This window comes from Bufo gargarizans, unplaced genomic scaffold (genome assembly GCF_014858855.1).
Source record: "Bufo gargarizans isolate SCDJY-AF-19 unplaced genomic scaffold, ASM1485885v1 fragScaff_scaffold_683_pilon, whole genome shotgun sequence".
Lineage (NCBI taxonomy): Eukaryota > Metazoa > Chordata > Amphibia > Anura > Bufonidae > Bufo > Bufo gargarizans.
The window spans coordinates 1-58232 of record NW_025334162.1 but is presented as its reverse complement, the minus strand read 5'-3'; the positions used below and the strand labels follow the sequence as shown (position 1 = coordinate 58232).

The 58232-nt window shown below is 43.6% G+C and overlaps 1 protein-coding gene across 2 annotated transcripts; it reads right to left on the bottom strand.

Moving 5' to 3' along the window:
- Positions 1-19852: 19852 nt before the first annotated feature.
- RNF25 (ring finger protein 25) lies at positions 19853-48100 on the bottom strand. 2 transcript variants are annotated; one of them, XM_044273436.1, is made up of 10 exons: positions 48034-48100; positions 41180-41251; positions 40996-41089; positions 33065-33132; positions 24349-24418; positions 21240-21311; positions 20838-20936; positions 20619-20705; positions 20383-20517; positions 19853-20302 (listed from the first exon to the last, which is right to left on the bottom strand). In XM_044273436.1, the coding sequence occupies exons 1-10, from the start codon at positions 48054-48056 to the stop codon at positions 19895-19897; spliced, it is 1128 nt and encodes a 375-aa protein (XP_044129371.1). In that variant the 5' UTR covers positions 48057-48100; the 3' UTR covers positions 19853-19894. The 2 variants fall into 2 exon arrangements, with proteins under 2 accessions (XP_044129371.1, XP_044129372.1); XM_044273437.1 differs by having other exon boundaries at positions 20161-20302; positions 20383-20501.
- Between the last annotated feature and the right edge of the window lie 10132 nt (positions 48101-58232).

Sequence of the window (58232 nt, the reverse complement as noted above, 5' to 3'; positions counted from 1 at the left end):
TTATCCTCTTTGGCTGTTTTAACCGTTTCACTGCAGTTCAGCTGATGTAGTTTATCTCTGATTTTAGCAATCCCCTTTTGTGATGATACAACTGTCACCCTGAAATGTGACTACATTGCCTCGGTTAGTCAGTTTCTTTACTGACAAAAGGTTGCTGTCAAGATCTGGCCCATACAGAACATTCCTCATCTGGATCTTTCTAGTGATATCTGGAGAGATAGGACAGCGCAGAAAACCATCTCCTACTCCCACTGATTCCATGAGTCGTCCATTAGCGGTAGTTATCCTTTCTGTTCTGCTTTCATCAAGCTGAGTGAAGAAATGTCGGTCATTTGTCGTGTGGCTTGTAGCACCTGAGTCCGCGCCTGCACAGAGGTGACACCGTTCTTGGATCCGAATGCACACTCCTTTGTCTGACATTCTTAGCTTTGTTTTTGCATTCTAGCTTTCCAGATTCTGCCATCTGCCGCTAGGTGTCCTGGCTTTCTGCACACAAAGCTTTCCCGCTTTTCCAGCCGCACGTTACTGCTTTTAGTTTTGGATTTCATCTGTGAAGCAGTCTCTGAGCTCCTACTTGCATTCCTCCTGCTTTCTGTGTTGCACTTGCCTTTAACATATTCCAGTGTCAGGTCATCATCTGGACGGGCATCCAGCGCTGTGACAAGTGTCTCAGAACTTCAGGAAGTCCACATAACAATAACGCTGCAACATGGAAGTCTTGTATATCTTCTCCAATCCCTCTCAGTCTCTCCACCATGTCTAAGGTCTGTCTTACATAGTCCTGCAGGTCCTGGTCTTTCTGCAGCTTAGTCTGATACAGCTTTCTGATGAAATACAGTTTATTGCTGAGATTAACTCTTTCATGCACTGTGTGTAATCCTCCCCACATGTCTTTAGCAGTCTGACAGGTACATATATGTATGATTGGATCATCGTCTATGCACAGGGAGAAGGTGCTCGGGGCTTTCGGATCTCTGACCGCTCCTCTGTGGGCTGTGCAGGTCTGGCTTCACTTATACATTTCCACCTACCTTCTCTTATAAGCAGCATCTTCATCTTACATTTCCAGGATTGGTAGTTCTGATTTGTCAGATTTGCGATGCAGAACTTTGCTGAGGGGATGGTGGCAGACATTTCTGCTGTTTGCCTTCCTGTTGATGTCTCCTGCACTCAATTGCTTTAGCTCGCTGTATCTGGTTCTATCCAGAGGTAATCGGTGTTATGTACAGGGCTTCTGCAGCATGTACAGGGCTTCTGCAGCATGTCCTGGGCTTCTGCAGCATGTCCTGGGCTTCTGCAGCATGTCCTGGGCTTCTGCAGCATGTCCTGGGCCCATAACCTGTTAGAGATACTTTCTGAGGCTAAACAAAGGACAGGCGGACAGTCCTTCAGGTCTAACTGACCTCTGCTCGGTAACTGCACGAGCACTGACCAACAGGAAGTTACACAAACTGCTGCCATCTAGTGACCATACAATATACTAGGCTGCTTCAGGCGGTCAGGGCATGCCACTGCTGCTTCAGGTGGTCAGAGCATGCCACCGCTGCTTCAGGCGGACAGAGCATGCCACTGCTGCTTCAGGCGGACAGTCCTTCAGGTCTAACTGACCTCTGCTCGGTAACTGCACGAGCACTGACCAACAGGAAGTTACACAAACTGCTGCCATCTAGTGACCATACAATATACTAGGCTGCTTCAGGCGGTCAGAGCATGCCACTGCTGCTTCAGGCGGTCAGAGCATGCCACCGCTGCTTCAGGCGGACAGAACATGCCACTGCTGCTTCAGGCGGTCAGAGCATGCCACCGCTGCTTCAGGCGGTCAGAGCATGCCACCGCTGCTTCAGGCGGACAGAGCATGCCACCGCTGCTTCAGGCGGTCAGAGCATGCCACCGCTGCTTCAGGCGGTCAGAGCATGCCACCGCTGCTTCAGGCGGACAGAGCATGCCACCGCTGCTTCAGGCGGTCAGAGCATGCCACCCGCGCTTCAGGCGGATAGAGCATGCCACCGCTGCTTCAGGCGGTCAGAGCATGCCACCGCTGCTTCAGGCGGTCAGAGCATGCCACCGCTGCTTCAGGCGGTCAGAGCATGCCACCGCTGCTTCAGGCGGACAGAGCATGCCACCGCTGCTTCAGGCGGACAGAGCATGCCACTGCTGCTTCAGGCGGACAGAGCATGCCACTGCTGCTTCAGGCGGTCAGAGCATGCCACCGCTACTCAGGCGGACAGAGCATGCCACCGCTGCTTCAGGCGGTCAGAGCATGCCACCGCTGCTTCAGGCGGTCAGAGCATGCCACCGCTGCTTCAGGCGGACAGAGCATGCCACCGCTGCTTCAGGCGGTCAGAGCATGCCACCGCTGCTTCAGGCGGTCAGAGCATGCCACCGCTGCTTCAGGCGGACAGAGCATGCCACCGCTGCTTCAGGCGGACAGAGCATGCCACTGCTGCTTAGGCGGACAGAGCATGCACCGGTGCTTCAGGCGGTCAGAGCATGCCACCGCTACTTCAGGCGGACAGAGCATGCCACCGCTGCTTCAGGCGGACAGAGCATGCCACCGCTGCTTCAGGCGGACAGAGCATGCCACCGCTGCTTCAGGCGGTCAGAGCATGCCACCGCTGCTTCAGGCGGACAGAGCATGCCACCGCTGCTTCAGGCGGACAGAGCATGCCACTGCTGCTTCAGGCGGTCAGAGCATGCCACTGCTGCTTCAGGCGGACAGAGCATGCCACTGCTGCTTCAGGCGGACAGAGCATGCCACTGCTGCTTCAGGCGGACAGAGCATGCCACTGCTGCTTCAGGCGGACAGAGCATGCCACTGCTGCTTCAGGCGGACAGAGCATGCCACTGCTGCTTCAGGCGGACAGAGCATGCCACTGCTGCTTCAGGCGGTCAGAGCATGCCACTGCTGCTTCAGGCGGACAGAGCATGCCACTGCTGCTTCAGAGGTTAAGAGCATGCCACTGCTGCTTCAGGCGGACAGAGCATGCCACCGCTTCTTCAGGCGGACAGAGCATGCCACCGCTGCTTCAGGCGGACAGAGCATGCCACCGCTGCTTCAGGCGGTCAGAGCATGCCACCGCTGCTTCAGGCGGACAGAGCATGCCACTGCTGCTTCAGGTGGACAGAGCATGCCACCGCTGCTTCAGGCGGACAGAGCATGCCACCGCTGCTTCAGGCGGACAGAGCATGCCACCGCTGCTTCAGGCGGACAGAGCATGCCACCGCTGCTTCAGGCGGACAGAGCATGCCACCGCTGCTTCAGGCGGACAGAGCATGCCACCGCTGCTTCAGGCGGACAGAGCATGCCACTGCTGCTTCAGGCGGACAGAGCATGCCACTGCTGCTTCAGGCGGTCAGAGCAAGCCACTGCTGCTTCAGGCGGACAGAGCATGCCACTGCTGCTTCAGGCGGTCAGAGCATGCCACCGCTGCTTCAGGCGGACAGAGCATGCCACTGCTGCTTCAGGCGGACAGAGCATGCCACTGCTGCTTCAGGCGGACAGAGCATGCCACCGCTGCTTCAGAGGTTAAGAGCATGCCACTGCTGCTTCAGGCGGACAGAGCATGCCACCGCTGCTTCAGGCGGACAGAGCATGCCACCGCTGCTTCAGGCGGACAGAGCATGCCACCGCTGCTTCAGGCGGACAGAGCATGCCACCGCTGCTTCAGGCGGACAGAGCATGCCACTGCTGCTTCAGGCGGTCAGAGCATGCCACCGCTGCTTCAGGCGGACAGAGCATGCCACTGCTGCTTCAGGCGGACAGAGCATGCCACTGCTGCTTCAGGCGGACAGAGCATGCCACCGCTGCTTCAGGCGGTCAGAGCATGCCACCGCTGCTTCAGGCGGACAGAGCATGCCACTGCTGCTTCAGGCTGTGTACATAGCCTTTAAGTCGATATGTTTTATCTTATGAAAACTGTTTTACATATTAAAAAAAATATAAGACAAGTGGGTGTGGACCCACTGTGCCAACTAACCAGCTTGACTTTGGGCTAAACCTAAGGGCTTTGTCCTAGGGCAGTGATGGCGAACCTATGGCACGGGTGCCAGAGGTGGCACTTGGAACCCTCTCTGTGGGCACCCACGCCCTGGAAAAAGTCTATGGTTAGACTCTTCCTGCCATTCATCAGCGTAGGGCACACTTTGAAAGCACGGGCAGTGCATTGAATGTAGGCAGGCTATTATATCTAAATGATAAAGTACATGGAAGATATACTATACTGGACTGTGGTATTCAGGGTAAATTGCTGTGTTGGCACTTTGTGATAAATAAGTGGGTTTTGGGTTACAGTTTGGGCACTTGGTCTCTAAAAGGTTCCAAATCACTGCCCTAGGGCATCCCTGGTATTCACCCTTTAACCAGGTCACTACCTCCTAGAGTAGTCCTGGTGTAGCAGGCTGACCGCGGCATAGCAAGGGTTAATGCGCTGGCATCAGTGTTTTCACCAATGCCGGTGCATACAGCGGGGGCTCGGCCGTCAGTGACTGCTGGGCCCCTTCTGCCAACTGGGCAGGCGCAGCTCCTGCATCCGCCCGATAGGCGTGCCGTACCTGTACGGCGCTGGTCGGGAACTCACTTCCCGCAGTGCTGTGCTATCATAGCGCTGGTCTGGAATGGGTTAAAGCAAAATGGAGGTGAAATTTTAAAATTTAATTTCTTTTGCAGATTTAGCATTTTAATCAATTATTCCTGTAACACAGCAAGGGTTAACAGCAAAATAAACCTCCATATTTATTACCCTGATTCTGCAGTTCACAGAAACCGAAGGAGCGCCATACAGCGCAGATTTTGCTTGAATGGGTTTTGGGTGCCATGTTGCATTTGATGAGACCCTGAGGAACTCTTACAGTGGAAAGCCCCACTCCTTGAGGAACTTATTGTGAGGAGTACTGAGTGCTTTAATAGAATTCAAAGAAACACCTGGCATCTCATTTCTTCCATAAAATGTTGCTTTAGCCCCTTTTTTTTACATTGTCACAAAGGGTAACAGGAGAAAAAAGAAAAACTATTTGTTATGCATTTTTTCATGAATACGACAACACCCCATCTGTAGACGTAAACTGCTGTATGTGCAAACATCAGGGCTCGGAAGGGAAGGAGCGCCAGATTTCACGGAAAGGGTTTTGTGTGCCATGTACCAGGTAAAGGTACCAGCACAGTGTTACCCCATTTTGGAAACTAAACCCTTCAAAAGAATTCACCTAGTAGGGTATAGTGATTGGCTTGACTCCACAGATGTTGCATAGAATAAAAAAAATATAAAAAATATAGAAAATAAAAAATAAAAAAAAATATAGGACACAAGATAATTATTTCAATTATATGTAGCCTCAAATGTTTCATTTTTTTCAAGTGGTAATAGGAGAAAAAGCCCCTAAACTTTGTTACATCATTTTTCCGGAATATGTAGAGTCCAGAAGAGAAAGAGCACTGTGTGTATTAGTGATCACTGGCCGATAACTGCAGAGGCAGAAGAAAAACTCCCACAAACCACAGCCCTCACAGAACTTACCAAAGGTTGCAGGTAGCATCTTGACGTCATTGGTATTTTGCAGACATAAATACTCAGCGGACCATTTCCCCACAGATATGCCATTTCAGTGCCCAATATGCTGTGACCCGCTGAAGTGAACTGATATTCACACCACAATACTTGAATTCATAGGCAGGTTCTACTGGGTATGGAAATGGCGTAAATGTGGACATAAACTGCTGTATGGGCACACGGCAGGGCTCAGAACGGAAGGAGCGCCATTTGGCTTTTCGAGCGCGGATTTAGCTGGAATGGGTTTTGATTGCTACGTCACATTTGCAGAGCCTCTGAGGTAGGCGTACAATGGAAACCCCCAATAAGTGACCCCATATTAGAAATTACACCCCTCAAGTCATTTATCAAGAGTACTTAAATTTTCTGACAACCATGTTTTTTTTTCTCTGGCATAGCCAAATACTACCTTTCCCCGCACTCTTTTTTTTTCTGGCCAAATCCCAGGCCTAATGCTGGAAACAGGCAGGATCCCATTGGTTTTGTTTTGGGGTACATATAACATTTTGATCACTTTTTATTTTGCTTTTTGGGAAGCAGGAGGAAGAAAAGGCAGCAATTCTTCCATTGCTTTTCGGGTTTTGTTATTGTGACGTACACTGTGTAGGAGAAATGATTTACGGGGACTTACAGTACAATAACAAGAATACCAAGTTTTTAGTTTCTTTTATTTGTGTTGCCATTTTCTGGGAGCAATGCACAGTATAGCGATATATTTTTCTGGCAATGGTCTTGCGTGAGAGTTTGTTTTTTGTGAGAAGAGTTTTTCATTCGCACCATTTTGGGGTATGACTTTTTGATTGCTTCATATTATGATTTTTAGTTGTTCTAGCATAGTTTGTATTTATTAGTGTTCATGGTGACATGGTACATGATGGCCATTCTAGAGCAGGCTGTTATGGACACGTGATACCCACTATGATGGAGCTTGAGGGTGTGATCTGAGGTCTGATAAAGAATGGGGTCTGATTTTCCTCCTCCAAATCCTAGATATGTCTTATAGTCTGAAAAATATGGGATGTATTATTATTTTTTATACTTTACAATAGTAAATGACTTGATTAGGGGAAAGGGATTTTTTTTTTTTACAAAAATGTTTTTAAAATGTTTTATTACTTTTTATTTTAATCCCACTAGGGGGCTGTGGCAAGACCTGACGGGCTTCCGTAGCTGGAACTGACGACCACATCTAAGGTGCATCTTCACCAATGCCGTCAGTAACAGCCAGGCCTCTGCCCTGAGCCCACCTGACCAGTGCACTGCACATGTACAACACGGGTCTGGAACTCCCTGCCTGCTGCAGGTCGGGAATGGGTTAATACTAGGGGCCCTAGAGGGGACAATATTATTACTAGAGGCATTACTGTTACTGGTGGCACTATAGTTATTGATGCCACTAAAGGGGCATTATTGTTACTGGAGCCATGCTAGGGGGCATTATTACTACCGGTGGCACTATTTGTTCTGCAGTATAGCATTGGGGAGCTCAGCGGGAACCGTATTGACACTGTTGGTACACAGAATGGGGAGTTTAAAGTGTTGAGAAGTTGGGGAGGATGCTGCTTAGATAAGATGCGGCTGAAATAAGTCATGACTGTCTGTTCCTAATGGAGAAGATGAGGGAAGAGAAGATCTACATCAGGGCAGACGTCACTGGATGTAAGAGGCAGGTAGTGCTGTATGACCCTGTCTCTCTGCTGTGGACTGCGTTTAACCTGCCCCTATCTTAATTGGAGACAATTGGTGAAGGACAGATGGTGGCAGCAGGAGCTGGCCACCACTGAGGGGCAGCTTCTGGGGAGGTCTTTTGTGCTGCTGGAGCAGTATATTGTACTGCACCGTGGTATTTGCGCAGAACAAAATACCACCCATCAGAACCAATATGTCACTCCGTCATCGCTGGCCCTGCCTACCTGAGTTGACCCACTTTTTGTCAGTTTGGCCCGCCTACAACATGGGGCCACTTTATATTCTCAGTTCATCCTTGCCCTAATGAGAGGAGCCCCTGCCATGAACACTTTTATAGGGTTGGTTCAAGTCAGATTAACCCTTTGTTTTACCTGTTAAATGGGTGGCAGGGAAATAAATCCCCCGATATACAGTGCCTTGCAAAAGTATTCACCCCCCTTGACTTTTTTTGTGTTTTGTTATATTAAAGGGAACCTGTCATCTGGATTTTGGGTATAGAGCTGAGGACATGGGTTTCTAGATGGCCGCCAGCACATCCCCAATACCCAGTCCCCATAGCTCTGTGTGCTTTTATTGTGTAAAAAACCGATTTTATAGATAAGTAAATGAACGTTAGATGAGTCCTGTCTCTTCCATGCTTGAGAGAGGAGTCCCGCGTTCTCTGACTCTGAGCCCAGCCACGCGCACTGTGAAGGAGCTCAGCACCGCCCCACATCCTCCGAATCTCCTCCTTGCTCACCAACATCACAAAGCTAGAGTGTCGTAATCTCGCGATGAGCGAGCCAACGCATTGCGCAGTTTGTTCCCTGAGGCTGATGCCAGCACAGGGAAGGAACACTATGCCAACACTGTGCATGCGCTAGCTCGCGCATCGCGACATTACGGTGCTCTAGGTTTTATGACGTCAGGGAGCAAGGAGGAGATTCAGAGTATGTGGGGCGGTGGGTGCTGGGCTCCTTCACAGTGGGCGTGGCTGGGCTCTGTAAAAGTTAGTAGCCTTATTTACATATATATATATAAAATCTTTTTGGGACACAATAAAAGCACACAGAGCTATGGGGAATGAATATTGCAGATGTGCTAGTGGCCATCTAGCAACCCATGTCCACAGCTCTGTACACAAAATCCCAGTGACAGGTTCCCTTTAAAGGCTTAAGTTCAATGTTTTTTAATCTTAATTCTATGTGATGGATCAGAACACAATCGTCTAAGTCGGTGAAGTGAAATGGGAAAAATATATAAATAAAACTATTGTTTAGAAATAGAAATCAGAAAATTGTCCTGTGCGTATGTATTCACCCCCTTTGTTAGGAAGCCCATAAAAAGCTCTGGTGCAACCAATTACCTTCAGAAGTCACATGATTAGTGACATGATGTCACCTGCGTGCAATCTAAGTGTCACATGATCTGTCATTACATATACACACCAGAGGCTGCAGCACCTAAGCAAGAAGCATCACTAACCAAACACTGCCATGAAGACCAAGGAACTCTCCAAACAAGTAAGGGACAATGATGTGGAGAAGTACAAGTCAGGGTTAGGTTTAAAAAATATCCAAATCTTTGATGATCCCCAGGAGCGCCATCAAATCTATCATAACCAAATGGAAAGAACATGGCACAACAGCAAACCTGTCAAGAGACGGCTGCCCACCAAAACTGATAGACCGGGCAAGGAGGGCATTAATCAGAGAGGCAGCACAGAGACCTAAGGTAACCCTGGAGGAGCTGCAGAGTTCCACAGCAGAGACTGGAGGATCTGTACCGACAATAAGCCGTACGCTCCATAGAGTTGGGCTTTATGGCGGACCGGCCAGAAGAAAGACATTACTGTCAGCTAAAAACAACAAGGCGCGTTGTGAGTTTGTGAAAAGGCCTGTGGGAGACTCCAAAATGTATGGAGGAAGGGGCTCTGGTCTGAGGAGACTCCCAAAATGTATGGAGGAAGGTGCTCTGGTCTGAGGAGACTAACATGGAACCTTTCAGCCATCAAAGAAAACTCTGTGTCTGGCGCAAACCCAACACATTACATCACCCAAAGAACACCATCCCCACAGTGAGACCTGGTGGTGGCAGCATCATACTGGGGAGACGGGACTGGGAAACTGGTCCGAGCTGAGGGATAGATGGACGGTGCTAAATACAGGGATATCCTTCAGCAGAACCTGCCCCACTCTGTGCGTGATCTGAGGCTAGGACGGAGGCTCACCTTCCAGCAGGACAATGACCCCAAACACACGGCTAAAGCAACACTTAAGGGGTTTAATGGGAAACCTGTAAATGTTGGAATGGCCGAGTCACAGCCCAGATCTCAGTCCAATAGGAGATCTGTGGTCAGACGTAAAGATCGCTGTTCACAAGCGCAAACATCCGACCTGAAGGAGCCGGAGCCGTTCTGCAAGGAGGAACGGGCAACAATCCCAGCGGTCAGATGTGGCGACTGCTCCTAGAGACTTATCCAAAGGGACCAGGAGCTGTGATTGCCGCAAAAGGCGGCTCTACAAAGTACTGACTTTAGGGGGTGAATAGTTCTGCACATTGACCTTTTCTGTTATTTTGTCCCATTTGTTGTTTGCTTCAAAGTTGTCGGCATGTTCTGTAAATTACATGATGCAAGGCACCAAAACATGGAAAAAGTCAAGGGGGTGAATACTTTTGCAAGGCACTGTATACGTACATGAAACATTTGGGGAATTTTATTGAAAATTTGAAAAATTTCTACTAAGCTAATAAGCTTTTGAATGTCCCACCCGTAAAAATAAAGTACCACTTTTGGCATGGTCTAAAAAAGGAACCAGGGCTGTCGCTCCGGAGATGATATTGTCAATAGTGATAGTTTGGTTATCCGTGTCTGCGATCTTCTGTGTCGATGTTTCGTGCACAGTTATATTATTAGCGATAGAGGTGTCTAGCAGACAACTGGCTCCTTGCATTGGAGGGAGTGTGGTGGGCTGATAGGTGTGAGGGGGGTTTCCTGTATCCCTCTTATCTTTCTCCGCAGAGCTGAGGTAAATAAGGGATGTAGTGGTAGTTTCAAGGTGTTCCTTGATGGGTAAGTGGTTCCTGGGGCCTTATATTCAAAGTATTTGGATCTTAGGGTACTACATTTCTCTAGAAACTCGTCAGTGGATGGACTCTGGGTTGTCTTGGTGTCCTTTTGTGATAAGTACGCCATCAGTTGCAGGCAAAGAGTTATTCTATAGTTTCCCTTTTTGTTCTTTGTCAGTGAGGGGATGGGTGTTTTTATAGCTTTCTCTCTTATCCTGGGGGTTTATTTCTAACAGTTTGGTTGTGTGGTGTTCTGAGGGGGACCGGCCGTAGGAGCCTCGTTAGAGTTAGTATTGGACCCGTGTGTGTCCCTTTTTTGGTATGCTCCTTATCTGTTATTTTACCTCCTTAATTACTGGGATTCTTATAGAGGTGATTCGTAAATGAGCGGGTTTTGGTGGGTTGGGATTGTGATGATCTAGAGTTTTGCGTACTTGTGTTTTTCGGGGTATGTTGACTTGTGGATTTTTCTGGACATTTCCATAATTGTGGTGTCTCCTATTCCTAGGTAGTCTGTATTTATCTTGCTCCTTCTCTTTGTAATTTGTTGGCTTTACTTGCTATAATATTTTGCTCATTTTGATATATCCTATTTGTGAAGTTGTGGTTTATTACTGAAAAATCTGGGTGAGGCATAAAGCGATGTAGCTCTTTTATGTTTTCCTCTATTTTGTTAGTATAAGAGTCAATAAGGGTTTTTCTTTTGTTGATGATAATTCTCATAAGACCTGACGCACATTGGTCGGGATAATCATTCCACTCGTATGCAAAACCCGGGTCACCTGGAAAGGTCAGGGCAATATCTATTCTGAGACCTCTGGGAGCTATGCTTTCTTGTATATAGATTTTTAGAAACCTAACATCTAATGAGTGGAAAAGTTCAGTCTTTAGGTTATCTTCTAGGGCAGTGGTTCTCAACGACCCCTTAATACAGTTCCTCATGTCGTGATGACCCCCAACCATTACATTTTTTTCCTTGCTACGTCATAACTAATTTTGCTACTGTTATGAATTGTAATGTATAGCATAAATACTAAATATTTGTAAACCAAATAAATAACTTTAAAATAAATAATAAACAACAAATATCCCCTAAAAAATAAATCAGTGGTGCTTCAAGTCCCCCCCAAATAAATAAATCAGAAGTGCTCAGGGTCCCCCAAATAAATAAATCAGCGGTGCTCAGGGTCCCCCAAATAAATAAATCAGCGGTGCTCAGGGTCCCCCAAATAAATAAATCAGCGGTGCTCAGGGTCCCCCAAATAAATAAATCAGCGGTGCTCAGGGTCCCCCAAATAAATAAATCAGTGGTGCATCAGGTTTCCCCCAAATAAAGAAATCAGAAGTGCTCAGGGTGCCCCAAATAAATAAATCAGCGGTGCTTCAGGTCCCCCCCAAATAAATAAATCAGCGGGGCTTCAGGTCCCCCCCAAATAAATAAATCAGTGGGGCTTCAGGTCCCCCCCAAATAAATAAATCAGTGGTGCATCAGGTTTTCCCCCCCAAATAAATCAATGGTGCTCAGGGTCCCCCAAATAAATAAATCAGCGGGCTTCAGGTCTCCCCCAAATAAATAAATCAGAAGTGCTCAGGGTGCCCCAAATAAATAAATCAGCGGGGCTTCAGGTCTCCCCCCCCAAATAAATAAATCAGAAGTGCTTCAGGTCCCCCCCAAATAAATAAATCAGCGGTGCTTCAGGTCCCCCCCAAATAAATAAATCAGAAGTGCTCAGGGTGCCCCAAATAAATAAATCAGCGGTGCTTCAGGCCCCCCCCCCAAATAAATAAATCAATGGTGCTCAGGGTCCCCCAAATAAATAAATCAGCGGGGCTTCAGGTCTCCCCCAAATAAATAAATCAGAAGTGCTCAGGGTGCCCCAAATAAATAAATCAGCGGTGCTTCAGGTCCCCCCCCCCAAAATAAATAAATCAATGGTGCTCAGGGTGCCCCAAATAAATAAATCAGCGGTGCTTCATGTCCCCCCAAATAAATTAAGCCTTGCTCAGCCAAACAATTAAAATAAAATTAGCCAGGCTCAATTAAATCATTGGTGCTCAGCGGCGGTGTCATTAACGAAAAAACTCGGACCTCAGCAGACAGGCGGCCCGACCTACCCGTCCAGACGTCAGGCTCCTTCAAGCACAGGCAGTGATAGGACATCACTTCCTGTGCGCGAGGATAAGGGGCCGCTGCCGTTGTGCGGGCGACCCACAATAGGAAGCCCCCCGGAAAGGGCCGATCGACCCCCAGGTTGAGAACTGCTGTTCTAGGGTTTTAAAACGTTCACCCATTAAATTTGTGTCATCCTTTGTAAAACTTGCCGTGTCTGTGTGTAGATTCCGGTATGAGATGTTGTGCGCAGCCCTTCTTAACTGTGTAACGCGATACCTTTGATTTCCGTTGTTGGATGCGTTGTGGAAAGTATTCCATTTTCGGTGTTGATACTGCGTAGCTGTCACCGGCTGCTGGTCCTCCTCTGGGTTGTTGGACTTTCAGTGTGGTCCCACACCGTTCCAGATGTAACATATAAAAAAGAAAGAGACAGGAGGCCGCGCCTTGTGTGTGTCGCTGTATCACAAGAATTACGCAATGTAAAATCCGTTGGGCTTCCCGTTTAGTGTTGTGATGAGCCACAACTGCCGTTCGCCTACTTTCCACAACGCACCCAACAACGGAATTCAATGATATCACGTTACACAGTTAAGAAGGGCTGTGCGCAACACCTCATACCGGAATCTACACAGACACGGCAAGTTTTACAACTTATGACGCAAATTTAATGGGTGGACTTTTTAAAACCGTAGAGGATAACCTAAAGACTGAACTTTTCCACTTGTTAGATGTTAGGTTTCTAAAAATCTATATACAAGAAAACATAGCTCCCAGGATAGATATTGCCCTGACCTTTCCAGATGACTATGGAAAATGATTATCTTGACCAATGTGCGTCAGGTCTTATGAGAATTATTATCAACAAATAGAAAACCCTTATTGACTCTTATACTATCGTAGGAGGATCCCTCTCCTGTAGATGGTCCTGACAACAGTCACATTAATGGTCGTGGAGCAATTCACAGTGCATGCTACTGGTGTAGCGCACAGCCTTGCAGGATCGGGTTTCCACTGCAGGTGCGCTGGACCCCACATCTCAATCCCATTGAGAATCTCTGGCGAATCCTGAAAAATGAGTGGGAAAATCTAAATGTGATAAACTCTGATTACACAAGAATGGGTTGCCATAGGTCAGGTTTTGGCCCAGAAACTAATTTCCAGCATGCCAGGGCAAACTGAAGAAGTCCTGAAAAAGAAGGGCCAATACTAAAAAATATTGAGTCTTTCATAAACTTGATGAATTTGTCAAGAAAAGTTAAAAAATATTATGAAATGCTTATAATCGTCCAGTATACCATAGAGATATCTGACAAAAAGATGTAAAAACCAAAATTTCTCAAAACTTTTGGCCATGACTGGCATGACCTCTGACCCTAATGGTCACATTCTGCGCTCAGACCTCAGTAGTGGTGAAAACGTCCTGTCTTCCAGAATCTTGTGTTCTCCACCTGACCTGCTTGGACAGTGATGGTCTCCTGGCACTCCTCCAGTAGATGTTATATGTAGTCTTTCTCTAATGATTGCTTTCTCCACTGTGACCTCAGCAGTGGTGAGAACTTCCTTTAGGTCCTGGGATGATGGTTTAGCTTCTTAGAGACATTTTCCAGCATTTTGTGCTTGGTCACTTCCATCTTCTTTGTGTGTACACTCTGTATGACTGAGGAACAGATACTGATATGACCACACAATGAAAAAACAAAAAACCTTATGCAGTGTCTGCCTACTTTTAGACATGACTGTACGTGATAGGGCTCGCAGATTCTGAATGTGTTTATATATCCACAGGTGATGGACTCAGCTAATACGTCACAACTAGCCGTTCTGTCTGACCTACTGGGTGAAGCGTTCACTCCTGGTAAATATCCAGAGTCCTGTCTATGCATGTATCCTCTCCTGGTTTTGTGGCTCAGGATGAAAGCCAACCCTATAATGTTGTTGTCAGGATAGTTTCTCCATGTACGGACCTGCTGCTCTATAGAGAGGTATCACATAAGCCCATTGGCTCGACTTTACCCGACTACACTAGGCCAATGTTGAAAATAGTCCCTGGAACTATTTTGTTACCTAATCTGAAGGGGTCCCAAGCGATCCTTGCCATTACTGTGCAGTCATGTGACCACATTGCTGACTAGTGATTGGTGTGAGAGACTCTTGACTAAACTGCTGTCAGCTACCGGGTGAGACTACCATGTCCACAGTGGAAAACAGACTATGTGGTCCCAAAACTGAGTACAGCAGGTAAAGTAAGGCAGCCAGTACTATGCAGTAGAAAAGTGGTCATGGTTGTCCTAAGGTTTGTGATACTGAGCACTGGGACTATCAGTTCTTGCTGCCTCCACCGCATCAGGAACCATTTGTTCCTTGAATGGCCAGCTTTCCTCTTCTCTGGCATCTGGTTGAAGGTACAGGAAGCAATAGTATGCCTATCCTGTTACCACTGACTACTATTAGGCCAGACACAAATGAGAGCGTTAAATACGATAAACTCGCAGCCCATCAGTGTGAGGTCCTGTCCTCGCTCCTCTGACAGGATTGAACAGCATTAGGCCTCATGCACACGACTGTGTCCATTTTGTGGTCGGCAAACTGCAGATCCGCAAAACACGGGTGCCAGATGCGTGCTGCGGAACAGAACATCCGGCCCCCAATAGAGCAGTCTTATCCTTGTCCGTGATATGTCACTGACATGTTCTATTTTTTTTTGTGGGGCCACGGAATGGATGGACAGTGCTCCTCGTGTTGGCCCCATCTTTTATGGCCCCATTGAATTGAATTGGTCCGCATCCGACCATCAAAAAATGTGTCTCGGATGCGGACCAAAACCACGGTTTTGTGCATGAGGCCTTATACTGATTTATAACCTGAGAGTCCTGGAATCTATTGTATTACATTGACAGCATTATGTCAATGTAATTCAGTATAAAGCTGTGCAATCCTGTCCAGAACAGGACCTCACACGGACACGCGAGTATATTGCATTCAACTCGCTCCTGTGTCTGGCCCTAAACACAAAACAGGCTCCATTTACATCCTGTTCTTAAGGCCCCAGTCACACAACAGTGTCCAGAAGATGTCCTTTTTGCGGACAAAAATAGCCATTGTTACAATGTATCTGCAAAAAAATGGATGCAACATGGATGTCAACCATATCTTTTGCACACAGCAAAATACATAGTTGTGTGACTGCATCCTTAACAGGACCCTCCATCATTTTGTGTCCTGTATTGTAAAAGCACCTTATAAAACATGGGGTGAACCTGGCCCAACAAACAAGCCCATGATGTCCACAATGATCCCATCACAGTGAGAGAGACATTTGCAGCACAATTCCTCAGAACATGCTCCACTGTCCATCTGTCCAAGCTGTAAGACTCTACGTGTATGAAAATGGATTCCTTGTCATTGGTTTCTTAATTCCAGGAACAACTCTGCAGCTGAATTCCAGCTTCTCTCTGACTGATCTGCTGGGAAACGTCAATCTCACAATGTACTACCGCTACAAGGGCTCACTCACCACTCCCACGTGCAACGAGGCTGTGCTATGGACCATCTTTACAGATCCAATAACTGTCCCCTCCAAAGTGGTGAGTGTCATACTATGGTCAAGCCAGTGCTGGTTAAAGAAAAGCTCCAGTCCTGGAAGCTCAGGTGGAATGCCCCCAACCTCACACTGTACATGTGCACTGGTGGCTGGAGGTGGAACTGGTTGGGGGGGGGGGGGGGGGGATGTGATCAGGCAGAATCTAGTAGGAAGTATTGCCAGACACATGGTTATTAATATGACTATAGCGGATAACATCTCTTGTATTTCAGGTAAAAGCGTTCTCATCTGCTGTAAAACACAACGTCTCAGGAAATCTACAGACAATGCAAAATAATTTTCGTCCTCCACAACCTCTTAATGGGAGAACAGTGCAGGCCTCATTCCCAATTCTAATTCCACTGTCTCCAAACAGTACAGCAGCATCAAATGTGACCTCCGTCTCCAACTCCCATGTCACCCTACAGTCCAGCATGGTGCTCCACATGTCGATGTTACTGGTTTATTGTCTGACGAGATTCTACCAGATCTCCACTTTCTAATCCAGGCTATATCAAATAAAGTGGAATATTGTTGATTGAGACGGGTCAGGTTCTGTTCATATGTTGTTTTTCCCATGCATCTGTTGTATAAGTTGGGAAATTACTGTAATGTATATACCAAAAGCATGGCCCCAACATACGTCGTCGTATGCCAAGCAGACTCTTATTGTAAATGGAAAGCTGCTTTTTCTTGCAGCAGGTGACATACTGTATGCATGTTATGCACACCCGGTGGAGATGAGAACATAGCCTTGACTGGTCCACATGCTCTGCACTGATTATACATGAGGCCAGCTAAATTTAAGACGTGTATGCCAATAAATGTATACATACATGCTGCCAGTGGATTCTCACTTTGAAGCTCCTGATTTTGTGAGGCAGGTAATATTGGAGGGCATGTTGTCGGAAGCACTTTCTGCAGAGATGGGCTCCTAAAGTGAAACTGACTTTTCAGTTTATTTTTTAATTTAGTGCAGGGTCAGATGTTAAACATTTTTGCAATGTACACTGCCCCAGTCCTTCTGAGTGTTCCTGAGAAGAATCTGTCTTCAGTGTTGTACTGAGCTCTGAAGACGTCTGCATGTGACGTACAGAAGCTTCCAGCCGCCTCGTCACTGCCCCAGTCCTTCTGAGTGTTCCTGAGAAGAATCTGTCTTCAGTGTTGTACTCAGCTCTGAAGACATCTGCGTGTGACACGAGGCGGCTGGAGGCCTCTGTATCACTGCCTCAGTCCTTATGAGTGTTCCTGTCTTCAGTGTTGTACTGAGCTCTGAAGACGTCTGCATGTGACATACAGAAGCTTCCAGCCGCCTCTTGTCACTGCCTCAGTCCTTATGAGTGTTCCTGAGAAGAATCTGTCTTCAGTGTTGTACTCAGCTCTGAAGACATCTGCGTGTGACACGAGGCGGCTGGAAGCCTCTGTATCACTGCCTCAGTCCTTCTGAGTGTTCCTGTCTTCAGTGTTGTACTCAGCTCTGAAGACATCTGCATATGACATACAGAAGCTTCCAGCCACCTCGTCACTGCCCCAGTCCACATTAGTGTTCCCGTCTTCAGTGTTGTACTCAGCTCTGAAGACGTCTGTGTGTGACATACAGAAGCTTCCAGCCGCCTCTTGTCACTGCCCCAGTCTTCATGAGTGTTCCTGTCTTCAGTGTTGTACTCAGCTCTGAAGACGTCTGTGTGTGACATACAGAAGCTTCCAGCCACCTCGTCACTGCCCCAGTCCTTCTGAGTGTTCCTGAGAAGAATCTGTCTTCAGTGTTGTACTCAGCTCTGAAGACATCTGCATGTGACATACAGAAGCTTCCAGCCGCCTCTTGTCACTGCCTCAGTCCTTATGAGTGTTCCTGTCTTCAGTGTTGTACTGAGCTCTGAAGACGTCTGCATGTGACATACAGAAGCTTCCAGCCGCCTCGTCACTGCCCCAGTCCACATTAGTGTTCCCGTCTTCAGTGTTGTACTGAGCTCTGAAGACATCTGCATGTGACATACAGAAGCTTCCAGCCGCCTCTTGTCACTGCCTCAGTCCTTATGAGTGTTCCTGAGAAGAATGTCTTCAGTGTTGTACTGAGCTCTGAAGACGTCTGCATGTGACGTACAGAAGCTTCCAGCCACCTCATCACTGCCCCAGTCTTCATTAGTGTTCCCGTCTTCAGTGTTGTACTCAGCTCTGAAGACGTCTGTGTGTGACATACAGAAGCTTCCAGCCGCCTCTTGTCACTGCCCCAGTCTTCATGAGTGTTCCTGTCTTCAGTGTTGTACTCAGCTCTGAAGACGTCTGTGTGTGACATACAGAAGCTTCCAGCCACCTCGTCACTGCCCAAGTCCTTCTGAGTGTTCCTGAGAAGAATCTGTCTTCAGTGTTGTACTCAGCTCTGAAGACATCTGCATGTGACATACAGAAGCTTCCAGCCGCCTCTTGTCACTGCCTCAGTCCTTATGAGTGTTCCTGTCTTCAGTGTTGTACTGAGCTCTGAAGACGTCTGCATGTGACATACAGAAGCTTCCAGCCGCCTCGTCACTGCCCCAGTCCACATTAGTGTTCCCGTCTTCAGTGTTGTACTGAGCTCTGAAGACATCTGCATGTGACATACAGAAGCTTCCAGCCGCCTCTTGTCACTGCCTCAGTCCTTATGAGTGTTCCTGAGAAGAATGTCTTCAGTGTTGTACTCAGCTCTGAAGACATCTGCATGTGACATACAGAAGCTTCCAGCCGCCTCGTCACTGCCCCAGTCCACATTAGTGTTCCCGTCTTCAGTGTTGTACTCAGCTCTGAAGACGTCTGTGTGTGACATACAGAAGCTTCCAGCCACCTCGTCACTGCCCCAGTCCTTCTGAGTGTTCCTGAGAAGAATCTGTCTTCAGTGTTGTACTCAGCTCTGAAGACATCTGCATGTGACGTACAGAAGCTTCCAGCCACCTCGTCACTGCCCCAGTCCACATTAGTGTTCCCGTCTTCAGTATTGTACTCCGCTCTGAAGACGTCTGTGTGTGACGTACAGAAGCTTCCAGCCGCCTCATCACTGCCCCAGTCTTCATTAGTGTTCCTGTCTTCAGTGTTGTACTCAGCTCTGAAGACGTCTGCATGTGACATACAGAAGCTTCCAGCCACCTCATCACTGCCCCAGTCTTCATTAGTGTTCCTCTCTTCAGTGTTGTACTCAGCTCTGAAGACGTCTGTGTGTGACATACAGAAGCTTCCAGCCGCCTCGTCACTGTCCCAGTCCTTATGTACATGTGCCCTATCACTGGGCCTATCTGACTTGTTTCCACTCATTTAGAGCTTTGCTAAGAAGACTCTTTACATCCATTTTTACATTAATACCAGACATCACTACATACAGCTTTTAGGTCCCTGAAATGTTCTGTGCTCTTCTCCCTCTTTCCCTAACATAATTACAGCAATAGACAAGTCATTGGCACGAGACAAAGTCTGAACTAGTTCTGCTGGGGTAGCCTGCTCGCTCTAATGGCGGGTTTACATGGCCCGACTGTCAGGCAGGTTATTGGGGACAAACGTTCCTACAAACACTCGTTCCCAATAATCTGTCCGACCACCTGATAAATGCGCAAAACAAATTCTTCAGGTGAAACAATGATTCTGGGCAGCAGATTGTGGTGTCTAAATAGCCCCACATCGCAGTAGGGATCACTCATCCTCATACTGTGGAGGTGATCACTTCACCCCTAGTGAATGAGTAGCCAGTGGTCAGGAAAAAACGCTTCCTTCCTGATAGGACTGATTTGGCTGTGTAAACCTGCCATTAATCTGTCATCCAGAGTCAGGCAGGCATTTACCCCTGACCCTACATTCAGAGATACCGGATATTGCAGGTGTCCAGCAGGTTACTACTAGACCCATAGTAAAAACTTGTCAGTCCATTATGCTTTATTCAATCACTTAGAACATGTGTTAGTGTTTAGGTTTTTCCCTCGGTGAACCTTCACTGCTGCCCCCTGGAGAAGCCTGGACTGTGCCACTGCTTCGGCAGCTTCGCACCATCACCCTCCCCCTAACTGCTGTTTGGTCGTCTTTAGAAGCTGCCTCTTCTCTCCAGACTCTACGAGTGTCCGACCGCTTCCTGTCACGAGCTGCCCATCCTCTACTATCTCGCCAAGGCTGTCCATCTTGGAGATTATGACGGAAAGGCCGGTTTCCACACAGAGGGGTCTTAACACCAGGCCGGTGCTCTTGTACGTGAGGCTTAGAGACAATGGGAAGCAGATTGGGGTCCTGCCCCGATTCAGTGCCTGGGTCAGACGGCTGGGCAGGAACTCTCTCTGGCTGTAGCTCTTGATGTTCATGCTCACTGGCAGGGGTCTAGGCATGAGATAAAGAATAAGCTTCAAACAAGGCAAAGGGTCAAAAGATATAATGTAGACAGTAAAACTTGTTCTCACCTCCTGGATACTGATAAAAAAGCGTCTTTTTTCTGCTTCAAGGTCAATTATTCCTCCATTTGCCAATTGACGACTATAAACCTTACGCAATTCTTTCTCTCTCTGTACCATGAGTAAGTCTGGAACATATAGCTCCTATAGATTAAACACCAACCCAATGAATTCTGCATTTTAGAAAATGAAAATATGGGGGTGAATGAGTTCCGTTTGCAGATAAAGGTATAGGCGTTTCTTACCTCTGGCTGCTTAGGTGGTGTGGCTGCTTGAAGCTTCTTAAAGTCACAAGTCAGACTTTCACGACAAACAGGACATACAACAGGTTCCTAAAAGTAGATTCGAATAATGAAAGAGAAAGCAATGCAAATCACACAAAGTCAAATATAAGCTCAAATACTAGGCTGGGAGGAACGAGCTATGGCATACTATAACAGGACCCCAGCTGTAGGTGCACTTACCTCTCCTTGGTCGTTCTCCAGGCAGTGCTTAGCATAGCGGCCTAGACAGTATGAGTGAAAGTGATGAAAACAATGTGTCTTTGTGAGACCGTCATCTTCCTATGGAAAATGTGACAGTAGTAAGACATAGAAAAAACTGAAAAACAATACAAAAGCCCCATGTAGCCTCCAAACTCTCCTGCTTAGCATCCCTTCAAGCCTGGCTCAGTGTGGATATTGTTTTTTTTGAGTATTTTTTACCCAGTGTTCCAAAACTGAACCAATAACTTCAATGTGATCTGCAGTTTTTGGAATTTTTTGTTATTTTGTTTAACGCGCAGAAAAATGCATTTGTCACATCTGGATATTGAAACTTTCACACTATCTGAGCTGTGCCCCCTTTCCACCAACACAACACATTACCTGAAACTCATAGAGGCAGATGACGCAGTGGCCACGAGGAAGATTGCTGGCCGTCAGCATCTCTTTGCATTTCTACAAAGACAGACGTTTGAGTTGGACAAACCTGATACGCGCAATGTCCTAGTCAATAGATTCAATGAGAATTAAACACAAGGAGGGACATTTATTAACCCTGCTTTGCCAATTTTGTGTACAAATGTTGCGAGTGATGCACGCACATGACATTTTGTGCATATTTTTGCAAGATTTGGTCAAATTTTTAAACATTTGGTGAGCCTCGCCACTTTCAGAAGTGGAGTAAAAGGTAGATCAGCATTTCAGATTACAACACCTACACCTATCTCCTGAATGATCTCCCACATGATAACCTAGACCCGTCTCCAGAATGATCCTCCACATAGTAACCTAGACCTGTCTCCTGAATGATTCTCCACACAGTAACCTAGACCTGTCTCCTGAATGATCCTCCACATAGTAATCTAGACCTGTCTCCTGAATGATCCTCCACATAGTAACCTAGACCTGTCTCCTGAATGATCCTCCACATAGTAACCTAGACCTGTCTCCTGAATGATCCTCCACATAGTAACCTAGACCTGTCTCCTGGATGATTCTCCACATAGTAACCTAGACCTGTCTCCTGGATGATTCTCCACACAGTAACCTAGACCTGTCTCCTGAATGATCCTCCACATAGTAACCTAGACCTGTCTCCTGAATGATCCTCCACATAGTAACCTAGACCTGTCTCCTGGATGATCCTCCACATAGTAATCTAGACCTGTCTCCTGAATGATCCTCCACATAGTAACCTAGACCTGTCTCCTGAATGATCCTCCACATAGTAACCTAGACCTGTCTCCTGAATGATCCTCCACATAGTAACCTAGACCTGTCTCCTGGATGATTCTCCACACAGTAACCTAGACCTGTCTCCTGAATGATCCTCCACATAGTAACCTAGACCTGTCTCCTGAATGATCCTCCACATAGTAACCTAGACCTGTCTCCTGAATGATCCTCCACATAGTAATCTAGACCTGTCTCCTGAATGATCCTCCACATGATAACCTAGACCTGTCTCCTGAATGATCCTCCACATAGTAACCTAGACCTGTCTCCTGGATGATTCTCCACACAGTAACCTAGACCTGTCTCCTGAATGATCCTCCACATACAAACCGGATTCCCAAAAAGTTGGGACACTATACAAATTGTGAATAAAAACTGAATGCAATGATGTGGAGGCGCCAACTTCTAATATTTTATTCAGACTAGAACATAAAATCACGGAACAAAAGTTTAAACTGAGAAAATGTACAATTTTAAGGGAAAAATATGTTGAATCTGAATTTCATGGTGTCAACAAATCCCCAAAAAGTTGGGACAAGGCCATTTTCACCGCTGTATGGCATCTCCCCTTCTTCTTACAACACTCAACAGACGTCTGGGGACCGAGGAGACCAGTTTCTCAAGTTTAGAAATAGGAATGCTCTCTCATTCTTGTCTAATACAGGCCTCTAACTGTTCCATCGTCTTGGGCCTTCTTTGTTGCACCTTCCTCTTTATGATGCGCCAAATGTTCTCTATAGGTGAAAGATCTGGACTGCAGACCGGCCATTTCAGTGCCCGGATCCTTCTCCTACGCAGCCATGATGTTGTGATTGATGCAGAATGTGGTCTGGCATTATCTTGGTGAGAAATGCAGGGTCTTCCCTGAAAGAGATGACGTCTGGACGGGAGCAGATGTTGTTCTAGAACCTGAATATATGTTTCTGCATTGATGGTGCCTTTCCAGACATGCAAGCTGCCCATGCCACACGCACTCCTGCAACCCCATACCATCAGAGATGCAGGCTTCTGAACTGAGCGTTGATAACAACTTGGGTTGTCCTTGTCCTCTTTGGTCCGGATGACATGGCGTCCAAGATTTCCAAAAAGAACTTTGAATCGTGACTCGTCTGACCACAGAACAGTCTTCCATTTTGCCACACTCCATTATAAATGATCCCCGGCCCAGTGAAAACGCCTGAGCTTGTGGATCTTGCTTAGAAATGGCTTCTTCTTTGCACTGTAGAGTTTCAGCTGGCAGCGGCGGATGGCGCGGTGGATTGTGGTCACCGACAATGGTTTCTGGAAGTATTCCTGAGCCCATTCTGTGATTTCCTTTACAGTAGCATTCCTGTTTGTGGTGCAGTGTCGTGTAAGGGCCCGGAGATCACGGGCATCCAGTATGGTTTTACGGCCTTGACCCTTACGCACAGAGATTGTTCCAGATTCTCTGAATCTTCGGATGATGTGATGCACAGTTGATGATGATAGATGCAGAGTCTTTGCAATGTTTCGCTGGGTAACACCTTTCTGATATTGCTCCACTATCTTTCTGCGCAACATTGTGGGAATTGGTGATCCTCTACCCATCTTGGCTTCTGAGAGACACTGCCGCTCCGAGAAGCTCTTTTTATACCCAATCATGTTGCCAATTGACCTAATTAGTGGTAATTGGTCTTCCAGCTCTTCGTTATGCTCAAATTTACTTTTTCCAGCCTCTTATTGCTACTTGTCCCAACTTTTTGGGGATTTGTTGACACTGTGAAAATTTGAATCAACGTATTTTTCCTTTAAAATGATACATTTACTCGGATTAAACGTTTGATCCGTCATCTACGTTCTATTACAAATAACATACTGACATTTGCCGTCTCCACATCATTGCATTCAGTTTTTATTCACAATTTGTTTAGTGTCCCAACTTTTTTTGGAATCCGGTTTGTAGTAACCGAGACCTGTCTCCTGGATGATTCTCCACATAGTAACCTAGACCTGTCTCCTGGATGATCCTCCACATAGTAACCTAGACCTGTCTCCTGGATGATTCTCCACATAGTAACCTAGACCTGTCTCCTGGATGATTCTCCACATAGTAACCTAGACCTGTCTCCTGAATAATCTCCCACGTGATAACCTATATGATATATCTGTCTTCTAAATGATTTCCTACATGATAAGCTAGATCTGCCTCCTAAGTGATGTTCTACATAACTTATCTATTGAACATTCCTCTACATTATAATCCTGAATGAGCTACAAAATTACCAAAAAGACAAACCTCAATAAGTGCGTAAAGAATTGGACATCCCACTGATTGTGCAGCAGTCATGCGAAGAGTACTAATAATACTGTAAGAAACACAAAGAAATGTGAGACATGGCAATGTGCAGCTTCAGTTATGCATAAACCAGATGTACCAAGACATATACAGAGGTTCTGTAGTCTGCACTACTAGTGTAAAATATACTTAATGTTGTCCTACGGTATCAGTTCTTGATGTTACAAGGCCAAAAGTCCACGAGTGCAGGACTACTGCCTAATAAAGAGCCCCGTCTGCTTCTCACAATGTCTGCCGGAGAGCAGGAAGGACATTGAGCATAGCCATGTAATTAGAAAAGTCCACAAGTGCAGGACTACTGCCTAATAAAGAGCCCCGTCTGCTTCTCACAATGTCTGCCGGAGAGCAGGAAGGACATTGAGCATAGCTATGTAATTAGAAAAGTCCACTAGTGCAGGACTACTGCCTAATAAAGAGCCCCGTCTGCTTCCCACAATGTCTGCCGGACAGCAGGAAGGACATTGAGCATAGCTATGTAATTAGAAAAGTCCACGTGTGCAGGACTACTGCCTAATAAAGAGCTCCGTATGCTTCTCACAATGTCTTCCAGACAGCAGGAAGGACATTGAGCATAGCTATGTAATTAGAAAAGTCCACGTGTGCAGGACTACTGCCTAATAAAGAGCCCCGTCTGCTTCTCACAATGTCTGCCGGAGAGCAGGAAGGACATTGAGCATAGCTATGTAATTAGAAAAAAGTCCACGTGTGCAGGACTACTGCCTAATAAAGAGTCCCGTCTGCTTCGCACAATGTCTGCCGGACAGCAGGAAGGACATTGAGCATAGCTATGTAATTAGAAAAGTCCACGAGTGCACGACTACTGCCTAATAAAGAGCTCCATCTGCTTCTCACAATGTCTGCCGGACAGCAGGAAGGACATTGAGCATAGCTATGTAATTAGAAAAGTCCACGAGTGCACGACTACTGCCTAATAAAGAGCTCCATCTGCTTCTCACAATGTCTGCCGGACAGCAGGAAGGACATTGAGCATAGCTATGTAATTAGAAAAGTCCACGTGTGCAGGACTACTGCCTAATAAAGAGCTCCGTCTGCTTCTCACAATGTCTTCCAGACAGCAGGAAGGACATTGAGCATAGCTATGTAATTAGAAAAGTCCACGTGTGCAGGACTACTGCCTAATAAAGAGCCCCGTCTGCTTCTCACAATGTCTGCCGGAGAGCAGGAAGGACATTGAGCATAGCTATGTAATTAGAAAAAAGTCCACGTGTGCAGGACTACTGCCTAATAAAGAGTCCCGTCTGCTTCGCACAATGTCTGCCGGACAGCAGGAAGGACATTGAGCATAGCTATGTAATTAGAAAAGTCCACGAGTGCACGACTACTGCCTAATAAAGAGCTCCATCTGCTTCTCACAATGTCTGCCGGACAGCAGGAAGGACATTGAGCATAGCTATGTAATTAGAAAAGTCCACGAGTGCACGACTACTGCCTAATAAAGAGCTCCATCTGCTTCTCACAATGTCTGCCGGACAGCAGGAAGGACATTGAGCATAGCTATGTAATTAGAAAAGTCCACGTGTGCAGGACTACTGCCTAATAAAGAGCTCCGTCTGCTTCTCACAATGTCTTCCAGACAGCAGGAAGGACATTGAGCATAGCTATGTAATTAGAAAAGTCCACGTGTGCAGGACTACTGCCTAATAAAGAGCCCCGTCTGCTTCTCACAATGTCTGCCGGAGAGCAGGAAGGACATTGAGCATAGCTATGTAATTAGAAAAGTCCACGAGTGCACGACTACTGCCTAATAAAGAGCTCCATCTGCTTCTCACAATGTCTGCCGGAGAGCAGGAAGGACATTGAGCATAGCTATGTAATTAGAAAAAAGTCCACGTGTGCAGGACTACTGCCTAATAAAGAGTCCCGTCTGCTTCGCACAATGTCTGCCGGACAGCAGGAAGGACATTGAGCATAGCTATGTAATTAGAAAAGTCCACGAGTGCACGACTACTGCCTAATAAAGAGCCCCATCTGCTTCTCACAATGTCTGCCGGACAGCAGGAAGGACATTGAGCATAGCCATGTACAGTTACTGGCTTTTAAAGCTGCAGTGTTAATAAATGACCCCCCTTTAGCTCTAATTTACTAACAGGTCATAAACGCCTATTTAAATGGGGTTTGTCAATTCAGAAAGTGGAATTTATCATGTAGATAAAGTTAATAAAAGCCATTTACTATCGTATTACCCATATTGCTACTGGATTCATTTTCCCATTAAATTATACACTTCTTGTTTCAATGGTTACGACCATCCTGCAATCCATCAGCGGTGGTCATGCTTGCACACTATAGCTGGCCTCTCTGGTGACCGGGACCATGGGAGCGCACATAGGCTGGTACTTTTTTTTAAATAGTGCAAATAATGCAAGCACGACCACCGCTGATTGATTGCAGGGTGGTCGTAACCATGGAAACGAACCTTGTATAATGTGATGGAAAAATTATTCCAGCCAGCAAAGGAGACAAAATGGAGAATCACAAGACATAAATAAGTGCCTGGTATTAACTGTATCTACATAATAAATGACCTTTGCTGAAGTGACACAACCCCTTTAACGATTTATCATTATCAGTACGATAAGAACTCAGCTATAATGAGTGTTTATAAGGTCAGAGATAAGGAGCCATCAGCTGAACGGCCTGACGGAACAGAGTGAAAATTCAGATCCTGTTACTACAAAATCTCAGCCCTGTGCAGAGAAAAGGCTCCATATTTTTTATAAAGATCAATTAAAAAAATGATTTTTAGTTCATAATCAGTACAATTAAATAATTAAAAAAAAGATCATCCCCCCAAAGGTGTCCATAGCCTTTAATTTCCACCACATTCATCAAATGATGCATGTTTGATAAATTTGGCATGCCATCCGTTTCATCATGTAGAGATGAGAAGATTCCCCTCCAGCCCTGGAGGCTGGCATATATAGGGAAGACGGTGCGATGGTACAGAAGGAAGAAGCTGGCCTGGAGAAGGGCTAGAAACAACAGAGCCCAGTGGCCTGGAACAAAGAACAGCCCGATGAAGTGGAAAAGTGAGACACTGAGCATTGGGTATGGCCTCCATGAAGGACGAACCCCAGTGTGAGAAAACCCACTGGGAGGGGAGAAATGTGACGGCCTGAACAGTCACTGGGGCTGCTGGAGAAGCCTGAGGGCCAGCCTCCTTCCTACAGGTTATGGACCCAGAACTATGGAGACCCCCTCAGACCTTTTGGGGTTACAAGGAACTATGAACCCTGATTTATGTGTGGAATTTATATGCCACATATTTACTATTCCCCCTTAAAAAGGCATGGTGTGGATTCAGCAACACAAAAAGGGTTAACTCTGCACTGAGACTCCCACTGATTGTATAGCTGATTATAGGAGCAGCCGACTCCTAGATGAGTAGATCACCCTATGATACACTCAGGAGATAATCCCATCACATGTGTCTCCTCGCTTCCTATTCATTCATTATGGAGGGGGTGAAGATGTCTGTTTGCATGTTGTTCGTTGTTGATTGCATCAAAGACAATGCCATTGTGTTTGTTGAATAGGGTAAGTTTTTGTGTTTAAACTGTAAAGGATTGGCTGCTAGGTCATGTCCTTAGTTCCCAACTAGGTCCACGGGGTGGTACCCTTGTTGGAAAATGTGTATATAAGTCAATGCTTGTATGTTCAATAAAGAGTTCCCGTTTTACCCTTCATCATGTTGAGGCTGGTGTTTGGGTAACTGATCGACACTGGGGATTGCTATACGCTGAAGATTTGCTATACTCCCCTGGCTAAAACTACTAGCTCTTGTAAGAGCTGTTCCTGTTCCTGGTTCCTGTGGCGATTTTGGTGTAGAGCGGAGTGCTTGGAGTCCTCGGGAAGCACTAGGAGCATCTTTCAACCGAGGTACCCGGCCGGGGTGCCAGGAGATCCGTTACAGTGGGGGCAGCAGTGGGATTCGCAGCTCGAATGGACGTCCCGAACCGGAATATACCAAATGGCTCAGCAATATGAGCTACTAAAGAGGACAACACAAAAAGATTTGCTGGAAGTTCGGGGCATAGTGGCAAGCAACAAGAACAAAGCCACGCTAATTGCAGAACTAAGGCAGAATGACAGAGCCAGCAGCATGGGAGGAGGGCAGCCAGAGGAAAACAAGATGGATGATCAGTCTACTGGGGCCCAATCCATCACAGGAGGCAGTGGTACAGATCAACACTCATGCCAAAGATTCCCAGCGTGCTCAGGACTCAAGAGCAGGATCGTCGCAGGGGGATTCCCTATCTCCCTCGGGATATACAAATGGCCAACCAAAGAAAATTATTTATGCAGCCTTTAAAGCTTTTGTGGATGGGGAAACAGACATTGACAATTACCTGCAAGATTTTGAAAGGCAGTGTATATTGGAGGGGCTGCAAGTGGAGAACTGGGCTGCGGTGCTCAGCAGCAAGCTCTCCAGGCGGGCAGCGGAGGCCTACCGGGCCGTACCTGACTAGGATATCCAGAACTTTGATAAAATCAAAGAAGTTCTACTAGCCCGTTTTGCAGTCACCCCGGAGGCATACCGAAGGAAGTTTCGGGCACTCAGAAAAGGAGGCCGAGATTCGTTCACAGAATGGGCATCCCGGATACGCCGGGCAGCCCAATGCTGGATGCACGGATGTCAGGCCACTCCATTAGAGCATGCCATCCAGATTATAGTACCCTTTTCTGGGATACCCCTACAGGTTTTGAACAAGAGCAAAGGGGTGACCCCACACTAGCAGGGTACCGAAGGGAGGGTGATAAACCTCAGGGATGGAGCACCCGGTGGCGTACCTTAACCGCAAACTACTACCCCAGGAAGTCAGTTACGCCACCGTGGAGAAAGAATGCTTAGCCTTGGTGTGGGCCCTCAAGAAGTTCCAACCCGACCTCTATGGCCGCCCATTTACTTTAATGACTGACCATACCCCCTAGTGTAGTTGAATCAAGTAGCCGGAGACAATCCTAGACTATTACGCTGGTGCCTGTCCCTACAACCGTACAACTTCACTATGCAGTACAGGCCCGGCAAACAGAATGGAAATGCAGACGGGTTATAGCGCCAAACAGAGATGGAACTTTAACCTTTGCGTTTCCCGGTCTTCCCCCTAGCCAACCCGACAGGGTCTAGGCGGGTATGACGACCCATGGACTAAGGTGGAGCAGTGTGAGAAAACCCTTTGGGAGGGGAGAAATGTGACGGACTGAACCATCACTGGGGCTGCTGGAGAAGCCTGAGGGCCAGCCTCCTTCCTACAGACTATGGACCCAGAACTATGGAGACCCCCCTCAGACCTTTTGGGGTTACAAGGAACTATGAACCCTGATTTACGTGTGGAATTTATATGCCACATATTTCCTATTGCCCATTAAAAAGGCATGGTGTGGATTCAGCAACACAAAAAGGGTTAACTCTGCACTGAGACTCCCACTGATTGTGTTATTGATGGGATTAAGATAGCTGATTATAGGAGCATCCGACTCCTAGATGAGTAGATCACCCTATGATACACTCAGGAGATAATCCCATCACATGCGTCTCCTCTCTTCCTATTCATTCATTATGGAGTGAGAGTGTGTGTGTGTGTGTGTGTGTGGGGGGGGGGGATGTCCGTTTGCATGTTGTTCATTGTTGATTGCGTCACAGACAATGCCATTGTGTTTGTTGAAAAGGGTACGTTTTTGTGTTTAAACTGTAAAGGATTGGCTGCTATGTCATGTCCTCAGTTCCCAACCAGGTCCACGGGGGTGGTACCCTTGTTGGAAAATGTGTATATAAGTCAATGCTTGTGTGTTCAATAAACAGTTCCTGTTTTACCCTTCATCATGTTGAGGGTGGTGTTTGGGTAACTGATCGACACTGGGGATTGCTATACAATAAATATTTGCTATACTCCCCTGGCTATAACTACTAGCTATTGTAAGAGCTGTTCCTGGTTCCTGTGGTGATTTTGGTGTAGAGCGGAGTGCTTGGAGTCCTCGGGAAGCATCTATCAACGGAGGTACCCGGTCGGGGTGCCAGGAGATCCGTTACACCCAGTATCCTGTACGGCCTCCATGGAGGAAGGCCCAAAGTATCCTGTACGGCCTCCATGGAGGAAGGCCCAAAGTATCCTGTACGGCCTCCATGGAGGAAGGCCCAAAGTATCCTGTACGGCCTCCATGGAGGAAGGCCCAAAGTATCCTGTACGGCCTCAATGGAGGAAGGCCCAAAGTATCCAGTACGGCCTCCAAGGATGCAGGACCCCAGTATCCAGTACGGCCTCCAAGGATGCAGGACCCCAGTATCCAGTACGGCCTCCAAGGATGCAGGACCCCAGTATCCAGTACGGCCTCCAAGGATGCAGGACCCCAGTATCCAGTACGGCCTCCAAGGATGCAGGACCCCAGTATCCAGTACGGCCTCCAAGGATGCAGGACCCCAGTATCTAGTACGGCCTCCAAGGATGCAGGACCCCAGTATCTAGTACGGCCTCCAAGGATGCAGGACCCCAGTATCTAGTACGGCCTCCAAGGATGCAGGACCCCAGTATCTAGTACGGCCTCCAAGGATGCAGGACCCCAGTATCTAGTACGGCCTCCAAGGATGCAGGACCCCAGTATCTAGTACGGCCTCCAAGGATGCAGGACCCCAGTATCTAGTACGGCCTCCAAGGATGCAGGACCCCAGTATCTAGTACGGCCTCCAAGGATGCAGGACCCCAGTATCTAGTACGGCCTCCAAGGATGCAGGACCCCAGTATCTAGTACGGCCTCCAAGGATGCAGGACCCCAGTATCTAGTACGGCCTCCAAGGATGCAGGACCCCAGTATCTAGTACGGCCTCCAAGGATGCAGGACCCCAGTATCTAGTACGGCCTCCAAGGATGCAGGACCCCAGTATCTAGTACGGCCTCCAAGGATGCAGGACCCCAGTATCTAGTACGGCCTCCAAGGATGCAGGACCCCAGTATTAAGTACGTCCTCCAAGGATGCAGGACCCCAGTATCCTATACGAACTCCATGGAAGGAAGGACCCCAGTATCCTATACGAAATCCATGGAAGTAAGGACCCCAGTATCCTGTATGGCCTCCATGGAAGGAAGGACCCCAGTATCCTGTATGGCCTCCATGGAAGGAAGGACCCCAGTATCCTGTATGACCTCCATGGAAGGAAGGACCCCAGTATCCTGTATGACCTCCATGGAAGGAAGGACCCCAGTATCCTGTATGGCCTCCATGGAAGGAAGGACCCCAGTATCCTGTATGGCCTCCATGGAAGAAAGGACCCCAGTATCCTGTATGGCCTCCATGGAAGGAAGGACCCCAGTATCCTGTATGGCCTCCATGGAAGGAAGGACCCCAGTATCCTGTATGGCCTCCATGGAAGGAAGGACCCCAGTATCCTGTATGGCCTCCATGGAAGGAGGACCCCAATATCCTGTATGGCCTCCATGGAAGGAGGACCCCAATATCCTGTATGGCCTCCATGGAAGGAGGACCCCAGGATCCTGTATGGCCTCCATGGAAGGAGGACCCCAGGATCCTGTATGGCCTCCATGGAAGGAGGACCCCAGGATCCTGTATGGCCTCCATGGAAGGAGGACCCCAGGATCCTGTATGGCCTCCATTGATGCAGGACTTCTGTACCCTGTATGTCCACCATGGATGCAGGACCCCAGTATCCTGTATGGCCTCCGTAGAGGAAGGATCCCAGTATCCTGTATGGCCTCCATGGAAGAAGGACCCCAGTATCCTGTATGGCCTCCATGGAAGAAGGACCCCCCTGTACCCTGTATGGCCTCCGTGGAGGAGGGATCCCAGTATCCTGTATGGCCTCCATGGAAGGAGGACCCCAGTATCCTGTATGGCCTCCATGGAAGGAGGACCCCAGTATCCTGTATGGCCTCCATGGAAGGAGGACCCCAGTATCCTGCTTTAATGAGTACCAAAACCTGGAAGGTTATATGTCTGGATGGGAGAGAGAGGAGCAGGGGTGTCCAAGCCGGTTAGAATGAGGTCCGGGTTTTTGGAAACGATGAGGAGCCTTCCCCAGGGTATGTAGTCCAGGTATGGAATGAGCAAAATCTTTCAGGAGTGGAGAACTTTAATGGTCGTGACCAGCACCTTTGTGGACACGTTAAGGCATACAATTCTTCAAGGACTCCAAGTATATAGTATATTTTATTCAAAAGCATGTACAAAACATTATTAAAAATGGAGACATAAAACATGAAAAATAAAGTGCGGTATACACCCGAGGTGTACATGAGGGAGCTATGCCTGGTACACACGAGCACAACCTAACATGTATGCCGATTACACACATCGACCAAAGGTCACAGACAGTCAAATAGGGGCAAATATACATGGCGGCAAAGCATAGACAGTCAGATGGCACCGGTCACAACCACACAGCAAGATGGACACTGAAGAGGGTTGTTAGAAATAAAAAAGGGAAGCAGCAGAGGAGAGCACTGGCCGAGCCAAGGAGACAAGATGAGGGGACAACCTGGCTCCAAGAAGGAGAGGAGATCACACAGCTCACCACAACAACAACAGCAGCGGACACCAAGCTACAACCGAGCCCTGGAGGAAGAGCTCACACTTATGGCTTCTTCATACTCCTGCTCTTCTGTGAGATAGAGAAGGACCTTACCTATCTATCTGCTCATCGCACAGGCCACGGGCGTTGGTCACATTAATCTCAGGGGGCTCACCGGGATACTGCAACAGATGGAAAATCAGAGTGTCAGCTCCAAAGCACCACAACCTACATCAGCCCCGAGACTGTGCTGCCCACCACCACCATCCTTATCTGCTGGACCACTCGTCTAACTCCACAGAACAGATAAATCTCCATAAAGTCAGTAGATACAGGAAACACAGGGAGAGATAGAGAAAGAGACATTATACACCGAGAGCAGAGGAAGGAGAACATAGAGAAAGGGACATTATACAGAGAGCAGAGGAAGGAGAACATAGAGAAAGGGACATTATACAGAGAGCAGAGGAAGGAGAACATAGAGAAAGAGACATTATACACAGAGCAGAGGACATAGAGAAAGGGACATTATACAGAGAGCAGAGGAAGGAGAACATAGAGAAAGAGAGACATTATACACCGAGAGCAGAGGAAGGAGAACATAGAGAAAGAGACATTATACACCGAGAGCAGAGGAAGGAGAACATAGAGAAAGAGACATTATACACCGAGAGCAGAGGAAGGAGAACATAGAGAAAGAGACATTATACACCGAGAGCAGAGGAAGGAGAACATAGAGAAAGAGACATTATACACCGAGAGCAGAGGAAGGAGAACATAGAGAAAGAGACATTATACACCGAGAGCAGAGGAAGGAGAACATAGAGAAAGAGACATTATACACCGAGAGCAGAGGAAGGAGAACATAGAGAAAGAGACATTATACACCGAGAGCAGAGGAAGGAGAACATAGAGAAAGAGACATTATACACCGAGAGCAGAGGAAGGAGAACATAGAGAAAGAGACATTATACACCGAGAGCAGAGGAAGGAGAACATAGAGAAAGAGACATTATACACCGAGAGCAGAGGAAGGAGAACATAGAGAAAGAGACATTATACACCGAGAGCAGAGGAAGGAGAACATAGAGAAAGAGACATTATACACCGAGAGCAGAGGAAGGAGAACATAGAGAAAGAGACATTATACACCGAGAGCAGAGGAAGGAGAACATAGAGAAAGAGACATTATACACCGAGAGCAGAGGAAGGAGAACATAGAGAAAGAGACATTATACACCGAGAGCAGAGGAAGGAGAACATAGAGAAAGAGACATTATACACCGAGAGCAGAGGAAGGAGAACATAGAGAAAGAGACATTATACACCGAGAGCAGAGGAAGGAGAACATAGAGAAAGAGACATTATACACCGAGAGCAGAGGAAGGAGAACATAGAGAAAGAGACACTAGACACAGAGCAGAGGAAGGAGAACATAGAAAGAAACCATAGACCCAAAGAGGAAAGAGAAAGATGTGCAATCTAAAGACAGTGAACTCTAGATCCATTATACACAGTGATCTCTCATATACAGTGGCGGAAATAATTATTTGACCCCTCACTGATTTTGTAAGTTTGTCCAATGACAAAGAAATGAAAAGTCTCAGAACAGTATCATTTCAATGGTAGGTTTATTGTAACAGTGGCAGATAGCACATCAAAAGGAAAATCGAAAAAATAACTTTAAATAAAAGATAGCAACTGATTTGCATTTCATTGAGTGAAATAAGTATTTGAACCCCTACCAACCATTAAGAGTTCTGGCTCCCACAGAGTGGTTAGACACTTCTACTCAATTAGTCACCCTCATTAAGGACACCTGTCTTAACTAGTCACCTGTATAAAAGACACCTGTCCACAGAATCAATCAATCAAGCAGACTCCAAACTCTCCAACATGGGAAAGACCAAAGAGCTGTCCAAGGATGTCAGAGACAAAATTGTAGACCTGCACAAGGCTGGAATGGGCTACAAAACCATTAGCAAGAAGCTGGGAGAGAAGGTGACAACTGTTGGTGCGATTGTTCGAAAATGGAAGGAGCACAAAATGACCATCAATCGACCTCGCTCTGGGGCTCCATGCAAGATCTCACCTCGTGGGGTGTCAATGGTTCTGAGAAAGGTGAAAAAGCATCCTAGAACTACACGGGAGGAGTTAGTTAATGACCTCAAATTAGCAGGGACCACAGTCACCAAGAAAACCATTGGAAACACATTACACCGCAATGGATTAAAATCCTGCAGGGCTGGCAAGGTCCCCCTGCTCAGGAAGGCACATGTGCAGGCCCGTCTGAAGTTTGCCAATGAACACCTGAATGATTCAGAGAGTGACTGGGAGAAGGTGCTGTGGTCTGATGAGACCAAAATAGAGCTCTTTGGCATTAACTCAACTCGCTGTGTTTGGAGGAAGAAAAATGCTGCCTATGACCCCCAAAACACCGTCCCCACCGTCAAGCATGGGGGTGGAAACATTTTGCTTTGGGGGTGTTTTTCTGCTAAGGGCACAGGACAACTTATTCGCATAAACGGGAAAATGGACGGAGCCATGTATCGTGAAATCCTGAGCGACAACCTCCTTCCCTCTGCCAGGAAACTGAAAATGGGTCGTGGATGGGTGTTCCAGCACGACAATGACCCAAAACATACAGCAAAGGCAACAAAGGAGTGGCTCAAGAAGAAGCACATTAAGGTCATGGAGTGGCCTAGTCAGTCTCCGGACCTTAATCCAATCGAAAACCTATGGAGGGAGCTCAAGCTCAGAGTTGCACAGAGACAGCCTCGAAACCTTAGGGATTTAGAGATGATCTGCAAAGAGGAGTGGACCAACATTCCTCCTAAAATGTGCGCAAACTTGGTCATCAATTACAAGAAACGTTTGACCTCTGTGCTTGCAAACAAGGGTTTTTCCACCAAGTATTAAGTCTTTTTTTGTTAGAGGGTTCAAATACTTATTTCACTCAATGAAATGCAAATCAGTTGCTATCTTTTATTTCAAGTTATTTTTTCGATTTTCCTTTTGATGTGCTATCTGCCACTGTTACAATAAACCTACCATTGAAATGATACTGTTCTGAGACTTTTCATTTCTTTGTCATTGGACAAACTTACAAAATCAGCGAGGGGTCAAATAATTATTTCCTCCACTGTATTCTATAGATCCATTATACACAGTGATCTCTCAGATATTCTATAGATCCATTATACACAGTGATCTCTCATATATTCTATAGATCCATTATACACAGTGATCTCTCAGATATTCTATAGATCCATTATACACAGTGATCTCTCATATATTCTATAGATCCATTATACACAGTGATCTCTCATATATTCTATAGATACATTATACACAGTGATCTCTCATATATTCTATAGATCCATTATATACACACAGTGATCTCATATATTCTATAGATCCATTATACACAGTGATCTCTCATATATTCTATAGATCATTATACACAGTGATCTCTCATATATTCTATAGATCCATTATACACAGTGATCTCTCATATATTCTATAGATATATTATACACAGTGATCTCTCATATATTCTATAGATTCATTATACACAGTGATCTCTCAGATATTCTATAGATCCATTATACACAGTGATCTCTCATATATTCTATAGATCCATTATACACAGTGATCTCTCAGATATTCTATAGATCCATTATACACAGTGATCTCTCATATATTCTATAGATCCATTATACACAGTGATCTCTCATATATTCTATAGATACATTATACACAGTGATCTCTCATATATTCTATAGATCCATTATATACACACAGTGATCTCATATATTCTATAGATCCATTATACACAGTGATCTCTCAGATATTCTATAGATCCATTATACACAGTGATCTCTCATATATTCTATAGATACATTATACACAGTGATCTCTCATATATTCTATAGAGCCATTATACACAGTGATCTCTCATATATTCTATAGATACATTATACACAGTGATCTCTCATATATTCTATAGATACATTATACACAGTGATCTCTCATATATTCTATAGATCCATTATACACAGTGATCTCTCATATATTCTATAGATACATTATACACAGTGATCTCTCATATATTCTATAGATACATTATACACAGTGATCTCTCATATATTCTATAGATCCATTATACACAGTGATCTCTCATATATTCTATAGATCCATTATACACAGTGATCTCTCATATATTCTATAGATACATTATACACAGTGATCTCTCATATATTCTATAGATACATTATACACAGTGATCTCTCATATATTCTATAGATACATTATACACAGTGATCTCTCATATTCTATAGATCCATTATACACAGTGATCTCTCATATATTCTATAGATCCATTATACACAGTGATCTCTGATATTCTATAGATACATTACACACAGTGATCTCTCATATATTCTATAGATCCATTATACACAGTGATCTCTCCTATATTCTATAGATCCATTATACACACAGTGATCTCTCAGATATTCTATAGATACATTATACACAGTGATCTCTCATATATTGTATAGATACAATATATAAGAGAGATCACTGTGTGTATAATGGATCTATAGAGTATATGAGAGATCACTGTGTATAATGTATCTATAGAATATATGAGAGATCACTGTGTATAATGTATCTATAGAATATCTGAGAGATCACTGTGTATAATGTATCTATAGAATATCTGAGAGATCACTGTGTATAATGGATCTATAGAATATCTGAGAGATCACTGTATATAATGTATCTATAGAATATATGAGAGATCACTGTGTATAATGGATCTATAGAATATATGAGAGATCACTGTGTATAATGGATCTATAGAATATATGAGAGATCACTGTATATAATGTATCTATAGAATATATGAGAGATCACTGTGTATAATGGATCTATAGAATATATGAGAGATCACTGTGTATAATGGATCTATAGAATATAGGAGAGATCACTGTGTATAATGGATCTATAGAATATAGGAGAGATCACTGTGTATAATGGATCTATAGAATATATGAGAGATCACTGTATATGAGGATCTATAGGATATATGAGAGATCACTGTGTATAATGGATCTATAGAATATATGAGAGATCACTGTGATATGAATGGATCTATAGAATATAGGAGAGATCACTGTGTATAATGGATCCATAGAATATATGAGAGATCACTGTGTATAATGGATCTATAGAATATAGGAGAGATCACTGTGTAGATCACTGTGACCTATAATATCTGAGATCACTATAGAATTATGAGAGATCACTGTGTATAATGGATCTATAGAATATAGGAGAGATCACTGTGTATAATGGATCTATAGAATATATGAGAGATCACTGTGTATAATGGATCTATAGATATATGAGAGATCACTGTGGTATAATGGATCTATAGAATATGAGAGATCACTGTGTATAATGTATCTATAGAATATATGAGAGATCACTGTGTATAATGGATCTATAGAATATAGAGAGATCACTGTGTATAATGGATCTATAGAATATAGGAGAGATCACGTGTATAATGTATCTATAGAATATATGAGAGATCACTGTGTATATATGTATCTATAGAATATAGGAGAGAACACTGTGTATAATGGATCTATAGAATATAGAAGCTCCACTGTGTATAATGGATCTATAGAATATATGAGAGATCACTGTGTATAATGGATCTATAGAATATATGAGAGATCACTGTGTATAATGGATCTATAGAATATAGGAGAGATCACTGTGTATAATGGATCTTAGAATATATGAGAGATCACTGTATATATGGATCTATAGGATATATGAGAGATCACTGTGTATATGGATCTATGAGAGATCACTGTGTGTATGTATCATAGAGATGATCACTGTGTATAATGGATCTATAGAATATAGGAGAGATCACTGTGTATAATGGATCCATAGAATATATGAGAGATCACTGTGTATAATGGATCTATAGAATATATGAGAGATCACTGTGTATAATGGATCTATAGAATATATGAGAGATCACTGTGTATAATGGATCTATAGAATATATGAGAGATCACTGTGTATAATGGATCTATAGAATATAGGAGAGATCACTGTGTATAATGGATCTATAGAATATGAGAGATCACTGTGTGTAATGGATCTATAGAATATCTGAGAGATCACTGTGTGTAATGTATCTATAGAATATAGGAGAGATCACTGTGTATAATGGATCTATAGAATATAGGAGAGATCACTGTGTATAATGGATCTATAGAATATAGGAGAGATCACTGTATATAATGTATCTATAGAATATATGAGAGATCACTGTGTATAATGTATCTATAGAATATATGAGAGATCACTGTGTGTAATGTATCTATAGAATATATGAGAGATCACTGTGTATAATGGATCTATAGAATATATGAGAGATCACTGTATATAATGTATCTATAGAATATATGAGAGATCACTGTGTATAATGGATCTATAGAATATATGAGAGATCACTGTGTATAATGGATCTATAGAATATATGAGAGATCACTGTGTATAATGGATCTATAGAATATAGGAGAGATCACTGTGTATAATGGATCTATAGAATATATGAGAGATCACTGTATATGATGGATCTATAGGATATATGAGAGATCACTGTGTATAATGGATCTATAGAATATATGAGAGATCACTGTGTATAATGGATCTATAGAATATAGGAGAGATCACTGTGTATAATGGATCCATAGAATATATGAGGTTCACTTTTAGAATTGAATGATATAATAAAAAAACAAAAAAACAGATATTTAATTAAGGCCTCATGTACACAACCGTGCCGTTCTTTGCAGTCCGCAAACCGCGGATCCGCAAAAAAACAGAAGCCGCCCGTGTGCCTTCTGCAATTTGCAGAACGGAAGGCCGTCAATTTAATGCCTATTCTTGTCCATAAAGTGCGGACAAGAATAGGACATGCTATATTTTTTTAGCGGGGCCACGGAACGGAGCCACGGATGCGGACAGCACATGGCGGCTCGGATGCGGACCCAAACAACGGTTGTGTGCATGAGGCCTTATTGAGATGCAGCGGTAGAGAAAGAGACTACACAGGAAGAGCAGAGGAAGGAGGAGATAGAGCCAGAGGCACTAAATATGGAGCAGAGGAAGGAGGACATAGAGCCAGAGGCACTAAATATGGAGCAGAGGAAGGAGGACATAGAGCCAGAGGCACTAAATATGGAGCAGAGGAAGGAGGACATAGAGCCAGAGGCACTAAATATGGAGCAGAGGAAGGAGGACATAGAGCCAGAGGCACTGGGCACAAACAGCAGAGGAAGGAGGACATAGAGCCAGAGGCACTGGGCACAAACAGCAGAGGAAGGAGGACATAGAGCCAGAGGCACTGGGCACAAACAGCAGAGGAAGGAGGACATAGAGCCAGAGGCACTGGGCACAAACAGCAGAGGAAGGAGGACATAGAGCCAGAGGCACTGGGCACAAACAGCAGAGGAAGGAGGACATAGAGCCAGAGACACTGGGCACAAACAGCAGAGGAAGGAGGACATAGAGCCAGAGACACTGGGCACAAACAGCAGAGGAAGGAGGACATAGAGCCAGAGACACTGGGTACAAACAGCAGAGGAAGGAGGACATAGAGCCAGAGACACTGGGTACAAACAGCAGAGGAAGGAGGACATAGAGCCAGAGACACTGGGCACAAACAGCAGAGGAAGGAGGACATTGTGCCCAGTGTCTCTGGCTCTAACAGCAGAGGAAGGAGGACATAGAGCCAGAGACACTGGGCACAAACAGCAGAGGAAGGAGGACATAGAGCCAGAGACACTGGGCACAAACAGCAGAGGAAGGAGGACATTGTGCCCAGTGTCTCTGGCTCTAACAGCAGAGGAAGGAGGACATAGAGCCAGAGACACTGGGCACAAACAGCAGAGGAAGGAGGACATAGAGCCAGAGACATTGGGCACAAACAGCAGAGGATATATTTGTCGTACCGAAGGCGGTAGGCAGAGTTCCAGTGTCAGTCGCACATACTGCGTCTCAGGGTTGTCAGCCGTGGTAGGGTGTAGAGTGATCCTGAGCACCAATCTATGACAAACACAAAGTCAGCGATGGAGAAGGAGAGAATCCCCCTACCGGGAAGCTGTCCAGGGGCGGCCTCTGGCGGCTGTTACTCACCTGTCCTCCGGGGACACTTCTAGTTCATCAAGGTAAATGGATTGAAGGACTTCAAGCTCCTGAGAGAGGGACCTGAAGAAGTAACACATGCAAACTCAAAGGCTAGGTCTACACGACGACATTTGTTGCGCGACATTTTTTATAATGACAGTCTATGGTGTCGCACTGAAACATGCAACATGCAACGACTGCGACGCAACAGTCGCAGAAAAATCCATCTCGAATGGATTTTCTGCAACTGTTGCGTCGCGACACCATAGACGGCCATTATAAAAATTGTCACGCGACATTAGTGCAACAAAATGTCGCGCGACAAATGTCGTTGTGTAGACCTAGCCTAAGGGCTCCTTCACATGAGCGGATGGCGTGCGTGGAATCCGCTGCGTGAGAGAGCCGAGCCCCGCTCCGGACCGCAGAGACACGGAGCAGTCACATGACTGATAAGGCTCCGTGCGTCTCTGGGATCTTTTTACTACAAAATCACAATGAGATAAAAGTTGTCACTGATTTCATAGTAAAAAGGTCACAGACAGGAACAGAGTATTATCAGTCATGTTACAGCTCCGTGTCTCTGCGGTCCGGCGCGGCGGATTCCACGCACGCCATCTGCTCATGTGAAAGAGCCCTAAGAGTCATAGGTATACAGTAACCAGAAAATGACACCGACCAGGATTAGAGTAATATGAAGAGTGGTACAATACTCCCCTCCCCCAATACTAGATCTGTGTATTTTAAAACAGAGGCATATAATACTCCCCTTCTCCAGTACTACAGCAGTGCATAATAATACCAGAGGCATAGAATACTCCTCTCCTCCAGTACTACAGCAGTGCATAATAATACCAGAGGCATAGAATACTCCTCTCCTCCAGTACCACAGCAGTGCATAATAATAACAGAAGCATATAATACTCCTCTCCTCCAGTACTACAGCAGTGTATAATAACAGAAGCATATAATACTCCTCTCCTCCAGTACTACAGCAGTGCATAATAATACCAGAGGCATAGAATACTCCTCTCCTCCAGTACTACAGCAGTGTATAATAATACCAGAGGCATAGAATACTCCTCTCCTCCAGTACTACAGCAGTGTATAATAATACCAGAGGCATAGAATACTCCTCTCCTCCAGTACTACAGCAGAGTATAATACCAGAGGCATAGAATACGCCTCTCCTCCAGTACTACAGCAGTGTATAATAATACCAGAGGCATAGAATACTCCTCTCCTCCAGTACTACAGCAGTGCATAATAATACCAGAGGCAAAGAATACGCCTCTCCTCCAGTACTACAGCAGTGCATAATAATACCAGAGGCATAGAATACCCCTCTCCTCCAGTACTACAGCAGTGTATAATAATACCAGAGGCATAGAATACTCCTCTCCTCCAGTACTACAGCAGTGTATAATAATACCAGAGGCATAGAATACTCCTCTCCTCCAGTACTACAGCAGTGCATAATAATACCAGAGGCATAGAATACTCCTCTCCTCCAGTACTACAGCAGTGTATAATAATACCAGAGACATAGAATACTCCTCTCCTCCAGTACTACAGCAGTGCATAATAATACCAGAGGCATATAATACTCCCCTTCTCCAGTACTACAGCAGTGCATAATAATACCAGAGGCATAGAATACTCCTCTCCTCCAGTACTACAGCAGTGTATAATAATAGCAGAGGCATAATATACTCCTCTCCTCCAGTACTACAGCAGTGCATAATAATACCAGAGACATAGAATACTCCTCTCCTCCAGTACTACAGCAGTGCATAATAATACCAGAGACATAGAATACTCCTCTCCTCCAGTACTACAGCAGTGTATAATAATACCAGAGGCATAGAATACTCCTCTCCTCCAGTACTACAGCAGTGTATAATAATACCAGAGGCATAGAATACTCCTTTCCTCCAGTACTACAGCAGTGTATAATAATACCAGAGGCATAGAATACGCCTCTCCTCCAGTACTACAGCAGTGCATAATAATACCAGAGACATAGAATACTCCTCTCCTCCAGTACTACAGCAGTGCATAATAATACCAGAGGCATAGAATACTCCTCTCCTCCAGTACTACAGCAGTGCATAATAATACCAGAGGCATAGAATACTCCTCTCCTCCAGTACTACAGCAGTGCATAATAATACCAGAGGCATAGAATACTCCTCTCCTCCAGTACTACAGCAGTGCATAATAATACCAGAGGCATATAATACTCCCCTTCTCCAGTACTACAGCAGTGCATAATAATACCAGAGGAACAGAATACTCCTCTCCTCCAGTACTACAGCAGTGCATAATAATAGCAGAGGCATAGAATACTCCTCTCCTCCAGTACCACAGCAGTGCATAATAATAACAGAAGCATATAATACTCCTCTCCTCCAGTACTACAGCAGTGCATAATAATACCAGAGGCACAGAATACTCCTCTCCTCCAGTACTACAGCAGTGCATAATAATACCAGACATAGAATACTCCTCTCCTCCAGTACTACAGCAGTGTATAATAATACCAGAGGCATAGAATACTCCTCTCCTCCAGTACTACAGCAGTGCATAATAATACCAGAGGCACAGAATACTCCTCTCCTCCAGTACTACAGCAGTGCATAATAATACCAGAGGCATAGAACACTCCTCTCCTCCAGTACTACAGCAGTGCATAATAATACCAGAGGAACAGAATACTCCTCTCCTCCAGTACTACAGCAGTGCATAATAATAGCAGAGGCATAGAATACTCCTCTCCTCCAGTACCACAGCAGTGCATAATAATAACAGAAGCATATAATACTCCTCTCCTCCAGTACTACAGCAGTGCATAATAATACCAGAGGCACAGAATACTCCTCTCCTCCAGTACTACAGCACTGCATAATAATACCAGACATAGAATACTCCTCTCCTCCAGTACTACAGCAGTGTATAATAATACCAGAGGCATAGAATACTCCTCTCCTCCAGTACTACAGCAGTGTATAATAATACCAGAGGCATAGAACACTCCTCTCCTCCAGTACTACAGCAGTGCATAATAATAGCAGAGGCATAGAATACTCCTCTCCTCCAGTACTACAGCAGTGCATAATAATACCAGAGACATAGAATACTCCTCTCCTCCAGTACCACAGCAGTGCATAATAATAACAGAAGCATATAATACTCCTCTCCTCCAGTACTACAGCAGTGCATAATAATACCAGAGGCATAGAATACTCCTCTCCTCCAGTACTACAGCAGTGCATAATAATACCAGAGGCATAGAATACTCCTCTCCTCCAGTACTACAGCAGTGCATAATAATACCAGAGGCATAGAATACTCCTCTCCTCCAGTACTACAGCAGTGCATAATAATAACAGAAGCATATAATACTCCTCTCCTCCAGTACTACAGCAGTGTATAATAATACCAGAGACATACAATACTCTTCTCCTCCAGTACTACAGCAGTGCATAATAATACCAGAGGAACAGAATACTCCTCTCCTCCAGTACTACAGCAGTGCATAATAATACCAGAGACATAGAATACTCCTCTCCTCCAGTACCACAGCAGTGCATAATAATAACAGAAGCATATAATACTCCTCTCCTCCAGTACTACAGCAGTGTATAATAATACCAGAGACATACAATACTCTTCTCCTCCAGTACTACAGCAGTGCATAATAATACCAGAGGCATAGAACACTCCTCTCCTCCAGTACTACAGCAGTGCATAATAATACCAGAGACATAGAATACGCCTCTCCTCCAGTACTACAGCAGTGTATAATAATAGCAGAGGCACAGAATACTCCTCTCCTCCAGTACTACAGCAGTGCATAATAATACCAAAGGCATAGAATACTCCTCTCCTCCAGTACTACAGCAGTGCATAATAATACCAAAGGCATAGAATACTCCTCTCCTCCAGTACTACAGCAGTGTATAATAATAGCAGAGGCATAATATACTCCTCTCCTCCAGTACTACAGCAGTGTATAATAATACCAAAGGCATAGAATACTCCTCTCCTCCAGTATTACATCAGTGTATAATAATACCAGAGGCATAGAATACTCCTCTCCTCCAGTACTACAGCAGTGTATAATAATACCAGAGGCATAATATACTCCTCTCCTCCAGTACTACAGCAGTGTATAATAATAGCAGAGGCATAGAATACTCCTCTCCTCCAGTACTACAGCAGTGCATAATAATACCAGAGGCACAGAATAGTCCTCTCCTCCAGTACTACAGCAGTGTATAATAATACCAGAGGCATAGAATACTCCTCTCCTCCAGTACTACAGCAGTGTATAATACCAGAGGCATAGAATACGCCTCTCCTCCAGTACTACAGCAGTGCATAATAATACCAGAGGCATAGAATACCCCTCTCCTCCAGTACTACAGCAGTGTATAATAATACCAGAGGCATAGAATACTCCTCTCCTCCAGTACTACAGCAGTGTATAATAATACCAGAGGCATAGAATACTCCTCTCCTCCAGTACTACAGCAGTGTATAATAATACCAGAGGCATAGAATACTCCTCTCCTCCAGTACTACAGCAGTGTATAATAATACCAGAGACATAGAATACTCCTCTCCTCCAGTACTACAGCAGTGCATAATAATACCAGAGGCATAGAATACTCCTCTCCTCCAGTACTACAGCAGTGTATAATAATACCAGAGGCACAGAATACTCCTCTCCTCCAGTACTACAGCAGTGCATAATAATACCAGAGGCACAGAATAGTCCTCTCCTCCAGTACTACAGCAGTGCATAATAATACCAGAGGCATAGAATACTCCTCTCCTCCAGTACTACAGCAGTGCATAATAATACCAGAGGCATAGAATACCCCTCTCCTCCAGTACTACAGCAGTGTATAATAATACCAGAGGCATAGAATACTCCTCTCCTCCAGTACTACAGCAGTGTATAATAATACCAGAGACATAGAATACTCCTCTCCTCCAGTACTACAGCAGTGCATAATAATACCAGAGGCATAGAATACTCCTCTCCTCCAGTACTACAGCAGTGTATAATAATACCAGAGACATAGAATACTCCTCTCCTCCAGTACTACAGCAGTGCATAATAATACCAGAGGCATAGAATACTCCTCTCCTCCAGTACTACAGCAGTGTATAATAATACCAAAGGCATAGAATACTCCTCTCCTCCAGTATTACATCAGTGCATAATAATACCAGAGGCATAGAATACTCCTCTCCTCCAGTACTACAGCAGTGTATAATAATACCAGAGACATAGAATACTCCTCTCCTCCAGTACTACAGCAGTGTATAATAATACCAGAGACATAGAATACTCCTCTCCTCCAGTACTACAGCAGTGTATAATAATAGCAGAGGCATAGAATACTCCTCTCCTCCAGTACTACAGCAGTGTATAATAATACAAGAGACACAATATACTCCTCTCCTCCAGTACTACAGCAGTGTATAATAATACCAGACATAGAATACTCCTCGCCTCCAGTACTACATCAGTGTATAATAATAGCAGAGGCATAGAATACTCCTGTCCTCCAGTACTACAGCAGTGTATAATACCAGAGACATAGAATACTCCTCTCCTCCAGTACTACAGCAGTGTATAATAATAGCAGAGGCATATAATACTCCCCTTCTCCAGTACTACAGCAGTGCATAATAATAGCAGAGGCATAGAATACTCCTCTCCACCAGTACTACAGCAGTGTATAATAATACCAGAGACAAAGAATACTCCTCTCCTCCAGTACTACAGCAGTGCATAATAATAGGAGGCATAGAATACTCCTCTCCACCAGTACTACAGCAGTGTATAATAATACCAGAGACATAGAATACTCCTCTCCTCCAGTACTACAGCAGTGCATAATAATACCAGAGACAAAGAATACTCCTCTCCTCCAGTACTACAGCAGTGCGTAATAATACCAGAGACAAAGAATACTCCTCTCCTCCAGTACTACAGCAGTGCGTAATAATACCAGAGACAAAGAATACTCTTCTCCTCCAGTACTACAGCAGTGTATAATAATACCAGAGGCACAGAATACTCCTCTCCTCCAGTACTACAGCAGTGTATAATAATATCAGAGACATAGAATACTCCTCTCCTCCAGTACTACAGCAGTGTATAATACCAGGAGGTATAATATACTCCTCTCCTCCAGTACTACAGCAGTGTATAATAATACCAGAGACAAAAGAATACTCCTCTCCTCCAGTACTACAGCAGTGTATAATAATACCAGAGACATAGAATACTCCTCTCCTCCAGTACTACAGCAGTGTATAATAATACCAGAGACAAAGAATACTCCTCTCCTCCAGTACTACAGCAGAGTATAATACCAGAGACATAGAATACTCCTCTCCTCCAGTACTACAGCAGTGTATAATAATACCAGAGACATAGAATACTCCTCTCCTCCAGTACTACAGCAGTGGATAATAATATCAGAGACATAGAATACTCCTCTCCTCCAGTACTACAGCAGAGTATAATACCAGAGACATAGAATACTCCTCTCCTCCAGTACTACAGCAGTGTATAATAATACCAGAGACATAGAATACTCCTCTCCTCCAGTACTACAGCAGTGGATAATAATATCAGAGACATAGAATACTCCTCTCCTCCAGTACTACAGCAGTGTATAATAATACCAGAGGCATAGAATACTCCTCTCCTCCAGTACCACAGCAGTGCATAATAATAACAGAAGCATATAATACTCCTCTCCTCTAGTACTACAGCAGTGTATAATAGTTGTACACCCAATGGTTCCGTGACTGAGTCCATAGGTTTCTATCTCTCTCACCCCTCTTCCTGCTCTTCCGCCATTTTCTTCTGAGGTTTCGGTCACTGATGATGACGTCACATCTGCGACGCCGTATCCTGGAAACGAGCGTAAACCGGAAGTGTAGCGGCCGAATTACAGATATCAGGTGGAGAGCGGGAGAAGACAAGAGCGGAGCGGCAGGTGAGAGCAGAGTGAGGGGGGCAGAGTGGGGGGGACAGAGTGTGTACGCTGTCACTGTACAGGGTCTATAGGGGGTGGCGTCAGTGTATATAGAGGCTGTGTACAGTGTAGTTTGTGTAGTGGTTATATATAGATATATGTAGTGTCCTGTATAGTGTATATAGAGGCAGTGTACAGTGTAGTTTCAGTGTATAGTGGTTATATATAGATATATGTAGTGTCCTGTATAGTGTATATAGAGGCTGTGTACAGTGTAGTGTCAGTGTATAGTGGTTATATATAGATATATGTAGTGTCCTATATAGTGTATATAGAGGCTGTGTACTGTGTAGTGTCAGTGTATAGTGGTTATATATAGATATATGTAGTGTCCTGTATAGTGTATATAGAGGCAGTGTACTGTGTAGTGTCAGTGTATAGTGGTTATATATAGATATATGTAGTGCCCTGTATAGTGTATATAGAGGCTGTGTGCTGTGTAGTGTCAGTGTATAGTGGTTATATATAGATATATGTAGTGTCCTGTATAGTGTATATAGAGGCTGTGTACTGTGTAGTGTCAGTGTAGTAGTGGTTATATATAGATATATGTAGTGTCCTGTATAGTGTATATAGAGGCAGTGTACAGGTGTAGTGTCAGTGTGTAGTGGTTATATATAGATATATGTAGTGTCCTGTATAGTGTATATAGAGGCAGTGTACTGTGTAGTGTCAGTGTATAGTGGTTATATATAGATATATGTAGTGTCCTGTATAGTGTATATAGAGGCAGTGTACTGTGTAGTGTCAGTGTATAGTGGTTATATATAGATATATGTAGTGTCCTGTATAGTGTATATAGAGGCAGTGTACGGTGTAGTGTCAGTGTATAGTGGTTATATATAGATATATGTAGTGTCCTGTATAGTGTATATAGAGGCAGTGTACTGTGTAGTGTCAGTGTATAGTGGTTATATATAGATATATGTAGTGTCCTGTATAGTGTATATAGAGGCAGTGTACTGTGTAGTGTCAGTGTATAGTGGTTATATATAGATATATGTAGTGTCCTGTATAGTGTATATAGAGGCTGTGTAGTGTCAGTGTATAGTGGTTATATATAGATATATGTAGTGTCCTGTATAGTGTATATAGAGGCAGTGTACTGTGTAGTGTCAGTGTATAGTGGTTATATATAGATATATGTAGTGTCCTGTATAGTGTATATAGAGGCAGTGTACTGTGTAGTGTCAGTGTATAGTGGTTATATATAGATATATGTAGTGTCCTGTATAGTGTATATAGAGGCAGTGTACGGTGTAGTGTCAGTGTATAGTGGTTATATATAGATATATGTAGTGTCCTGTATAGTGTATATAGAGGCAGTGTACAGTGTAGTGTCAGTGTATAGTGGTTATATATAGATATATGTAGTGTCCTGTATAGTGTATATAGAGGCAGTGTACGGTGTAGTGTCAGTGTATAGTGGTTATATATAGATATATGTAGTGTCCTGTATAGTGTATATAGAGGCAGTGTACGGTGTAGTGTCAGTGTATAGTGGTTATATATAGATATATGTAGTGTCCTGTATAGTGTATATAGAGGCAGTGTACAGTGTAGTGTCAGTGTGTAGTGGTTATATATAGATATATGTAGTGTCCTGTATAGTGTATATAGAGGCAGTGTACTGTGTAGTGTCAGTGTATAGTGGTTATATATAGATATATGTAGTGTCCTGTATAGTGTATATAGAGGCAGTGTACTGTGTAGTGTCAGTGTATAGTGGTTATATATAGATATATGTAGTGTCCTGTATAGTGTATATAGAGGCTGTGTAGCTGTGTAGTGTCAGTGTATAGTGGTTATATAGATATATGTAGTGTCCTGTATAGTGTATATAGAGGCAGTGTACGGTGTAGTGTCAGTGTATAGTGGTTATATATAGATATATGTAGTGTCCTGTATAGTGTATATAGAGGCAGTGTACGTGTAGTGTCAGTGTAGTGGTTATATATAGATATATGTAGTGTCCTGTATAGTGTATATAGAGGCAGTGTACGGTGTAGTGTCAGTGTATAGTGGTTATATATAGATATATGTAGTGTCCTGTATAGTGTATATAGAGGCAGTGTACAGTGTAGTGTCAGTGTATAGTGGTTATATATAGATATATGTAGTGTCCTGTATAGTGTATATAGAGGCAGTGTACGGTGTAGTGTCAGTGTATAGTGGTTATATATAGATATATGTAGTGTCCTGTATAGTGTATATAGAGGCAGTGTACTGTGTAGTGTCAGTGTATAGTGGTTATATATAGATATATGTAGTGTCCTGTATAGTGTATATAGAGGCAGTGTGCTGTGTAGTGTCAGTGTATAGTGGTTATATATAGATATATGTAGTGTCCTGTATAGTGTATATAGAGGCAGTGTACGGTGTAGTGTCAGTGTATAGTGGTTATATATAGATATATGTAGTGTCCTGTATAGTGTATATAGAGGCAGTGTACAGTGTAGTGTCAGTGTATAGTGGTTATATATAGATATATGTAGTGTCCTGTATAGTGTATATAGAGGCAGTGTACTGTGTAGTGTCAGTGTATAGTGGTTATATATAGATATATGTAGTGTCCTGTATAGTGTATATAGAGGCAGTGTACAGTGTAGTGTCAGTGTATAGTGGTTATATATAGATATATGTAGTGTCCTGTATAGTGTATATAGAGGCAGTGTCAGTGTATAGTGGTTATATATAGATATATGTAGTGTCCTGTATAGTGTATATAGAGGCAGTGTACGGTGTAGTGTCAGTGTATAGTGGTTATATATAGATATATGTAGTGTCCTGTATAGTGTATATAGAGGCAGTGTACGGTGTAGTGTCAGTGTGTAGTGGTTATATATAGATATATGTAGTGTCCTGTATAGTGTATATAGAGGCAGTGTACTGTGTAGTGTCAGTGTATAGTGGTTATATATAGATATATGTAGTGTCCTGTATAGTGTATATAGAGGCAGTGTACAGTGTAGTGTCAGTGTATAGTGGTTATATATAGATATATGTAGTGTCCTGTATAGTGTATATAGAGGCAGTGTGCTGTGTAGTGTCAGTGTATAGTGGTTATATATAGATATATGTAGTGTCCTGTATAGTGTATATAGAGGCAGTGTACAGTGTAGTGTCAGTGTATAGTGGTTATATATAGATATATGTAGTGTCCTGTATAGTGTATATAGAGGCAGTGTAGTGTAGTGTCAGTGTATAGTGGTATATATAGATATATGTAGTGTCCTGTATAGTGTATATAGAGGCAGTGTACAGGTGTAGTGTCAGTGTAGTAGGTGGTTATATATAGATATATGTAGTGTCCTGTATAGTGTATATAGAGGCAGTGTACGGTGTAGTGTCAGTGTATAGTGGTTATATATAGATATATGTAGTGTCCTGTATAGTGTATATAGAGGCAGTGTACTGTGTAGTGTCAGTGTATAGTGGTTATATATAGATATATGTAGTGTCCTGTATAGTGTATATAGAGGCAGTGTACTGTGTAGTGTCAGTGTATAGTGGTTATATATAGATATATGTAGTGTCCTGTATAGTGTATATAGAGGCAGTGTACTGTGTAGTGTCAGTGTATAGTGGTTATATATAGATATATGTAGTGTCCTGTATAGTGTATATAGAGGCAGTGTCAGTGTATAGTGGTTATATATAGATATATGTAGTGTCCTGTATAGTGTATATAGAGGCAGTGTACTGTGTAGTGTCAGTGTATAGTGGTTATATATAGATATATGTAGTGTCCTGTATAGTGTATATAGAGGCAGTGTACTGTGTAGTGTCAGTGTATAGTGGTTATATATAGATATATGTAGTGTCCTGTATAGTGTATATAGAGGCAGTGTACAGTGTAGTGTCAGTGTATAGTGGTTATATATAGATATATGTAGTGTCCTGTATAGTGTATATAGAGGCAGTGTACAGGTGTAGTGTCAGTGTATAGTGGTTATATATAGATATATGTAGTGTCCTGTATAGTGTATATAGAGGCAGTGTACTGTGTAGTGTCAGTGTATAGTGGTTATATATAGATATATGTAGTGTCCTGTATAGTGTATATAGAGGCAGTGTACAGGTGTAGTGTCAGTGTATAGTGGTTATATATAGATATATGTAGTGTCCTGTATAGTGTATATAGAGGCAGTGTACGGTGTAGTGTCAGTGTGTAGTGGTTATATATAGATATATGTAGTGTCCTGTATAGTGTATATAGAGGCAGTGTACTGTGTAGTGTCAGTGTATAGTGGTTATATATAGATATATGTAGTGTCCTGTATAGTGTATATAGAGGCAGTGTACTGTGTAGTGTCAGTGTATAGTGGTTATATATAGATATATGTAGTGTCCTGTATAGTGTATATAGAGGCAGTGTACTGTGTAGTGTCAGTGTATAGTGGTTATATATAGATATATGTAGTGTCCTGTATAGTGTATATAGAGGCAGTGTACTGTGTAGTGTCAGTGTATAGTGGTTATATATAGATATATGTAGTGTCCTGTATAGTGTATATAGAGGCAGTGTACAGTGTAGTGTCAGTGTATAGTGGTTATATATAGATATATGTAGTGTCCTGTATAGTGTATATAGAGGCAGTGTACTGTGTAGTGTCAGTGTATAGTGGTTATATATAGATATATGTAGTGTCCTGTATAGTGTATATAGAGGCAGTGTACTGTGTAGTGTCAGTGTATAGTGGTTATATATAGATATATGTAGTGTCCTGTATAGTGTATATAGAGGCAGTGTACTGTGTAGTGTCAGTGTATAGTGGTTATATATAGATATATGTAGTGTCCTGTATAGTGTATATAGAGGCAGTGTACTGTGTAGTGTCAGTGTATAGTGGTTATATATAGATATATGTAGTGTCCTGTATAGTGTATATAGAGGCAGTGTACGGTGTAGTGTCAGTGTATAGTGGTTATATATAGATATATGTAGTGTCCTGTATAGTGTATATAGAGGCAGTGTACAGTGTAGTGTCAGTGTATAGTGGTTATATATAGATATATGTAGTGTCCTGTATAGTGTATATAGAGGCAGTGTACTGTGTAGTGTCAGTGTATAGTGGTTATATATAGATATATGTAGTGTCCTGTATAGTGTATATAGAGGCAGTGTACATGTGTAGTGTCAGTGTATAGTGGTTATATATAGATATATGTAGTGTCCTGTATAGTGTATATAGAGGCAGTGTACAGTGTAGTGTCAGTGTATAGTGGTTATATATAGATATATGTAGTGTCCTGTATAGTGTATATAGAGGCAGTGTACAGTGTAGTGTCAGTGTATAGTGGTTATATATAGATATATGTAGTGTCCTGTATAGTGTATATAGAGGCAGTGTACAGGTGTAGTGTCAGTGTATAGTGGTTATATATAGATATATGTAGTGTCCTGTATAGTGTATATAGAGGCAGTGTACGGTGTAGTGTCAGTGTATAGTGGTTATATATAGATATATGTAGTGTCCTGTATAGTGTATATAGAGGCTGTGTAGTGTCAGTGTATAGTGGTTATATGTAGTGTCCTGTATAGTGTATATAGAGGCAGTGTACTGTGTAGTGTCAGTGTATAGTGGTTATATATAGATATATGTAGTGTCCTGTATAGTGTATATAGAGGCAGTGTACTGTGTAGTGTCAGTGTATAGTGGTTATATATAGTATATGTAGTGTCCTGTATAGTGTATATAGAGGCAGTGTACTGTGTAGTGTCAGTGTATAGTGGTTATATATAGATATATGTAGTGTCCTGTATAGTGTATATAGAGGCAGTGTACTGTGTAGTGTCAGTGTATAGTGGTTATATATATATGTAGTGTCCTGTATAGTGTATATAGAGGCAGTGTACGGTGTAGTGTCAGTGTATAGTGGTTATATATAGATATATGTAGTGTCCTGTATAGTTTATATAGAGGCAGTGTACATCTGTAGAGTCAGTGTATAGTGGTTATATATAGATATATGTAGTGTCCTGTATAGTGTATATAGAGGCAGTGTACTGTGTAGTGTCAGTGTATAGTGGTTATATATAGATATATGTAGTGTCCTGTATAGTGTATATAGAGGCAGTGTACTGTGTAGTGTCAGTGTATAGTGGTTATATATAGATATATGTAGTGTCCTGTATAGTGTATATAGAGGCAGTGTACGGTGTAGTGTCAGTGTATAGTGGTTATATATAGATATATGTAGTGTCCTGTATAGTGTATATAGAGGCAGTGTACTGTGTAGTGTCAGTGTATAGTGGTTATATATAGATATATGTAGTGTCCTGTATAGTGTATATAGAGGCAGTGTACTGTGTAGTGTCAGTGTATAGTGGTTATATATAGATATATGTAGTGTCCTGTATAGTGTATATAGAGGCAGTGTACTGTGTAGTGTCAGTGTATAGTGGTTATATATAGATATATGTAGTGTCCTGTATAGTGTATATAGAGGCAGTGTACTGTGTAGTGTCAGTGTATAGTGGTTATATATAGATATATGTAGTGTCCTGTATAGTGTATATAGAGGCAGTGTACGGTGTAGTGTCAGTGTATAGTGGTATATTAGATTATAGGTAGTGTCCTGTATAGTGTATATAAGGCAGGGTGACGTGTGTAGTGGTCAGTGTATAGTGTTATATATAGATATATGTAGTGTCCTGATAGTGTATATAGAGAACTGTGTGGCTGTGTATTCAGTGTATAAGTGGTTATATGTGTGTCCTGGTATAGTTATATAGGGCTGTGTAGTGTCCAGTGTTATAGGTTATATATAGATATATGTAGTGTCCCTTATAGTGATATAGGGCTGTGTGCTGTGTAGTGTCATGTATAGTGGGTTATATATAGATATATGTAGTGGCCTGTATAGTGTTATCGAGGCAGTGGGATGTGTAGTGTCAGTGTCTAGTGGTTATATATAGATTATATGTAGTGTCCTGTATAGTGTATATAAGGCAGTGTACTGTGTAGTGTCAGTGTATAGTGGTTATATATAGATATATGTATTGGTCCTTTATAGTGTATATAGATGCATGTGTGCTGTGTAGTGTCCAGTGTATAGTGGTTATATATAGATATATGTAGTGTCCTGTATAGTGTATATAGAGGCAGTGTACTGTGTAGTGTCAGTGTATAGTGGTTATATATAGATATATGTAGTGTCCTGTATAGTGTATATAGAGGCAGTGTACTGTGTAGTGTCAGTGTATAGTGGTATATATAGATATATGTAGTGTCCTGTATAGTGTATATAGAGGCAGTGTACTGTGTAGTGTCAGTGTATAGTGGTTATATATAGATATATGTAGTGTCCTGTATAGTGTATATAGAGGCAGTGTACTGTGTAGTGTCAGTGTATAGTGGTTATATATAGATATATGTAGTGTCCTGTATAGTGTATATAGAGGCAGTGTACTGTGTAGTGTCAGTGTATAGTGGTTATATATAGATATATGTAGTGTCCTGTATAGTGTATATAGAGGCATGTGTACAGGTGTAGTGTCAGTGTATAGTGGTTATATATAGATATATGTAGTGTCCTGTATAGTGTATATAGAGGCAGTGTACTGTGTAGTGTCAGTGTATAGTGGTATATATAGATATATGTAGTGTCCTGTATAGTGTATATAGAGGCAGTGTACGTGTAGTGTCAGTGTATAGTGTAGTGTCAGTGTATAGTGGTTATATATAGATATATGTAGTGCCTGTATAGTGTATATAGAGGCAGTGTACAGTGTAGTGTCAGTGTATAGTGGTTATATATAGATATATGTAGTGTCCTGTATAGTGTATATAGAGGCAGTGTACAGTGTAGTGTCAGTGTATAGTGGTTATATATAGATATATGTAGTGTCCTGTATAGTGTATATAGAGGCAGTGTACTGTGTAGTGTCAGTGTATAGTGGTTATATATAGATATATGTAGTGTCCTGTATAGTGTATATAGAGGCAGTGTACGGTGTAGTGTCAGTGTATAGTGGTTATATATAGATATATGTAGTGTCCTGTATAGTGTATATAGAGGCTGTGTGCTGTGTAGTGTCAGTGTATAGTGGTTATATATAGATTATATGTAGTGTCCTGTATAGTGTATATAGAGGCAGTGTCAGTGTAGTGTCAGTGTATAGTGGTTATATATAGATATATGTAGTGTCCTGTATAGTGTATATAGAGGCAGTGTACTGTGTAGTGTCAGTGTATAGTGGTTATATATAGATATATGTAGTGTCCTGTATAGTGTATATAGAGGCAGTGTACTGTGTAGTGTCAGTGTATAGTGGTTATATATAGATATATGTAGTGTCCTGTATAGTGTATATAGAGGCAGTGTACAGTGTAGTGTCAGTGTATAGTGGTTATATATAGATATATGTAGTGTCCTGTATAGTGTATATAGAGGCAGTGTACAGTGTAGTGTCAGTGTATAGTGGTTATATATAGATATATGTAGTGTCCTGTATAGTGTATATAGAGGCAGTGTACAGTGTAGTGTCAGTGTATAGTGGTTATATATAGATATATGTAGTGTCCTGTATAGTGTATATAGAGGCAGTGTACTGTGTAGTGTCAGTGTATAGTGGTTATATATAGATATATGTAGTGTCCTGTATAGTGTATATAGAGGCAGTGTACGGTGTAGTGTCAGTGTATAGTGGTTATATATAGATATATGTAGTGTCCTGTATAGTGTATATAGAGGCAGTGTACTGTGTAGTGTCAGTGTATAGTGGTTATATATAGATATATGTAGTGTCCTGTATAGTGTATATAGAGGCAGTGTACGGTGTAGTGTCAGTGTATAGTGGTTATATATAGATATATGTAGTGTCCTGTATAGTGTATATAGAGGCAGTGTACAGTGTAGTGTCAGTGTATAGTGGTTATATATAGATATATGTAGTGTCCTGTATAGTGTATATAGAGGCAGTGTCAGTGTATAGTGGTTATATATAGATATATGTAGTGTCCTGTATAGTGTATATAGAGGCAGTGTACTGTGTAGTGTCAGTGTATAGTGGTTATATATAGATATATGTAGTGTCCTGTATAGTGTATATAGAGGCAGTGTGCTGTGTAGTGTCAGTGTATAGTGGTTATATATAGATATATGTAGTGTCCTGTATAGTGTATATAGAGGCTGTGTGCGGTGTAGTGTCAGTGTATAGTGGTTATATATAGATATATGTAGTGTCCTGTATAGTGTATATAGAGGCAGTGTACGGTGTAGTGTCAGTGTATAGTGGTTATATATAGATATATGTAGTGTCCTGTATAGTGTATATAGAGGCAGTGTACAGGTTAGTGTCAGTGTATAGTGGTTATATATGATATATGTAGTGTCCTGTATAGTGTATATAGAGGCAGGTGTACTGTGTAGTGTCAGTGTATAGTGGTTATATATAGATATATGTAGTGTCCTGATAGTGTATATAGAGGCAGTGTACTGTGTTAGTGTCAGTGTATAGTGGTTATATATAGATATATGTAGTGTCTGTATAGTGTAATATAGAGGCAGTGTACAGTGTAGTGTCAGTGTATAGTGGTTATATATAGATATATGTAGTGTCCTGTATAGTGTATATAGAGGCATGTGTACAGTTGTAGTGTCAGTGTATAGTGGTTATATATAGATATATGTAGTGTCCTGATAGTGTATCTAGAGGCAGTGTACAGTGTAGTGTCAGTGTATAGTGGTTATATATAGATATATGTAGTGTCCTGTATAGTGTATATAGAGGCAGTGTACTGTGTAGTGTCAGTGTCTGTGGTTATCTATAGATATATGTAGTGTCCTGTATAGTGTATATAGAGGCATGTGTACTGTGTAGTGTCAGTGTATAGTGGTTATATATAGATATATGTAGGGTCCTGTATAGTGTATATAGAGGCAGTGTACGGTGTAGTGTCAGTGTATAGTGGTTATATATAGATATATGTAGTGTCCTGTATAGTGTATATAGAGGCAGTGTACGGTGTAGTGTCAGTGTATAGTGGTTA

Coding starts and splice junctions, on each gene's coding strand:
- RNF25 (XM_044273436.1), bottom strand. CDS start 48,056: ATGGCGGAAGAGCAGGAAGAGGG. Junction 41,252..48,033: donor GCGGAAGAGCAGGAAGAGGG/GTGAGAGAGATA, acceptor TTACTTCTTCAG/GTCCCTCTCTCAGGAGCTTG. Junction 24,419..33,064: donor TGCGATGAGCAGATAGATAG/GTAAGGTCCTTC, acceptor TGTTTCTTACAG/TATTATTAGTACTCTTCGCA.